This window comes from Populus euphratica, unplaced genomic scaffold (assembly GCF_000495115.2).
Source record: "Populus euphratica unplaced genomic scaffold, PopEup_1.0 scaffold123.1, whole genome shotgun sequence".
Lineage (NCBI taxonomy): Eukaryota > Viridiplantae > Streptophyta > Magnoliopsida > Malpighiales > Salicaceae > Populus > Populus euphratica.
In genome coordinates this window covers 579,992-650,590 of record NW_011499924.1, presented here as the reverse complement: position 1 = coordinate 650,590, position 70,599 = coordinate 579,992, and the positions used below count along the sequence as shown (strand labels likewise).

The following is a 70,599-nucleotide window of genomic DNA, read 5'->3' as shown; positions in this document are numbered from 1 at the left end:
AACAGCATAGAAAGATGATGTTCGTTCTACTTTTGATGAGAGAAATCATCTGCAACAGTCCTGCAATCGATCCCATTCTTGTTACTAACTTTAGCATTCCCATCATTTTCCGATTGATCAGGCAGTGAAAGAACCTCAAATGAATTAACCAGTTGAATTTCCCTACCCTTAAATTTGGCTTCTCAAGCATCACTTCCGAATTTTTACTAGGAACCCACTCCTGCTTATGCTCCTTATGAGGGCCTACTCTCATACTGTGTTGATCATTATTACCAGGAACAGAGATTAGAAATGTTTATAGAATCCCAAAAATTAAAAATTAAAATAAAAATAAAAATAAAGGTGTGGGTTTCTGCCTTCCAAACAGACCAATCAAGAAGTGAAAATATAAGCTTCCAAAGTGACTTGTTGGAGGTTTTGGATTCATGCAGACCAGGGTTTGACTTGTTCTTCTTTTATAATTTGATGCACACAAAAAGTAGCTAATTTGAACAACCTAGCATTTTTTAAAATTTCTATAATGTTCGCCCTTGCAACGTGATTGAGCAAGAAACAATCACTCACAACCTCAATTACAAAAGGGCAAGCAGAAAGATCCATCAATTATATCAAACACATGAAGATCCAATACAATGTAAATTTTCTGTTTTAACAGGTCGACATGGCTTTGACTTTTGACTTGACCAAGAATCCATGCTCGTGTAATTTCTCTCTCTTTCTCTAGCACCTAATCTATTTACAGCCACACAGGAAACAAATCAATGAGAAAACAGCAAAACCTCATTAAGTACACAACTCACAAAATCTACTACTTAGAAACAACAGTTCATGGTTTATGTTGAGCATAAATTGATGACCGAACAGCATGATGAGAAGAGAGAACTTTTCCATTCACAAGAACTTGCTCTGTGAAATCCACACGAACTGATTTGAAATTGTAATGCTGTTTAAATAGACACAGAAGCGAAAATCAGGAATCAGATCATCATTCATCATCATGAGTATTTTCATTAGAAAGAAAGAGCAAGATATTCCAAGGGATGGAAACGTGTCTTGTCAAAGTAGAGCAACGTGGTTTCAAAATGAAGTTTTGCTACCAAAGGGCGATGTCTGGTGTTGCACCCACCCAACGTGTTCATGGTTTCACTATTCCAACCTAATGCCTATTTTTGTTCTACTTGATCCTTCGTCTCTTCCCTGACAAGCTTCCCTTGCCTTGTTGTCAAACACCCATCTAAATGCTAACAGCCTAACACTGCTACCATGGTGTACCACATATTGGTCAATGCATGAATATCATCTAAATTCTTTAGGCTCGCATCAATTTTTTTAGCTAACTCAAAAGACTAGCTAATGCAAGCCACAACCTGTTACTTGCAAAGGATATTGTGAGGAGATGCCTTTTTACCTAGAGCACAGTTTGGAAACTACATCAGAGCGAATAACTAGAGAGGCTGGGTCAAATACAAAACAGTTTGGCAGTAATGGCAGGGTTTGCCTAGTGGACGTGGGATTTTGAGCAGCCAAAACAAGACTGAATCAGAACATCAGAGCAGTAAACAGAGAGGCTGAGTCTGATATCTAATAGGTCAGCAGACATGAATCAAGAGTAGCTATCAAACCTCAACCTCAAAGCTTGTGGTGACAGGGCTTATACTGCGTCCTTGTTATTTCCGCGTGGATCATCTCAACTCTCCACAGGACTAAAGCCCCAAAATATACCCATTTTCGAGTCTAAATCTCTAAATCAGAGTGTCAAGGCAGTAAACAGTGAGGCTCGGTCAAGATCAGCAGAAATCAATCAAGAGTAGCTATCAAACCTCAATCTCAAAGCTTGTCCTCAATCTCAAAGCTTGTGGCGACAGGGTTCATCCTGTGTCCTTGTTAATTCCACTTGGATCATCTCAACTCTCCTCAGAACTAAAGCCCCCAAATATACCCATTTTCAACTCTTTCACCATCACCACCACCTCAAGCAAAAACCTTAACCTTAAACCTTTGAAAGAACATAACAATCATATGCTTAACCATTTACACCTAGATTTGGTAAATTGTATTGCTGCAGTGTTTGTCTATTGGAGAACGAGACTGGAAGAGATTCATGCAATTGGTCATTGATGCCTGCATCATTTATATGCTAAACCTGGTAATTAACATGCAAATACACCACGAAGTTCAAAAATGGGTTGAGAGAAATTTTAAGAAACTGGGTACAAGACAGAATACTAGAAAGAGGAGAGTCTGGGCCCTGATAATGATGGGATGACCAGCTAGGGGACTAAGGGAAAATAAACGTAAGGAGGAAAGAAATTATGCACATTACTCTAAATTGTAAAATTATGATCATGAAAGTCATGGGTGCCACATCTGCATCAAGTTAATAAAGTAAGGAAGATAGAGAAGTGTTATTTTTTATGCTATTGCCATCTAACTTTTCTCTTTCCATATTCAGATGGTTATTAAAAAACAGGCAGTGGAACAATATGCTTTCAAGGCATGTGAGATTCTGGATTGATGTCTGTACCAAAATGAAGAAAAATGCTCTAAGTATGAGGGAGAATATACCTTTCCCTTCCAAGAAAAATCAACATAATGGTAATAAGGCTCCAAAAGTGTTAGCTGATCTCCTTCTTTTATCTGTGAGCAGAAAGAATTATCATCAGCAGTAATATATTTTTGAAAAGGTTATAAAGACAACAGCAAGAGTTTTTGTTTGCTGAATTTAGTGCAAGATTGAGCTCAATAGGCTTATTAAGTCTCATGATTTTGAGATTTACAGGAGCATGAATTGTTACTGATGCAAGGGGGACCTATAGAATACATTGAAGAATGCTTGCCAGCCCAAACACCCCTTTCCTTTTCTTTACTCATTCAACACACACACAGATGATCTGATGACAATAGCTACCTACTTTTTCAGTTATGGCTTCCCACAACTTGCTAGAGCAGGTTGTCACAAAGAAATGATGTTCTTCTAAGAAGAAAACGAGGAGATGAATTTGATCAAATTTTTGAAGTTTTTCCAGAACAAGCAATAGCTTGAAAGTATTGATTAGATGTCAAATAATTAACTGAAAAAACAATTTCTTGGGAATGAACCATTGGGGTGTGGATGGCCTGCCTAATACTAAACCAGGGATAGACTTTGTCTCAGTGGGGGAAAGCAGGTCAGAGGATACTCTCAGCTGTTATAAATGGGGGGAAATGATCATCTAGAGAAGGGTATCATAATGGAATCATCCCTTAAAAAACATGTTACCCAGAAAAAAAAATCAGCTGCATTTCTTCTATAATTGGCATTTTCCCATGTAATAAAGAACAGATGATTTAAAGAGTGTTGCTGTCTGTCTCATCCTTCATGCTTTGCCCGAAGTTTTGAAGGCAAGTTTGGTAGTTTCTGTTTTTCCATGACTGTCCAAACAAAGAGCATTTCCTCATACTATACTGTATTCCACTATTCATATGGAACCTAAACTCTCTTGAGTATTATAAAAACAGTAGAGAAGAAGATTAGAAAGAGAAGAAGGAAAAACATTGAATGAAGCAGGTAACTCTTACTGCATCATTGCGCATCCCATACACCGATAGAACAAAGCATATTTGATTAGAATCACACACCAAATAGTACCTGCAGAGAGAAAGAGAGAGCACTATGAAACACTGAAAAGCAAATCTAATAATGTTTCACTGATAAAATAACACAAGTTGAATCCAAGAGTAGCATGGATTTACATAGCTGGTTTTGGAAGAGGCTTACAGGGGAGTGGCATTCTCTTGCTTGACAAAGAAAAGCACTTTTCCCACTATTGCTACTGCTCTGTTCAGGCCCTCTGACAACTGATCCACAGAGGCTCTTTTATACGAAGAATTCACTTACAGGTGAAAAGGCATGCAACAATGATTATTACATTCCATTTGAGAAAGGAAAAAATGCATGATTACTCAGAACTGAAGTGTACCATCAAGAAAAAACACAAAAGAGTCAGGTAACTTACAATTAACAGCAGCTAGAGATGATGCCAAAGAAGCAAGTCGTTTAGTTCTAGCCTGGCCCTATAAATTCAAACCTCAAAAGAATCAGCTGAATCTCAGAAGAAAGGGAGCATTCACACACACACACTTCATGTGAGATCTGACATAAAGGAAAGGTTAAGACAACTTGTAAAGTTAAACTATGCTTTTTGAGATTAAAGATTGTTACATAAAATCTTCTTAGCTTCTTAGTTTAAGCAAAGCACTCACAAATGTAACTAACATTCATGGATTCCCGAATCCTCTTTCTGTTTCTTTTCCCTTATCATTATTTTTACTAACACAAATACTTTAAAATGACAGGTGAAATCATGCTATTAAGAAAGAGCATATTAAAATTGCAATGAAGCGGCAACTAAGAGTGCCATGTTTCCATAACAACTAACATAAAAAAAATTGCAATACCATCAACAGATTCTCCAACTTATCAAAAAGATTAACCATCTTTTGAACCTCCTCGGTAGCATTGAGACTAGGATCCTTCAAGGCAGCAGCTTCAAACCCACTAAGGGCCCTTTCATAATTCTCTAGATAGTGGTTTACCTGCAAAGAGGAATTCCTTATATGGTATTATGGTATAAGTAGCTGAGCAGTGCTTGTCACCTGAATAAAAATTTGGAAGCTCTGCCAAAGCAATGGAATTGTTAAGTCAAATTCACCATTAAGCAAGTGAATTTATTGCTCTCGTTAAGTCTTCATCAAGTGAATTTATTGTTCCCTTGAATTTTCAAGCAGAGCCTACAATACTTGTACATTACCACATATTCTAGGAGCATCCTCGTCAATCTCTCAGTTTCTTGCATACCAAATCAAGATGACCAGTGCAAAATGAAAATGCTAATGGAGAGTTTTTGGCCACCAATTCAAAATAAGTTTCATTCCTACTCCTAAATTATTAATTCATCTTTCTTATCCTTTTCACCTAACCATTAGAGGCCTAAAATTGAAAGAGCTTTCGTTGCAGTTTATCACCAATTTTGATCAGCGATGCAGAAGGAGATTGGTGTGTGCATTTCAAAGAAAGATTACACATTCATCCCATGAATTTCTAGAAACTTCAAGCCAATTTCATCATTTGAGAAAGTTGTTTCTGATCAATCTATTAAACGAGGAATTTTTAACTTACAGTGGCACAGTTGAAATATAGATCTGGATTGGACTTCATCCTCTCATCTTTCTCCTGAGATATATTATTAACTGACTTAGTAGAGGACAAAATTCACAGTAGCTGATCTGAAATAAATTAAGAATCTACTCAAAAGAGACTTGTAGAAAATACAAAATGCTTGTAAGCAATGCAGAATGAATCATGATTCACAAGTAATCACTCTGCATAATCAACTCCTATTTAGAAAGGGGTTAATTGGTCCGAACATCCCTTCAACAGGAACTTAGTCATTAACTTCTAAATTTGATTTTGGTCACAATAGTATTTATTTTTTTGGAATTAACAAACTAAAATCAACATGTGATAGCCACGTGATTTATCCTTTTAAAGGACAAGGTACAAGATCTTACGGGACCATGAGTAAGATTCTGTTTGTTAATGAATGGAAGCCTCATAGAGCATTCCAGAAAAAATAGTGCAAGGATCAAAATCAAGAATTTAAAGAGTTAGGGAACAAGTTCCTTCTGACAAAAAGTTCAGCGGAGGTTAGGATCAATCAACCTTCAATTAATCTTTAAGAGATCCATCACTGATCATAAAAAAAAAAAAAAAGGGGGATTCACAGTCTCCACACTTACAGCATTTTGGTATGCTTTTAAAGACTGTAGGAGCTTGCTGTGATCCCATGCCCCAGTCACAAAAAAACTTGTCAAGCACGCATTTCCAAGGTTGTCTGTAAAAAGATGAAACGATGTCAAATTGTCAATGGTATGGAGGCATAATCACTAAAACAAAAATTACAAGCGTGTGTGGCCAGGGGTCAGGGACAGGCAGCATAGTCATCATATATATATATGATGTTGAATATGCTGTAAGAACTCGTAGATTATAAACAAATATAACAAATATTGGAAAAAAAGCAAATGATATGAGCTGATTTGATTTGATGTAAGATCTTACACCAAGAGTTTCCATCCTTGACATCCAAAGTGATCGCATCCTTGGCATGTTGAATGCTTTCCTCAACAATTTGTGCCTGATTTTCAGAACCTACATCAGGGGAAGAAAACTATGGTGAATGTCTGTATTCAAGCACGCTAAAGTCAGATTACAAACCTTTTTCTTGCAAGTTTTTGGGCTCTGAATTTAATTCATTAATTTAGGGCTGTTGCTCAAGTCCTGAAGGCTGGCAATTAACAGAATTTCATGGTGGTCTTTGACAAGAAAATACATGTTACACAAAGTTTTTTAACTCAAAATTGTCTCAAAATACATCCACTGCAGGGACATTAATTTGTGAAAGGATTAATTTTTCACCCACATTAGCACTTCCAACCTGACAGTATGATGATAGAAAATGAAACTTCAAAATCATAGATGTTTTGATTGCCAAGCAATTTTGTCCACCGCTAAGGCTTAGATAAAGTGTTATAACTATTAGACAGCTACATGTGTCATATACACTTCATGATGTGTGGGTCAGAATTACCAGCTTAATGAATTCGGTTTTTTGGGTAGGTTAATACAGTTAGAAGACACAAGGAAAAAAGTGATATGAGGAATTAAACTGATTGCAATAGAATTTACCATTCAACTCATCTATTTGGGCCCAAAACTAAATATGCACGTATTATAAATGAGCAAACCAATAACAAATCCTATGTATCTTTTCCGAAACGCCAGAGAGGCTAAAGGTTTGAAGAGGGTAAAAAGAAGGAAATAAAAAAAACTTGAAATCCTTGCCTTGGGCCATTCTTCTTTCAAGCATTGATAACAGACAAAGTATCTTCTTGTTTGCCCCCTGCACAGCAGCCAGCAAGAATATCCATCAGTATCTAAACATCAAGAATGATAAAAGGATTAAATGTTTGTTAAAACTTATAAAACCTAGCAATTGAATCACAACTAACCTTACTTAGTGCAAGATTGAAGCAATTTTTTGCAGAAGGTAAATCTCCCTTCTTCCAGATGCAGTTTCCCAAACACAGCCAAGCATCTGCAAGTGATGGATTCAATTTAACCTGGGGAAATGAATTAAGTCAGTTCCCAACAATGGACCTCAAACTAAGCTTATTACACCCAAAACTAAATGGAACTCACAGCTTTAGAGAGGTGGTCCTCAGCTTCTTTGTTGTATTCAGGTACTACATCCAACAACTTGCCTCTCAGATATTCATATGTCGCTCGTTGCACAGGTGATTTCCTATATTCTATGAAAAAAACAGTTTTTTCACCAAACATATCAATAAAAAAAAATTAAGATACACTTCGCAGAATGAAAGCCAACAACAACTAATTAAACATGCATCAATTCCACAGGAATTGAAAATTTAAGAGTCAGAAGGTCTTAAAAGAAGTGGAAACTGCAAGCACGTTCATCAAACTAGGAGACATTATTTAAGCAAGCAAAAGAACAATCTTTATCATCGCTAACAAGTACTTGTTTCCTGTTTGTTAGTTCACTAAATTGAGAAAGAAAAAGAACATTTTCCAACAAGCACTGTTCCATGAGAGGTGGGGAAGCCACCTCAGTACCCATATCAAAAGATAGTAGATACGAAGAGATTTAATGCTCAAGAACAAAAGGGTCATTGAAATTATCACAACCCTTTTCAAATTTCCGATCAACAAGCACAAAATCCAAGTTCCCAAAATTCGATTGAACAGGTATATTTTTTTAATTATCAAGATTGGCGCCAGAGAGAAAGAGAACCCACCAAGAGGAATGGAATCGAGGAGGTTGAGAGAGAGATCGGATTGGGATTCTAATTTGGAGATTTTGTCAAGTGGGTTTGGTGGGAAATATGTGTCCCTCAGAATGTAGAGATCATCTGCTGCTTTTGTGGCTTTTGCCCATATATCTTCTCCTTCTCCTTCTCCTTCTCTCACTAGCCTTCTGCCGCTGCTCATCTTTCTCTCTCCCATGTCTACTACTACAACAGATCGGTGTAAGAAGGAAGAAACAGTGGGACACAAACCAAAGTGTCCTTGAATAATACTCTTGAATATCCACGACGTCGTATCCCTAAGCTTAAGAACTATTTTCCCTTTCACATCACAGCAAACCTGTATCAAGGATCGAACGTGAGACTCATTGATAGTATTAAAAATCCCAGCGTGCACGCCTGGGTTTAAGTCTTAGCGTGCACGATTGTCATTCTCGTAATGCCTTACATGTTTAGTAAAATATTCAATGGGCTGTGAGGATTAATCATGGTGCACGCAAGCTAGCCCGGACACCCCACGTAAATCAAAAAAAAAAAATCTTAACCCAAAACACTATAAATTGTTTTGGTTGGGCACTGTACTATTTATTTAGATTGGATTTTCATAAATTGAACATGTTATTACTTATTTTCAATCTCTTAAAAGTCCCAGTGTTATCAATGAAACGTTATTTGTAAGATTAAGAAGATTTTTGAAATTCAGACGCGTGGATGGTTTGATTAAAATCTAACTGATCTAATTGTGATTGATAAAGATTAGAAGTTAATTTAAGAGTGTACATACATCCACACATGTACACACATAATATTTATCTTCTGACATGTTTGTTTTATTTATTTTTATGTTTTAAAAATATTTTAAAAAAATTATTTTAATATATTTTTTCATAAAAAAAACACAATCATTATCATTATGTTTGTAAAGACCTAAAAACAATTTAAAAGTTTTTTATTTTTTTATTTTAAATTAATATTTTTTAATTATTTTAATAATCTGATTTTAAAAAAAAAATAAAAAAAAATAAATTTAATATAAAAAACACATTAAAAATTATCTGTTAATTATAGATATTGTCCCGTCCTCTTTCCTCTTTCTTGCGTTACATATAGTTAATTGGCAGTTTTATGTCGAAAAAAGTTTTTAATAGTTTTTATGTTTTTAGATTGTTTTAATGTATTAATGTTAAAAATAATTTTAAAATATATATTTTTTAATGTATTTTTGAGAAAAAAAAATTAAAAACAACATTCACCACAATCTCAAGCATATAAATATATATTTGATGTGAAATCAAGAATACAAAACAACTTGAAAAATAACTAAAAAAGGTTAAAATTGGTCATTAATTGTGAACTTGATCAATTTTTTTAATGTAATAAACATATTAAGACGTTGCTAATGCTTTTCTAGTAAAAAAAAAATTAATCGTGCAAGGGTTGACTTAATGTGATCAAGTTCACTTGTCGGATCAAAAAACAACTTGGATGGTCAGTAAAAACATAACTTGACACGAAAACATTAAGATGACATCTTTTCAAACTTAAAATGACAGCATATTAGATTGAGTTGGGTCAACCTATGACTCAAGTTACGAGGCAATAATAACCGTATTAAAAAAAAATTATGAAATTTAATTCTTAATCAATTTAATTTTAAAAAATCAAATTAAAAAAAAATAAAAAAACCTAAAAAATATCTCAAGTTAATATCATAGAAGATAAATCAAAATAAATTATGAAACTTAATTTTTAATTAGTTTAATGTTAAAGAATGAGATTAAAAAAATCTATCAAAAAAACATAAAAAATAACTAAATTTAATTTATCAAATTCACGATTCAAATCATGAAAACACAATAACTTTATAAAAAAATAATATAATTAAATTCAAATTAATTTATTAATCTCATAACTTTAAATATGGGATTAGCATAATTTTATAAAAATAAATAAAATTTAATTTTTAATTATTTTAATATTAAATTATAAATTTTCTTTTTAAAAAAATTACTCTACTAAACATGTTAATAAACGAGTTTTACGAAGAGAGTTGAGTGAAATTCCATCTTTCAGTGTTTTTTTTTCTTTCTTGTCAATGAACTGTAACGGTGACGCGTCATGAAGCATGGAAAGTTTGTCATGGTCTCGGTGCCTCACTACCTTAGCCCACGAAAAAAAACAGGAATAAAACAATTGAATGGCATAAGAAAATTGCATGTAACCCCACGTTTCATGACTTGGAATCGACGCGCACGCAATTTGACCACGTTCTTGTCTAGACACAAATTCTCGAAAGCAATCTTTTTAATTCACTTCCTTTTTTAGAATTATTTCAGAGTATATTTTAGCACATACTTTTAAGTGCCAGACTATCCTCTGCATGGTAGTAACATCTTGGTTATTATATGACAGGGGATTGATATCAATGCAGCGGCGGCTGTCACGTATGTTTGGTATTATAATAATTTTTATTGGTATTATAATAGTTTTTATAATTATAATTTAAAAAAACTATATTATAAAAAATATTTTTAATTAAGATTTATTTGAAAAAATATATGTTAGGTTGAAATTAAAATTAAATAAAAAATAATTTAATATGTTTGGTTAAAAATATTTTTTATATTGAGATTATAAAATAATTAAAAAAACATATATTAATATTGATGATTTTTAATTGAAATATTATTGATTTAATTATTGATATTATATTATAAAATAAATAATACTTTATATAAAATATTTTTATTATCTCATTAAACTATTTGTAATTTCATTGTGTATGAAATCCATCCGATAAATATTACAATTTTCATGACTTCATGAGCATACAATATTATTAGGTAAAATATCATCAAGAATAAAACTGAGATTACGATTAAATTCTGCAAGTGTTGCGTTATTATGAGATCTTCTTCTAATGTAATTATATATTGCTATTAAATAATATTAAACATTAATTTTTTGAATAAAACATAATATCTAAAAAAATTTGTTGAATTTTTTAATTTTATCAAGTCGAACTCAATTCAATTCATTTAGATTTTAATTGAAACCCGTTTGGCCCATAATAGTAGAGAGTCAATTAATTCACTTTCTACCTCTTCACTGTTCACATAGATAACGGAGACTCAACTACTGTTCACATAGCATAAAAATTATGCTTTTGTCAAACCTTAGGCACAACTGCAATTTATGATGGATCAAACTAAAACGAGACTCTATTTTTAACTTGAGAAGTATGATTGTTGTTACTTTTGAAAGTGTTTTTTTGCGCCAAAAGGTATCAAAATAATATTTTTTTATTATTTTTAAAAAAATATTTTTAAAATTAGCACATTAAAATTATTTAAAATATACAAAAAAATAAATTTTAACAATTTTTTTTTTTGAAAACACAATTTACATTTTGTTCTCCAGCAACTTCTAAAACATCAATATACATAGCTTGCTACCAATCTTATCTGCAGCTACTATATCAAATCGTCACTAAATATTAGGGCCATATTTGTTTTCTGAAAAGTGATTTTCGGGAAACACTTTTCAAATTTTTCTTTATTTATTTGTTACTAGAAAAGTTGGTTAATAGAAAATACTTTTCAGAAAAGTATTTTTCAATAAAATTTAGGTGGAAAACACTTTCTGAAAGTTATGAAAAATTTAGAAATGTCATATCATCTGCTAATTATATTAAATTTGGTCCTTAAACTTTTAATTGCTATATATATTTTGTTTTAAATATTTATTATTCAATTTCATCTCTTAAAACTTAATTTTTATATTAACTATAGTCTTCATTTTTATTACTGTTATCTATTTTTCCTTGTTTTTTTTATTAAAATTTTCTATCAATAAAATTTGATCTTCATTCTTTTGATTACTACTTATTTTTTTAAAATAATTTATGAAATATTAATATTATTATTTTAATTTCTTCATCTTTTATTTTTTTATATTTGATTTTTATTATTTTGATTATTATTTAATTTATTTAAGATATTTTTTTTTCAATTTTATTCCTATTCAACCTTTTAATTTGCAAGATTCACTCCTTATTATTTTAATAAACGTGAGAAAAATAAAATATTAATAAATTATTTTTCAGATTATTTTTCATGATATAACTAAATACTAAAAAATATTTTTTAATTTATTTTTATTACATTATTAATTATTAAAAAATAATTTACTTTTCTAAATATTATTTTTTATAAAAATTATTTTTCAATGAATAAACAGTAACTAGAATCTCATCGACAAAAACCAAACCTGATCCAAAAATCTTTGTTCTTCGTGGAATCAGGATCCAGTGACATTTTCAACTACTTCCTCCATCATGGCGCACCCCAACACTTGATCCTGATGCCTACGTCCAAGCCATGTCAGCACAAGCTGGGAATTTGATCGATCAAATTTACAAGCTTGGTGCTCGCCGGATCGCTCTATTTTCACTAGGCCGGCCTATTGGGTGTATTCCAGCATGGGCCATCTCGCGGGATTCACGAGCAAATAAAAAAATATTATTTCTTAAATAAAAATATTTGAAATATAAAAATTAATTTTAAACAAAATAAAAATTCAATTTTTTAACCAAACACTATCTTATTCTACGGGTGGATTGCGTGATTTTCGAACACTGTTGTTTATGATCCATCAAATTTTGATTTTTTTATTTGAAATGAAATTTTATTTATATTTTTACATTGTTTTGATGTGTTAATATTAAAATTAATTTTGAAAAATAAAAAAATTAATTTTAATATATTTATAAATAAAAAATATTTTAAACCCTATTACCATCCCAGACTTTATTCTGATGCATATCTCACTTGAAATGGTAGTTTGCTTGGATTTGTCTGTATATTATCTCTGATTTGTACTGGGATGGGTTTACGGAGGATTAAGAAACATTCATTTCTATTCTCGGATGCCACGAGGTTATCTTCTAGGGGGTGTGGGATTTTTTAAATCAAAATCAAATAAATCGTTGTAGTTTGAATACATCGAATGTACGCATGTGTTCGTGACCTGCAACCAGTTCAACTGCCGACCTGTGAAATTAAAAAAAAGAAAAAAAAATAACAGATTTGTTTTCCCCCAAAAGTATTTAAAAACTGTTTTGATAAAAATAACAGTTTCAAAGTAGTCATTCTATAATTATTTTTTAAAATATTTTTTATTTAAAAATATATTAAAATAATTTTTTTTTTATTTTTTAAAAAATTATTTTTGATATTAACATATTAAAAATATCTAATTTTTTTTTAAAAATATTAATTTAGAATAAAAAATATTTTTTTTCAAAAATATTTTTCAAATTAAAAAATGAACATGCTGTATAAAACTGACTTCCCACAATAATCACACCTGTTTCTGCTACAATTAACTCTTATCCCAAGTGATAATATCGCAAAATATCAAAGCAGCTTCGAAGGAAGACTTGGGTATTAATAATCTGTTAACTTTTTTAATTCTGGTAATTTATCTATTATATTTGGCTCTTATAGCTGGTAGCTTGGGCCTGATATTTAATAAATTAAAATATCAAGATATTGATACAGGTAAAATATATTTTTTTCCCTGAGAACTCTACTATGTTTAAGTATTTTTTAAAAAACATATATATTATTATTTTAAAAAATATCTAAAAATATATATATATTAAAAATACTAAAAATTATAAAGTTGTCAAGTTGTCGACCTAACATCTTTAAGGATTTATAAAATAGTTATAACTCATAAGCTTTGTTAAAATGAAAGGTTGTAAAGTTATTTTGTTCTACTAGTATTTAATGATAAATAAATATTTTTTATATAATATTAATAAAATGTAAATATTTACTATGCATTATTAATATTAATGAAAATATATCATGTCCTTGTAAAATTTCTATATATTAAGAGGTATTGAAAGATAAGCATGTTTTTTACCTCAATGTTTTATGATAAGAACAATAAGAGGAAACAAACGAAGTTACGTGGGCCAATGAGAGATCTGCAAAGATAGCTAGCTATGTATTCATTTGAAGTCGGCACTTAACTGAGCCAAGACATGTTGGGTTTTCAATAATGGGTTTCTTAAGCAAATGGATATTTTAAAATACGATTATACATCATTAAGTCACAACAGATCATATCTTTAATTTGAAAAAAAATTTCTAATATTATTATTAACAAAGAAACTAAAAGATTTAGGATGTGCACTTATTTGCTCTTCATTATTCAGGCATAGAGCTACAAATTACAACACGGTCCCTAGATTTGATAGTTTTATAACTTTTATTCTCATTTGGTCCCTGTAACTTTAGATATTTATATTTTAATCTTACATTTTATTTTTATAACATTTGAGTTCTTAGATGTTGAGAAATTAAAAAAAAAAACCTTGTCCGAAAAGAAAGAGGAAAGAGAAAGGTTATATTCAATTCAAAAAAAAAAATATTGATGTTAATGAGTTTATTTCAAAGAAAAAGGCTCGTCATTTTTATATTTAATTACGATGAAAAAAGTTTATCAGGGCTTTAAAAAAATTAATTGCTTTGATTTTAAGTTTTTATATTAATTAAATAGTGATTTAGGATTGAATTTTTTTTAAAAAAAAATTCTTACAATTTTTCAGATGAAAATAATTGAAATTATTGGCTGTAAATCATCTAGAAGACCCGGTTTTTCAATCATGAGAAGCAGTTGGAATTTTTCACAATGAGTGACATGTTGGCTACTCACTTGGACGACTTGTCATCTAATCTATTTTTTTATATATAATAATAGCTCAAGTGGACGGCACATCATCTGCGCGAGTTTAAAAGTCTTTTTTTTTTAAGACCCTGCACCTTTGTTTTATTTAATTGTTTGATTCTGTTTATAACCTGATTCTTTTCAAATTAAATTATTAAAACGGCATCTTAAAAATCATCTAATTATGCCATTTTTTAAATAACATCAGAGCTTTTTTATGGTAATATTAATGATTATTTCATGAATAATTATATATGAATTAATGTGCATATTTAAAAAAATAATTACTCATGAATATTAAATGAGAATAAGATATCTATTTTTATTTTTTTATTATAAATACTTTTTATATTTTTTTAACAAATTATTCTTTTGCTTTTCATACAATCACATAAAAATAGTCGAAATATCATGCACTTGATAAAAAAAACATATTCCTACAAAAAAAAAAGAATAACCAGAGGGATTTTTGACTAAAAGAACGTTGTTTCCATTGAATTTAAACTATTTAAATTTTTATAATTATTTATTTTAACTTCATTAAATTTTTACTCAAATAATCATGATGATAATTAAAGAAATATTATTTCATTAAGATCAAATAAATTCCATGAATAAAAAATTTAAATTTTGGCTAAATAAATATACATTTTTACTTTATAATTTTTACTTTTAAATTTCTAAATGTATTTACTTTAATAATTATAAAAATAAAATCTTAATATGGAATGGCCCGAGAAAAAACTAGTCGAAGACATTGTTATCAGGGATTCAGGCCATCACCTTCCTTGCGTGGCCTTCTCTAAGGAGGCCACAGTCATGGATGCCATGGGTTTTAATGATAAATTTTTTTATTTGAATTTAATATTTTTTGATATTTTTAAATTATTCTGATACACTGATATTAAAAAAAAATTATAAAATAAAAAAATTATTTTAATATATTTATAATTAAAAATATTTTAAAAAATAACCATAATTACTTTTAAAACAGTCACACAGCAAACAATAAATTGTGGGGTTTGAAAAGCTGGTTTGGTGGTGACCAATTTTCAGTAACAAGCCATAAAGAATGAAACATTAATTTGGTGGGTCTAATTTTGCTTTCCTTTTAATTAATTATTGATGATAGGTACCTTTCGTGTGTATAAAATGTATACTGTCCCTTGTCATTGGGTGTGGCCCGTGTTCTTGTATCTGTATATTACTGTACCATTTCTGGCATGTATGCCTTGCATTTCTTTCGTGCCCGTGCCAGCATGTTTATTGCACAGACGAGTTTCAAAACCTGATGCGATGAAAATTAAATTAAATCAACTTACTTCCACCTTCAATTCTCTAATCAAAATAACGATAACGACAACGTCTTTGCCCCCTCATTATCAGTTTCAAAAACTTTATTGAGAAAAAAATATTTATTATTAAGTTGTTTGTGTTTTTATATTATTTATATGTGTTGATGTGAAAAATAAATTCAAAAAAATAATGAAATATATAAATATATTTACGAATTAAAAATACTTTAATTAAAATAAGCACATTCAGGAATTAAACAGCGCAGGTTCCGGAGATTTGAATCGTAACATCCACACGTCACGGGCAGTTTATGTGCCAACTACTTTCGCACAAAATCATGGAAGTGGAAAATCAACTAAACCTATTCAAAAGTTAGGGATTGGAATCAATATAATAACAGAAATTCAGTCCATAAAAAAGTAAGTTACTCGACAAAAAGGAAAACAAAAATATTTATTATAATGTGAACGCAAAGGTATAAAAGAGGAAGGAAAGGCTCAGGACAGGGACAACCCGGTTCCAATAATAGACCGGCTTCACCATTGTTGATAAGGAAGGCAGCAAGCCACCACTGGAAAAGATTTTTTGCAGTCTTGGATGCAAGATTCTGACCTTCTAGGACGTAGCCACAACAACCTTAACAGCTTGCAATTTTGAGTGTATCTGGGACCCACGCGCAATTAACAGCCAAGCAGATAAAGCATAAGCATCTTCTATCCTTTTTCCTCACATTTTATCCCATCAGAACCTAACGCGTCTTTCTCATACAAAACAAGCACCCTTTCACACTTGATTTTTTTTCCATACAGTGATTAGCCTGCCTTTGACTCTCTCGTTCCCTGAATAAAACCCAGAATTTCACCCAACATCTTTTCTCATCAGACCCACAACTAGTTTCTTTCTTCTCCTCTCTAAAACCAGAGGATAAGTCTGTTCTGTTCTCTATCAAGTATAACCTCGACCACCTCTCTCTCAATATGGGCAACTACATTTCGTGCACTTTAGCCATGCCTTTGATGAAGAACTCCAAGGTCGCGAGGGTTGTCTTTCCAACAGGGGAGGTTAGGCAATTCAGGGAGCCCGTGAAAGCAGCAGAGCTCATGTTGGAGTGTCCAAACTTCTTCTTAGCAAACTCGCAATCTCTACACATTGGCAGGAGGTTTTCTGCCCTTAGTGCTGACGAGGAGCTGGAATCTGGCAACGTTTACCTCATGTTCCCAATGAAAAGAGTTAGTTCTATTGTTACTGCCGCTTTTCCCTGCCGCTGATATGGCTGTTTTCTTCATCGCTGCTAACTCGGCGGCTAAGAGAATTTCTGGAGGAAATAACAATAGGGTCTTGCCGGAATCCGGTGGAGATCAGAATGTTCAAGAAAGTCTAGAGGGAAGTGAGAATGGAGCAGCAAGATTGAGCATGGAGGGAGTCGAGGACTTTCCAGCTCCGGAATACAAGTACAGGCTATCTTGTTGTAGATCAAGGAAGCCGATGTTGGAAACTATAAAAGAAGAACCTGTTCGCTTAAGATGAATTGTAGGTGGGTAAATAAATTAATTGTTTCAGTTTGCTTGGCGAGATTACTCTAATTCCCGTCTCTGCGTTTGCTTTCTGAGTTTTTAGCCAACTCAAAGGGTGATAATTAGCTTAATTTGGTGATTATAAAAGAATATAATCTTTTTTTTTATTGTTATTAATGTGTATCTCTGTCATCTTCCATTTATCTTAATTAATTTCACAAACTTAAAAATTAACTATAGTATATATCTCATATATATCTTGAATAATTTTAAAATTTATAAAATTCTAAACAAAAACCTCTTGATAATCTCTAAAAAATAAATTTAGAATATAATCAATTCAACTGTATTCATTAAAATTATATATATAATTTCTTATGAAGAGAAGTGATGTAAAATCATTATTTTAATTTATAGATAATATTTTAAAAAATATTTTATATAATTATTCATGTTTATATTATTTTATATTTAATTTTTATTAAATAAAATAAAAAAATAAGATTGAAAATCATAACTACTCTACCAAAAAAACTTTAATTCAATTTCAATCCAAAACATTAAGTTTTTGGATGAAATTTTAAATTATAATTCTAGCAGGAGAGAGGAGAGTTTAATTTTCCTATTTTGGTGTGTAATATATATTATGGGAACAAAATTAATGTTAGCTAGGTTATATTTTGATCTGATTAATGCAAAATCAGGTTGAGAAATTTGTTACATACTTCTGTTTAATGAACATAATTATATATTTGGTTTATACTAGCTGTTTATTTCGCTGTCTTCGATGTTTCAACTATATATTTACTCATTAGGTAAAAGGCAAGGATAATTATAATAAATTTACGTGTTAGTCAAAATTCTAATTGCAAAGAATTGAAGTGCTTCTGGCTTGGATGGCGAGGAGTATGGGGTACGCAAGTTCAGTTTTCGATGTTACAAGCCATGGGCGTTTTTTTTTAAATAATTTCATGCGTAGTAGTGTAAATACTTTACCTTGGGGGCTCCATTGTTCCTTTATCGTTTTTTTTTTAAATATTAAATAAATGTCCCGCACTAGATGTTATGGCTAACTCAAATGTTTTTCATCATTTGTTATGGCTAACTCAAATGTTTTTCATCACTAAAAAAAAAAAATGTTAAGTCAATACAAGTATATTTAAACATACAAAAAAAAATTATATAAATTTATTAAATTCACATTATTTCAAGTAAACAAACTTGAGTCTATCTAAATTAACATATTAAATTTATGATCTTATCATGATATTAGAATGACTCTGATAAAATAAAATTAAATAAAACAATGAAACTTAATTATTGCATAACTCAATATCAAAGACTGAAATTAAAAAAAAAACATAAAAAGATATCATAATTAATTTGAGTTAACATGTTAATCTCGTGATCATGTATATGAAATTGAAATAACTTTGTCATGATTTATTTTTAGGCCACCGCATAAAAAAATCAAAAAATAAAAAAAAATTATAAACAGTGAAAAAAGGATGTCAGAACGCCTTAAAAATGGTAAAAAATTCATTGAGGAGGTTTTAAAAAATAAAAATTAAAATTTGACAGTATTTTATTGACTGATGAGAGTCTTGTTGATAAAGAAAATATAATTTAAGGAAAAAAAATCTAAAATCATATGTTTATGGACTCAATTAAATTTTATTGAAGGTTTAACTAAATTTATGTAGAGTTTGATTGCAAGAAAAATTAATTTTGGAGTCAATTTCGGCTTTGATCAGAAGAAATTAAGGTTATGGGGTCAAAATCTAATTTCTGAGAGTTAATTTGATCAAATCAAGGGTTTAATTGCATAAATATTAAAGTTTGATAGCCAATTAGGGACTTAATTGAAGAAATACGAAACCAAGGATCAAATTAAAAAAGACGCATAACTAGAGGGGCTGCAATTAAACCAAATCAGGGGTCAAATTTAAGAAATTAGAAGTTTATTGTACAATTGATGGTCAAATTGCATAAATTCAAGACCAAGTACCAAAGTGAAAAAGACAGTCAACTTCAAGGCCGTTGTTGGATTTTTTGCAGGGATACAATTGCATTGATTTTTAAATTAAAATTGTCATTTAGAACTTGATTGAACAAATTACAAATTAAGGACCAATGCGAACTCTGACACGTTTTGCTGCCTTTTTTCTTTAAATGAAATGGCATGTTTTGACCAGAACAACGCTGTTTCATACACTGTTCATTAAAAAAAAAATCTAAAACGGTGTTGTTTTGACGGTATTGTGGTTTTTTTCTTCCCCTAGACATGTGAGGCAGGGGAAGAAAAATATTTTTCTTCCTTTGTTTGCACCGACTTTCCTTTTTCAAAAAGACACTGCCTCCCTTTTAAAAGATACCGATCACTTTCCACGTGTTGGATGAGCGGTGGAGGGGCAGCAGTATAATGGCGGCCCCAGCCATGTCCCTTCCTTGTTTTTGCCTCTAAAAACAGGGGGCAAACAGATAGGAATAGAATGACAGACCGAGAGAGAGACAAAGAACAAAGGAGAGAGGGCAGAGAGAAGAAAAAAGCAAGAAGAGAAAACATAGGGGTAAGGCTGAAAAAAAAGGCAGGGAAGAGAACAAAAAAATAGAGGAAGGAAGAGGAGAAGCACTGCCGGCCATCAACACTGCCACCGCGACAACAACGCTTCTATCGCCAGCAGCATCGCCTCGATGCCACCACAGGTAACCTCTTGCTACCCCATCTTTTTCTCCTTTGCTCAGTTGCTGTCTGCATTTGCATGCAAAACATGAATTAATTCACATTATGCAGCAAATGGAGGGCTGGTTACCAGCCCATTTAGTTTTGGGTCGGGTCCGGCCCAGCCCGCTGATTTGGGTCAGGTCCGACCCATTTCAAAAAAAATATTTTTATTATTTTTATTTTATCCACTTTTTATTTATGCCTTTTTTGATTAATATTGGTTTGTATTTTATACCAAAAATACAAATCCAGTATTAAAAATACATGATTTTCATCAAAACTTCTAAAAATACAAAAAAATTGAAAAAATATATTTTTATGCATACAACCAAGTGTCTCAAAGGTAAAAAATTATATTGTGTTTTCATACTTCAAGAAACAATGTTTTAACATGTATTTTGACTTTAATAACCAGTTTATTAAAGTGAAGAGAACATTAACTAAAATTTTAAAAAGAACAAAAATTTTATTTTATTTGACTGTTAGTATCTCGGGTATTACATTATATGCAATATATATTCCAAATATTTTTTTTTTTTAACAATAGAACGGTTAGGTTTTTACCTGTTAAGATAAATTTTTTTTAACAATAGAACAGTTAGGTTTTTACCTGCTAAGATAAGGATCTCCTTGCAAAAAAGAACTTTTCTTAAATCGTACACAGACTGATAGATTTTAGACACTATAACCAAACTTTAGATTTTATCAGACAAAACAATTCAGTCTACCTTAGGTAGGGTATATTTGGGGTGCTAATACCTTTCCTTTATGCAACCAGTCTCTGTACCCGATCTAAGACAAGTTAGGGTTCCTAGTGACTAAAATATTCGGTGGTGACTTCCATTTTAATTTTTCACTGATGAGAGACAAGAATTTCTTGTCTTTTCATATTTTTTAGAAATACATATTTTTTTTTCTGAAGGGCAGAAGATCGCAACGACGCCGCACATATGCGACAAACTTCATAAAAAAATGCAAAGAACAATTCCCAATAGATCATGCTTTGAAATATAAGATTTGAAAAGGTCAAATCTTAAAAAAAAACTTAAAAATAAATTGAAATCAAATCATGTTAACATTCAAAACTTGTAACCTTGATTATAATTCATGGATTGATCTCATATAAAATAAACCCTAAAAAATAAGAAAGTAAAATTCTCAATCATAAAACACTGAGGGATTAAATTAGAAAAAAAAAGATATAGAACAAAACAAATAACTATATCAAAAAATAAAAATCACATTTGACATAAAACTCAACCAGAAAAAGAGTAACAAAGAAATAAATAGTAATTAAAATAATAAAGATGAAATTTGATATAAAAACTAAATTAACTAGGTGATGAGGGGTGAAATTAAAAAAAATAGCAATAAACAATTATGACAAAATTGGATAAAAAAACAAATGAAATAATACTTTTGTGTTTTCCAAGAAGAAGAGTGAGAAGACAAGGAGGAAAACAAACAAAATCGATTAGAGACACACCATTGGTTTGCCATCAACATGCACCTATCTACTAGCACGAACTTTGCTTCTTTATTTGAACGCTGTTATGAAAGATGATGTTTAATTATCGTCAGAGTCTGTGCATGATGCTTGGAGGGAGTAGTATCCTCTTTATAGTTGGTGAGTTCAATGCACGCTAGTAACTTTTATTTATTTATTAAAAGAATAAATCGACCCTTACCTAACTAGATAATAACAAAAACAAAAAACAAAAAAAAAAACAACAGGAAAATACCAATAAGCCTTTGGACAACTATTATAGGATTTTTGCATTTAAAGATAATTTAATCGATTTTTGTGTCAAATAATTTTATTTAATGAGAGAAATTCAATTCATAAGTTTTTTTTTTCATGAGAGTGCCTAAAAAAATATCTGAACTCTGGAAGAGTTTTGATTTCAAGTTGTGAGATGTTTTTTTGGGTTTTTTTGAAGTTATTAATAGCTTTATCAAGATTTCCAAATTTATCAAGATTTCCAGGGTATTTTCTTAAAATTTTGGATTGAAAATAAATTTTAAAATAAAAAAATATTCAGATTTGTTTATTCAACCTTTGTCTAATTTAGGTGATTCATTGACTAATTTATTTGTTTTTCAAAAAAACATTGGGACAAACCTCAGTTACATTTTAAAAAATGTACTAGATTTAGTGGTGTTTGACCTTTTGTTTTTATTTATTTTTGTTATTTTAGATTTCCTTTTGTTTTTATTTTTTTTTGTTATTTTAGATTTAAAAAAAAAAGAATCATGCTTTTTTACAAGTATATTTCTAAATAATTTTACAATTTATATTTAAATTAGTATTCATTCTCTCTTGAATTTTATTTTTGTATTTAGTATTTTTTAAATAGTGGTTTTTAAAAGTATTTTGTGTGTATTTAATTTTTAATATTTTTTAAATTCATCTATGTTTTATATAATTATTTTTTTTTTAAAATAAAAAATATTTAATTTTAAATAAAATTTCTAATAAAGATAATCTTACTAGTTGTTTTTTCTCTTTTATTTTATCTAATTAATTTTATATTTATATTTATATCCATTTTTAATATTGGACTCACGGCAAAGCTGGTATAAAATAGCTATTTCATGTCAAAGGGTGTGAGATAGTCTACCTATCTTTTTAGAAATGTCTCTAATACTTTAGGAGTACCCACGAACCGTTACTTCATTTATTAATTCAGTGTCACATTAAATTTATATGTTTTATGTAATTTAAAGAAATGGAAATAAAAATACAAATAATAATAATAATAAAAACCTACATCAATTTTATTATGTGGTTGTTAATATCATTATTACGAGTGACTGGATATAAATAACGTAGATCAAAGTAGTCTGTTACATTCCCATCATAATCTTTCATCGCTTCGTCAATAGGAGCGAGCAAATATTGATATCAAACCTATCCTTGAATTTACATGGCGCATCCTCTCGACTCGAGCAGCAACTAGCCTTATCAAATCAGTAAATCAAAAAAAAAAATCAGTAAATAACCACTTATAACTTTTGCCGGAACACCCAGGCGACCACCAGCCCTTCGATTTGAACCCAGAACTCAAAAGCAAGATAAAAAGAACCTGTCACTCCTCTGGATCACCCAAGACCCTTCATCATTTTCAGCAAGACTTTGATCTATCTTAAGCTCGTCCGGTAAACGGGTGATCAATAATTGGCTAAAAGAGTCGGTAACTTGATGCCTCGAGGGAAGGGATTTAGGGAATTAAGGGAGAGATAGAGGGGAGAGAGACGTGGAATTGGAGGGTAAAAGGAGAGCTTGGCCTAATTAATTAAGTGAAGCCAGTATTAATGTATACACTATATTTTATATCCCTGGATTTTCATTGGCAAAGACAACAGAAACTTTGAAGAGTAGAAATTGCATGAGAGGACATCTCAAAATGCTCCAAATGACTTCATAAATGATCAGTACCATGTTGCAATAATCTGGTTTAGGTCCTCTGATTATCGGTAAGAACGACTTTGGAGTGATTTGATATAGAATTTGGATTTGAAGAGAAAGAAGCGGTCTTCCATAGGCTTGGTGCTTGACTTGACTGGATCTGATTTGTAAATCGTCTGAAGAGAAAGAAGCGGTCTTCCACTGGAGGAGACATGGCTTGATTTATGGAGATTTAAAGATTTACTTTGCATGGATATGAAGTTAATTGGTTTGATTTGACTTATCTATAAAGATTTGGATATTTGAAGATTTTATTGCAGAATCGATTTGAAGTTAGTTACTTTTAGGAATTTGGAGTGCTTAGAAGATTATTGAACAACTTTAAAGCATTTGCATTTTTCTCTCTTTGCAAAATAAATTAATCATAGTACTTTTTTAAATGTAACTGTAGTTATTGTTTAAAATATTTTTTATTTAAAAATATATTAAAATAATATATATATATATATATTTTTAAAAAGAAATTAATTTTAACATTAACATATCAAATTAATCTAAAAATATTAAAAAAATTAATTTAAAACAAAAAAATCAAAAAAATTTAAAAATATAAAAACAACGAATCCCTTAAAGACCTATTTATAAGTATAATGATGTGAAGAACAATTCACATCAAACACCCCTTATGTATCCCCTCCTTTCAACTTTATGTGTCGAGTAGAATCAGATTCTGGCTTTGTAAGAGCTAAATATACTATCTGTCGAAATTCTCTGGATAAAGACAACATCTTTCTCATTTCCCGCGCTGGGATGAACACTCTTAGTGGCTTGGTGTCATTGATTGAATATTATGACTGCCTCCTAACGTGAGATGTGTGTCAGTTGATAGTTACGGCCAGTTACATTTCTACACTTCCTACCAGATAAATGTTCTTTTCCCTTGTTATGAATAGAAGAGGTGCCTCCAAGTGTTCGTCTGCTGCACTTCTGTGTAAAATTAAGCCCTAATTTTAGAAGAGCAGAACATTGTTATACATTCAAAGATGGGGCATCTCTTGCGTCACATATTATATTCTTTTTATGAACTTGCGTCGTATATCACTAATAATAAATATCTGGTGCTTTTTCTTTAATTTGTTTCCCTTTCCCACCCTTTCTTGTCCTCCTAAGGATAGAAAAAAGATACATTCGGTGGAGCGAAGTCTTGCCTTATGGAGCTGAACAGATCTAAGCAAGAGCTGCATCCACAATATATATGTAGATAAAAATATACTTACAAGATTTCTTTACTCCCTTTCATGGAGTCAAATGAACTAGGAGAGAAACAAGCCAGATGCAAAGAGAGCCGGAAAGAAAGACGAACCCAAGTGCACCGCTGGCAAACCCCATAATTTCTAAAGACTCGGATAACATAGCATCTCTCTTGTATTTGTGATCATAACCAGACTGATAATTCCAGCCATTTTTCAGTCTGCACCATGCGTCCAACTTCTCCTTCATCTTTACTTCTGCTATTCTGCCTCTCAGAATACCCAGATTTGCATCCACGATATTTGCAGATGTTCCTGCCAACCACGGTTTCAAAACTGCATGAGGATTTCATACAAAAGCTAGCACCCAATATAAATTCTTTGGTAAAGCTAAAGTACTTAGCATCACTGATAAGAAAGGAGGCAATAGTCATTCTTGTGTGTGTGTGTGTATAACACACAGATATGGGAGAGGTCTCTTAATTAGGAGGATAGTTATTCATTTTGTCTAAACTAATCCCAATTTAGAAGGACAAAAGGAGGTAAATACATACCATCTTCTCGAAAGCTTTGGCATCTAACTTGGGGATCCTTGAAAGTGATCAGTTGCTTGTGCCTGCGAAAGGGAGGACTCGAGCAAGTACTGGTAGGGGGGCGAGAGGAAGCCATGTAGTCAAGGTGAAGTACTTCCTCCTCGAAACTATTGGTATATGAAGATGTGGAGCTCTGATGAATTTACGGCTGGTAAGGGAATCATGTAGCTTCAACTTGCAGAGATGCGGACACCTGTGCTCTTTTGCCCAATTAATTTATCGGTGGAGTTTCTCGTATATAGATTTTCAACTATAATAGAGCTATCGCTTTTATTTCAGGAAAATGATTTGCAATTAAATAAGTAATGTTAGGGCTTATCTTATCGTTTTGCTCTTTTTCTTTCAATTATAAAAACAATTGGTCAAATGGATTTTGTGTTATTATTTCGTTGAATAAAACCCTATATTTGTAAAATTGAATTTTTTTTAAAAAAACTAATAGTTAATCGCTATCCAATTACTATATCATTTAAACAAACAATCTTCGCGACATAAGATGCAAATTGTATCCAGATACATGTTATTAGTTGATTAGCGTGCATGATCAACAAAGAAAATCATCACCTGGGCCTTGATTGGTTTATGTGTTAATCACATGATCAGTCTTTTTTATTGAAGTGTAAGGCACGATCATCTTAATCCTAAAGTCCAAACCTTTATTTCTTGCTTAAACCAATTAGAAATCCTTCTAAACTTTGATCAAACTAGATACTGTTCGTATTCATCTACATTTTGTGTTTATTTATTAAAAACACAAAATGTTAGTGAACAAATTATAATTAATACAGGAGGAATTTTATATAATTGAAATGGGCAGACCAAGCTATGGATCAAACTCGTGGCCATCATATGAGCAACCAAGGATTCGAATCTGAGACCACAGAGTGAGCAAACCTCTTAGTCCCAAGTCTTTACCACTTGACCACCATCTAGATGGTTGGAATTTTATATAATTGAAATGAGCAGACCAAGCTATGGATCAAACTTGAAGAAAATTAACTTAATGATTAACGAATATTTATGAAATATTTATATAATTTGTTTATTTGGAGATATGATGTTAATGTAATATAGTACCTTCCTACTTTCTTTTTTTTTCACGAGAAGAGAGATGGTGTTAAACTTATCAAGGACCATTAACTATATCTCTTACCCCGCATATATCCTTTGAATAATTCAGTTCGAAACACACTTCGTCTCCGTCAATTTGGCCTTTAAATTAATAGCTAGTTCCACAGGTTTAGGTCTCCCGTCACTAAAGAAGCCACTCAACTATCGTAGTTTCATTTTATTTTTTTAATTGCTAGCTAGTTTCAAATTTGAAGGCAAGCAGGCTTGTGAAGTGGAAATATTCTCTTGAAATAATCCATGATAAATAAAGGAGGCTTGTGAAGTGGAAATATTCTCTTTAAATAATCCATGATAAATAAAGGGACTGCCAAATTATGCTTAGCATGAACCAAGAGAATAGGGAGGGCACGCAACTCCAGCAATAATAGAGAAGCCCTTTGGTAAATGACCTTTTCTTAGTTTATCTTCTTCTTCTTTTTCTTAGATTATAATTCTTCAGGGATCAGGATCGATGAACAATACTCATACAAGTCCCGAAGTTCCACTGGTTTGTTAAAGCATAATATCTCATCTTTTCAACTAATTTCGATGCCAATGAATTCACCACTGGAGATTACGATTAAAATGATATAGAAAATACATGCTATGCCACCTGTATATCATATTGCTTTCATTAATTTTAAACTCCTTCAGTAATTACGTATGTCAACCAGGGGGTGGGAGATGCACCATTTCTTTTCAAGGGAGTGTTTTTGCTTTTTTTTTTTAAATGTATTTTTTATTTTAAAAAATATTAAATTAATTTTTTTAAAGTTTTTTTTTATGGTTTAAATATATTGATATAAAAAATTAAAAAAATATATTTTGAAAAGCTCATTGCACCACTATCTCTAACACATCATAATTATTCTATTGATTTTATTGCTAACTATAAGAAATAAGATTATCTGCATTTTTTCTGCGAGTATATTCATTAAAAAAAAGATGATAAATTTATGCTAGTATATTCAGTACTTTGAAGGAAAATAAATTTTGAAACCCACAAGTTAATTTAACCATTACGTGCTTAGCCATAACTCAGCAATTTTCAAGTAGTTGTTGCATGTATCGAAAGCAATTTATGAAATCCTTGCTTGTGTGTATGTGTGTGTCTATAATATATATATATATATATAAACTAGGAAAAAGAATGTAAAAGAGAAAGACACGGTGTAAATACACTTGAAAAGAGCGGCATTAAAGAAGGAGCACAGTGAATAAGGTTGTTATATATAATTACTAGAAATCATGATCATAAACAAAGTGGTTAGGTGCGATGATTTGAAGATCCGATCATGGTGCTAAAAATCAAACAGCTAGAAAAGAGGCCAGTGCAAGAAGACCCGGTGGGGCCTGTTTTGAACAAGTGTCACGTTTATGAATCTGCCTTAATATTTTTATGTTCGAATTCTAATTTCCCACCACGTAGCACCTTGACAAGAATCCCCGCCACGTCTGCCTGTCACGTTTTACGATAAACATTCAAGTTCTTATATTAATTATTTATAAGATTATATTCAATCATGCACTTCAAGGAATTATGACAGATTTTGCTTACTCATGGTTGTATGGATTCTCTGCACATTTGAGCTAAGCTGCTAACAGCTATCCTTCGAGTGCCTGTTAAAATTATTCAATATTACCGATCAGTCTGTACTTTCATTTTTTGTGATACAATTGTTCTGAGCACCTGATAAAATTAAAATATGTAGCATTTATTTAATTCATTAATATTTATTAAAATATTGGATTTTTAATATTTGCTCAACTGGGTTTAAAAAATAAAGTGGCATTTAGATAAATACTGTTTAAGGAGATGTTGTGATACATTCATTAGCTTTTGCTGTGTTAAACAGATCCAGCTATAGTGGCAGGCATGGATACAAAAATGAAAATAAAATAAATACGGGGAAAATACTACTTCGAAATAGAAAATGTATTTACAATCTGATGGATTTTATTTACATGAACTCAGTGCAAACTCAGATCAAAATCTAATTGCTAATGATTTCTAAAAATAGTTCACACACGTGAAAGCTTTGCATTTCAAGGCATATTAGCTGTAGGGGTGATTGCCACAACTTTTCTTTATTCGGGTGCCTGGAAACATATATCATTCGCTTGGTTGCAAATCCTAGATATGATCTCACCAACCCAACATCAAAAATATTGAAAATTAAGGTTCGCAGACCTTATACGTCTCGTGCCCTTTTCTTTTCACTTGGCTGTGATGCCAGGCTTAACGCTCTTCTCGACCTATTCATATGATTTAATCTCGAGAAAGACAAGACCCTAACAATAAGTAAATTCAGTTGTGTTTCCTATTAGTACAGAAAATACCATCAATTGCAAAACCTAATTTCTTGGTAAAAGTAGTCCCGTATAACAAAACATGGTATTCTTACCGGACGATAGAGTTGCTATAAAAATACCATGAGATGATGTACAATCATGTATTTATGCTTGGTTGGAATGCATGGGGACCAAAGCAACGGGGGTTTTTGTCAAAAGAAAGAAAAGAAAAGCGATGGCAGTACACTTGTTATTTTGATGATGGAAAAGGTTGAAGGTAAATTTTTTTTTTTATATATATATATATATGCTGTTCCTTTTCATAATCACTGCCGAACTAGTGTACATCCCTATGCACTTTTAGTTAGGCCGAAAAAAAGTAAAGTGCATTGCGAAGACAAGATTGATCGAACGATCAATCAGAGCAAGATACCTGTAAGCACTGATACTCCACTTAGTAGCCAAGACAGAAGAAGGAACGACGTTAGCTTTGTAAGAAGTGATCCTCCACTTCATAAAGAGGCCAATAGTTTTGTAAAAAGTGAAATCAAATGATGACACCATCTCCACCTTCCCGGGATGGATGGACAAAATAAATTGTGTGACTTCCATTTACGCTCAAAGCTAGTCTACTTTCATAGAACGCACATCCCTGGAAAGTGGAAGCTCAGGTTGCAAACAACGCCACGGCATATTTGACGGAGGCTTCAAAATTCCCATTGCAAACAGCTATGAAGTTGTAGATGGCTGTCACATTTTTTTTCCCTGTTTCTCACTCTTGGTGTCTGAAATGTTCATTTCTCCACGCATAATTTCATTTTCTAAAGAAAAAAATACACATCCAGGACACCCATCCAATACTCAGTAGAAGATATTTACCTAAGTCCTTGGAATATGACAAGGAATTGAATATACTCCAGCAAGGTTTTACTCACATGCCTAGCATTAGATTTCAGTGACATTTATTTTACAGGTAGCATTTTCTCAAGTACAGAGAGAAGCAACTATATGCATGCACAAGTTGGAACACAAATCCTACCCACTCAAGTGCCATGAGTCTATGGCACTGTTTTTTACACAACTACAGACGGATGCCAAGGATCTTCACATATAAACATCAAACAGACAGTCCATACCTATCTGCGCTTACATGTCCATGTCATCAAATATTTCTCCATCCTCCTCATAACTTGAGTCATCCATGAGAAATCCTTCAGCAACCAAGTTACTGCCACAAACAGAAATAGCAAAACCAATAAAAAAAAAAAGAATCCATTAACTTTGATGTCCAAAAGCTTAAAAAGACAACATAAAATAAAGCAAAACATATCAACCCACCTAAAACAGCAGAAACGGAAGCTCACAACCCTCTTTAGTTTTCTGTTGTAGAAAAAGAAATTGAAAGACCAACTGTTGGAAAAAAAAAAAGAATCCATGTGAAAACTCTTCCTTTAAGCAGAACTAATTTTTATTTGAAGGCTAGAAGGTGACAGAAACTTACATGGCTCCTTTCTCTAATGATGGGTCTGCATCAGAATCAGGATCGTAACTGTAGATTTCACACTCTGATAGTTTTACAACCTGCACCACAATATTATCACAACATTGCCTCTTGGTACAACATGCCTTTGGTTTTTTGAGTAAGCTCACCTCATCTAGAGCCTTGTATAATGTTTCCAGCAAGGAGCTGCCCTCATTTTCCTCAATCCATGCCTGCACAGATCATTGAATCAAGGAAATAAGGCTCAGAATATTTAGCACGATAAAGCTACTCATAATATCACAATTGCCATCCAAGAATCTGAAGCAGTTAGCTGGTACCCTTGATGCTTCAAACATGTAGCTATCAAAAATCTGCTTAAAAGAATCCCAGCTTTCCTCTGTGAAGAACTGGTGGGCATTCACAGCACTGAAAACCGCAATGGAGGGGAATATCGTAAATTAAGGAAACCAGAAAGAATAATACTAATGTGTCCAGGTAGAATCTGGCTATGAAACAAAACTGATATTAAACAGAAACCAGGGCAACCATACAAATGATTAGCATCAGATTTGGGAAATGGAGAGACTTGAACTCTCAGCTCCTACTAGAGCAACAGTATGTGAACTGTCTGTCAAACCTTCTGACAACACTCCCAATGTAGTTGAGAAAGGATTATATAGTGGGTTGCCATGTCGCCCGAAAAGCTGACAGTAGCATTACCCATAATCCTCCTTTGACAAATAAATACATTGTATAAACAAACCTTTCGACAACACTCCCAGTGTAGTTAAAGAAGGATTGTATAGTGGGTTGCCAAGTCACAGGAAAAGCTGACAGTAGCATCACCCATAATCCCCCTTTGACCATCTGTGAAAAATACAAACACATAAACAATGAGATACAATGAAAGGTACAGTGTTACCTGAAATCATAATCCGGATACATGCGATATAGCGTAAGAACCAGGTAAATCAACGTCTTTCGGCTGGAATGAGCATAAAGAAAAACCAGTCAAACAAACATAAGAGACTGACCAGTATTTTCAAAGCTACCTCGATAAGATATAAGATTCACCACCTGGATCTGCTCAATAAAAATTCAGCTGGTGACGATGAGTCTGTATCTGAAGACTTCCCAAGATAATCAAGCATCTAAAGTGGAAGCAGTTATGGAAACCACCACCACCCAAAAAGAAAGAACTAAAATTTAGATCTAAGGTACCAAAACTCCACCATCAAAAATAATATTTTGCAATTTTGCACCTTCTACGGGACTGCATAATAATCTTAGGGGAAATATAATTACAGCATCTAAAGTGGAAGCGGTTATGGAAACCACCACCACCCAAAAAGAGAGAACTGGAATCTAGATCGAAGGTACCAAAACTCCACCATCGCAAATAATATTTTGCAATTTTTCACCTTCTAAGGGATAGCATAACAATCTCAGGGGAAATATAATTAGACAACTCGACCAAGAGATAAGAAAAAATAAAAAACAAAGGAAGCATGCAATGCTTTATTAAATTAAATATTCCAGAATCACCTCATTCTCCAAACTGAGTGAGAGCTTTTTGTCCGTTCCAGTGTGTTTACCTTGAGAAAACACAACACGCATGTATATATATTTGAAAAAAAAAACAGATTTCAAAATCAAATTCCAGTAAGTCACAGATTTCAATTTCGGACTTACAAGAGTAAGGTTCAAGATATCCCTTAATTGTTCGTTCTCCGAGATTTAAATGACTTAAGAATTCATTCATTCTGGACCCAGGAAAAAAGGCACAAAATCAAATTCAAAATGACAGATTATGAAAAGGAAACTAAGGGGAGGAAACAAACAAAACTAGAACAGATTTTTACCGTTCCAGCGGCGTATATTCTAAGAACTTCATGCTGAATGTTTCTGGAAAAAGATTAAACAAAAACAACAAGCACAGCATGGAGACAGATCAGTTAGATTGAAGGAGATAGAAATTGGTCACAAACAACTCAATTCGGTGCTAATTGAGAAATAAACAAAGGGAGATGATTGATTAGTGCACCTGAATTGAAGTCGAGATCTGAAACAATTTACCGTGATATTTTGCTAGAATTTAAGCGGTTTTCTGTCGGAGAATCGATGAGGTACGAACCCGGAATTCTATCGAATATTCGATTGTAATTGGTTGCTGGTTCGGCCTTTATTTTTAGATAAGGTTCGTGCGTTGACTCGACATTGTTGGGCTGGATTAGACTCTGACCCAATAGCCCTCCAAGAACGATCTGAGAAAGTCCGGTTGGTTAGCTATGGCCTTGGGTTTCTTCGACGAAAACGTTTCGATCATATGAGATCATTTTTCGATTTTTTATGTGGGAGTAATTTTCAAAACAAGGAAAAAAAAAGAAGATAAATGGTATAATCATTATTGTTTTTTTTTAATGATTATTCTTTGCTGGTTTAATTAAATAGCTTTTTTTATAATAATGTTGTGTGTTCTTTTGTCAGGCACGTGACCCATTTTTCATAAAAGCTTTCACGAGGTCAGAAGAATTTCAATTGTAGAACTCAAATTTGCATCAAACTCTTCGACTTCCAATTCATCAAGTATTATCAATGAATAATTTAGTATTATTAAAATATTAATTTATTGACTCGCATCCATGTGCTCTACGTAGCTTAAATCAAGTTCAATATATTTTCTTTTTAAAAGCATAAAAAAATAGATTTAAAAAAAAATCACATGTGTCCTAAATCTTCAACTTTTTATTTTATTATGTGATAGATCTAGAATCAATTCAATACTAAATAATAAAATTTAATAAAAACTAACAGGTGAATAAGAGAGCTGAAAAAAACAAATGGCACTGGGAGAAGGATCACATACATAGGCTTTTATTTATTTCTTATTTTATAAAAGATGGACAACTTATTGTCAATTATTCAAAAAATAAATCTAATAATTTAGAGTCTGATCTTAGCGGGGTCAATGAAAAACTCGATTATTTTAAAAATAATATTAATAGATTAATTAGAGACAACTCATGTGACCCATAATATCAATCAAGGCAACCAGATCAATACCTTGATCGAGTCTTATAACCACGAAACCAGCAAGAATTTGAAAATCTAAAAAAATACATTAAATGCAAAGTGGCCATCACCAATGACGACATAGCTGGTAATTCAACCCTGTGAGATTTGCGAAATAGGAGCTACGGGCTTGACTTGTCCGTTACAACTGCCAAGTATCTCGTTTCTCGAATTTTTTTTTAATATAATAGTAATTTAACATATTTTTTTATAATTATATTAAAAATTAAAAATTAAATTTTTACAAACATTACCTGTTAAGAATCATTTTCGACAAGCTCCCTCGATTATTACTGGTTTATTTTTCATGTGTTTAGCTGTGTATTGATCCTAAATTATCTGGAATATTATAAAAAACAATGGATTATCAAAAAAAAATTTATATCAATATTAAACTAGGTATGAGAGTTTAAATTTAAAATTTTTTAACTTGATTGTTCAAATAACCTAAATTTTAAATTAATATCTGTAAAAATTATTCTAACATGATTTATTGACCGAATAGATTTAAATTGAGAAGAAATTTAAAGAAAGAAAAAAATATTATATTGAACTTATTTTTTATTTAATAAAAAATATAAAAATCAATTTATAATTAGTTAGATCTTAAATAGTAAAATTTAATAAAAACTTAACTAAATTAAAAACTAAAAATAAACAAATGACCACCAAACAAAGCCATGTGCCTGTACAGAAAGGTCCAGGGCCAGAGGCGGCCGACGAGTTTGAGCCTCTCTTTTTATTTTCATTTCATAAAGGAGCTGTCCCCTCTCTTATTATTATTTTTTTATTTTTAAAAATAAGCTATCCATATAAATAGTTAAACGGATCCCAGTTCATGTTTTAGCTGTATTGATAATTACCTTCTTGATCCATAAAAAGGACTAACTTTTGTCTAGTTATCTGTGGCAAATATCCATCCTATCCCTTGTTCTCCAAATTTAAATGTCTGGCGGGGAAAAAAACATGAAATTCTGGTCATTGGCAACTGGACTCGGATAAATCATTAAAAAATGATTAATTTGCAACTTTTTATAATTCAAGAACTTAAAATCAGACCCTTTGCAAACCAACCCCCTCTCCCCTCCATGCATCAATATTGTTTACTATTAATCCAGTTATTGCTATTTACTATGGCTATTAAATCCATTATTTTCACAGTGACATCTCCCGATGTTAATGTTTTTATGACTTTTTAGAAAAATAATATTTCATTAGTTATATCTGACCTTTTTAATTTAATTCTGATAGTATAAACTATGGCAATCATTGATAAAGGCAAACCAGCCAGGTGTTTTATCAATTTTGAGGTCAACTCACCAGATACAAAACAGGCGTCAGCAAGAACTAGTTTAAAGGATCCGCTATGTCGTTGGAGGGATTAATTATTATTTTTTTTACATTAATAAAAAATATTTAGAATATCATTATTATCATAGTAGGTAAATCTTAAAAAAAGTTTATTTATTTTTTATTTAATTTAAAATTGAAATTAAACTATATAATTAATTATTTTATTGATTAAGTTATTCTAGCTGGTTTAAAAACAACTCAACTAGTCATTAAAAAGCACTTGAGGATAAAATTAATAGAAAAAAAATATTTCAATCTAACTTTTTATTTTTAAAATTAAAATTAAATTCTGTAATAATTTTTTTTTTTTGATATGACTCAATTAACCATGTTAGTGCATTGACTCAGTTAGTTTAAAAACAGCCTCACTATTAATCTGTAAAACAAACACGGACAAAATAAAAATAAGAATAAAATGAAAAAAATCAACCTAGATTGTTTAAATTAAATTATTCAGGGTTACTAAAATGACTTCATATATCTAAAGGTAACCTAGATAGTTGTTGAAAATATGGAGAAAAAAATGATGAAAAAAATTAATTTATATTGGTCTTTCTAGTGTAAAGTAGTTTTCTTGTCAACGTGATTTACATGAAAAATTAATTATTTTTTTAATATCTAATGGTGTTGTGAAAAATAAATTAAAAAATATTTTTTATTATTAGGTTATAACATGAAAAATAAATTAAAAAATAATTTAATAATAATTTAATTTTTCTTTTCAAGTATATCGAATAACATGGATCAAATCTGATATATAAAAAAATTAAAATAAGATGAATTTAAAAAAAATAATAATTCAAATTTTATTACTAAAATAAATAAACAATAACAAAAAAAATAAAAAACAATTTTGACAGATAAAAAAAAAATTAATCTTATAAATTATTTTAAATAGCATAAAATGAAAGAACACTAAAGCTGGTAAATAAAAAAGATAACTAAGAAAAGAATGATAGAAAAGCAAATGATAAAAAATAGGGACAAAAACTTTATATAAAAGTTAAATAAAAGAATGATAGAAAAGCAAATGATAAAAAATAGGGACAAAAACTTTATATAAAAGTTAAATTAAATTAAATTGTACCAAGTAAAATTGAAAAATCATAAAAAATTTTAAACAAAATAATTATCAACCAAAAAAATAATAAGTAAATATAATATAACAAATAAATAATATAATTTTTTATTCTTTAAAGGAGAGAATAATAGCCCTGAAATATTATTTTCTTTAATAATATTAGTAAACATATAATACAGTTGAAGGTTTATATGAAAGAAACGCGGAAGTGAAACAAAAAAAAAAGGAGCTGAATTGAAAAAAAAAAAAAAAAAAAAACCTTCGCTGTTCATCCATTTCCCAACTCTTGTAGGTCCATCAAATTTTACACATGTAATTTACATATCCAGCAAGCGGTTTGGCTTTTGGGTTTTCGCCGGTAATTGACCCGCCTTTCTCGAAATACGCTCACCACCCTGTTGCTGCCCACTTTCTAAATTCTTACATACATAACGCATACAAAATAAAAACGAAAAACAGATCTCCACCTTCCTCGTCCTTCTCTAAACCTCAGGAGGGAAAAATCACTGAAAGGGTTTCCATATATATCGAAACAACCAGAGCTTCTTCTTCCTGCTTTACAATAATAATTTTATCATGTCCATGTCAGAAGCATGCGTGATTCTTTTTGCTATCATGCTTTTGCTAATCAGCTCTAAAGAAGCGGCGTCGTTTCAGTCGGGATCCCGTTCGATCCTCCGAGCTGTAAGCGGCGAAAACAAAGCGGTGGTTGATTACGCTGTCGATTTGAATAGCACGAATTTCGATTCTGTTCTTCGTGACACTCCCGCCACTCACGCCATCGTTGAGTTTTTTGCCAACTGGTCAGTTAATCTCCATCCCAAACCACCTAACTGTTTCATTTATTTATTTATTAAATGAAGTGGCTTAATTTTCAAAATTTTTAGCTTTGAAATAGGAAATTATTTTATGTATTAATCAATAAAGCAGTGATTTTCAGCACAGAACTATAGATGAATTTCCTAGAGGGATAATCAAGAACTGAATTGTGATAAGCTTCTAGAGAGTAGTGCAAGGATTAAAATTTCTTTCAATACAAACTGTACCTTTTCTGCTCAACAATTTTTTAGGAGCAATGTGTTCGTTAGTTTGATTATACCACAAAATTCCATCATTTACTGTGTTATATTCCATCGAGGAAATAGAAAGACAGTTATAGCAGAAAAGACTGTTACTTTGAGGTGTTGGTTATGTCTTCTTCTTTTTTTATACTGGCTTCTACAATTCAGTTTACAGAATTCAATGTACTGAATTCAGTGAAGATTTTGCCAAAAAAAAAAGAAAAGAAAAAGAAAGACACTGAATACTGCAAAAATAAAAAACTTGCAATGCCTTCCCTTTTATGGAAGCACTGTAGAATTTCCCCTATCTGACCAATATAGTATAGTTTGGAATTCAGCTGTTTGACAAAACATGAAATGTGAAAATTTTCAATTGGATCTGTTTTAATCACATAGTAATCAGTTTCTTGTTCCAATTCGTATTGTGTCTGTTAGACTTTCCATAAAACATCTTGGTCATATTTAATCACATAGTAATCAGTTTCTTGTTCCAATTCGTATTGTGTCTGTTAGACTTTCCATAAAACATCTTGGTCATATTTAATCACATAGTAATCAGTTTCTTGTTCCAATTCGTATTGTGTCTGTTAGACTTTCCATATAACATCTTGGCTATATTAGATGGATTGACTGTTGAATATCATATATAGAGTAGCTTAAAGAAAGGTATCAAAACTGAGAAAATGATAGAAAGAATACAGCAGTGGTGCAATGAATATAATTAACGTTTTATGTCTGTTATAACTATTAATTTTGATACTTGCTGCTGCATTGGGGTCAACTTACTATTCATCACTTTGTGTATTTAGCAACTGTTCCAAGAGAATCGAGTTCTCATAACCTCGTATAAAATTTGATATCTTCTCTTGTGTCACTGTTTCAAAGCCCCCCCTAAATATTTTCTTCGCATGATCCACAGTTTATTGTAAGGTATAATAGAGTAATGTTGCTTATGCTGGTTGCTAATGTAGCCTGTACTATTTCATCAATTTGTGTTGATTTTCCAGAACTGAAAAAAACATTTGCAGTCTGAAATGATAGAAGAACTTTACAATAATAAAGCTTTATTTGTTTTGGCTATCATTCCTAAGACTAGAACCACTTCTAGATGGTTTTTTTGAGCTAGTCAGCTCATACGGGCCACCGTGGGCCCATCTGCTACAAGCTTAAAGGGGATATAAAATTCCTTCTTCAGTTCATGGTTTAAAGTGGAGACAACCAGTTGGTGCACTGATGTTTTAAGCTGAGAGGACAAAAGTATATTCCTTTCAGTTTACTGTTACTTCCCTGATGATCACTACCCAGTGGTCCATGTGAGTCAATGTGGCCTTGTGTTGGTTTTTCCATGATTTCTCCTTCATCTCAATTTGGCTTTGTTGAAATTTTGATATTTCATGGGACGATTAAACAATTAAAGATTCTAATCGCTTAAACTATACTAATAACAAATTGTTAAGCTGATTAAGTAATCTTTGGCATAGATATGAGATTTTCTGCATTTATCCAATTCATTTTACACACACACACATGTAGAATCATGTATCTGCTGGCCAAATTTTCGTTTGTTCTCTTCTATGTTGTCTACTGCTGGATGTGTTGGATTCTCAAAACCAGGTTAATCTGTTTGCATGTGTAACAATAAATTGAATACCTATTTTACTCAACCAACAAAAAATTATTAAATTGTCAAATCATCAAATAATACAGCAACATATTCTCATGCAGATTATTTGTTGAATCATATCTTGTTAATCGCAAAACCCCTTCTCCCTACATGAAAAGAAAGCATCTCTACATGTGTGGTGAAATGCCAGTTATTACATCTTCTATATGATTGATGTATTGTTCATGTCTTCTTTTATACAATATCATTAAGTTATATGACTCTGTTTCCTCTATGTGCAATCACTGTCTTTTTCAGGTGCCCTGCTTGCAGAAATTATAAGGTATTGTATCTTACTTTTTTGAATTAGCTGTTTTTGTTTTTTTTCCTTATTCTGTGAGCTTCAAATGTGCAGCCCCATTATGAGAAGGTTGCAAGGCTTTTTAATGGGCCTGATGCTGTGCATCCTGGCATTGTATTGATGACAAGGGTGGATTGTGCTTTGAAGGTATATGTATACTGTCTTCTTGATTTTTTTTATACATGCTGTGGTCTTATTCTACTCCTTCCAAATTATTTTGCAGTGCACAGAAAATTACTTGTTTCCATAAATACTTAAATTGGGCTTTCTTAGGAAAACTTTATGTCTGCACAAATTTAAAAGAGAAAAAGGACGAAGGCTATATGTGTATTTTATTGCATGGAATAATTATAAGAGTGTCATTTGTTACAGCACATCTAGATAATGTATTTGAAGGCAATACTTTATTGGTTTTCCAATTCTTGTTTTCATGTCCTTGGTATGTCGTGTATCCCTTCTCACAGTGTCCTTTGCCATAACCCTAGTTACATGTCGAAAGTTGGAATGATGTGTACTAAGCTTTTGTTTTTTATAACTTTTCTAAAGAATTGTTTTTTTTCTAATCTTGAATGGACTATCGCTATGGTCTGGGAAGACCATTTCATCAAGTGTCTCTTGAAACTCGTATGTTTTTCTAATTGACAAATATATGTTCATTTGTCTTCGAGAACTTCTATTGCTAGTCATTTGCAGTTATATGGAATTTCTAAAGGTGGCGAAAGGATGAAATTTATAACCTAGGCTTTGATAAAAAAGTGTTCCAACTATATCAAATGATTGGTGATTTGTGCAAAAGATGGTAGTTGATCATATTGGCACAAATGTCTTCTGACCCCATCACACTATTGGTTTAGCTTTCTCCCATCAATGATTCTGTTTGTAAAGTTTCTGCTCTCTTAGCTCTATTGCAGTCTCAATTGATAAACATGGGATACTTGGTGATTAGTCCTTTAACTTGTTTGGCAGCACAGATAAACAATAAACTCTGTGATAAATTTTCTGTGAGTCATTATCCTATGTTATTTTGGGGTCCACCTTCTAAATTTGCATCTCACGGTGTGAAACCTAAAGAAGAGAAGAGTGAAATACACATGATTGATGATGGACGGACAGCTGAACGTTTGGTTAGTTGGATCAATAAGCATTTGGGCAGGTATGGGATACTCAGAACTATCACTTGTTTAAGTGAAATCTTCATATTGTAATTTACATACCTTTACTTCAAATGTGTGTGATGTTAAAATTTATCAATATCGTTCCTATTAAACAGTCATGTATCAAATTTCTCCATAAGTAGAAAAAAATTGGATAAAAATTGTATTTTCCATGTATTCCCTTAAGTCAGTTGAATTTATTTTTTCTGTGGTATTGTGATTTATTTTTTCTGTGGTATTGCTAGTAGGAAAATGTTTCTATGTCATATTTTTATTGCATTATGTTTGCGACATATGCACATGATAAATTCTTTTGTTAATTTTGTGATATAAATGCTTAACTACAGTTTAGGTTTATCTTGAATATGTAAATCAGAAGATGCTGTATGTGCTAGAGTCACCCACAGCTTGTGCCTTGTGCTTGTTATTTTTTTAGTCAGAGAAATGGGCTGTTGTAGTGCATTGACATATGTTTTCTTATTAACTTTATTTTTTAATTGAAATCTGTTGTTAAAAGTTTCTGATTTTGGCAATGTATGCTTTATTGTTTCTGTAATACTGGATGTTGGCTTCACTCCTGTGCCCTGTTACAACCTTCTTGATTGTTTGCAGCTCATACAGCTTGGACGATGAGAAATTTGAAAATGAGCATCTTCATTCAAACACATCAGACCCTGGACAGGTTTCTGTTTGCATAGTTCAGATTTGCTTTGTTATTTTTAATAACAATAATTTCATTAATTTAATATATTAACTTCTATGCTGCACAACTTGTGTGAAAGATTGCACGTGCTGTGTATGATGTTGAGGAGGCTACAGCCTTTGCTGTTGAAATCATACTCGAACACAAGGTAGACATTTCCCCTCTGGTTATGTTTCACGGGGGCGCATACTCATTTGCACTGTCTCCTTTCTCCACTCATGATTTAAATGCTTGTTCTGCAGATGATCAAACAACACACTCGGGTTTCACTCATTAAATTTCTTCAACTTTTAGCGGTTCATCATCCTTCAAAGAGGTAAAGACCATCTTCTTTGAATGAAACTTTCCGTACTCAATCCAGTAATTGCTCCGTTCATCTACTCTAGATTATTTGTATTAGGTGCCGGAAGGGAAGTGCAGAAGTGCTTGTGAACTTTGATGATTTATGCCCACCAGATATGTGGTCACCTGACAAACAGGAAGAAGTCAGTAATGGCAAGGGCATGCTAGGGAATTTCCAGATTTGTGGGAAAGAAGTTCCTCGAGGATATTGGGTAGGTACTTTTCTCTTTTGATAATATTAAGCATTAGCCTACCATAGCCAATTTAGGACTGAAGTGTAGAGTAATCAAATTGAACTATTTAGGCATGTTTTGACGTGAACTGACAGTGGTAGCGTGTATATAGTTTTGGCTGATGTATTTTGATATTTTGGATTGTGTTTAAATGTATATAGTTTTTGCGGATGCATTATGATGTCAAATCTACAATTACGTTTCATGGGGGTGCATACTCATCTGCATTAATGAGTTTGGAAATGGTATCATGTCAGTTAATTTCAGTGAGATAGCTGACAATTTTTGAACTAGGACTTGCTCTGTTAAATCACCGTATTTTTTTAAATTATTGTCTATGTTAGTGCTTTGTTTGGGCTGTTTTTTTCTTCCTCTAGCCATCGCTTCAAGTAAGTGAAACGTGGGGGAACATAGTATCATTTTATTCATTGTTTTCAATATTGAGGACTGCGTCATTACATTTCTGTAGCTTTTCAGTAATTTTAGTGTTTGCAAGGCACTCATTCATCTATACGATAAGAGCTAGATAAGAGCTAACCAAGTTTGTAAATTTTCAAAAAATCCATTCTAATGCAGTTTCCATCATTTAGTTTTTGTGTAGTCCTTGTAGTTTTAGAATTTTTTTTTTTTTTTTGAGAAACTGAAGATTTGTTTGTGAGATCAAACAATGATGTATGCCTAAATTTTGTTGACGATATTTGTTACTGCCCTTTCTTCCTATGGTTAGCTTATACCATTTTGTGCCATATGTTTAACCATGTCTTATTTCTTGTTACTTTGCAAATTGCTAGATTGATTTTTAAATGGCCTTGTGTGTTCTTTCTCAGATGTTTTGCCGTGGCAGCAAGAATGATACCAGGGGCTTCAGGTAACAAGCTATTCTCCTTCATTCAATTATTTACAGGACTAATACTTTGTTTAGAATGTTTTAAGTTTTGATATAGCAATTTATCCGGTTATCCATACACTTGAGACAGCGAGTTCATGTGTAATAGTGCTACTTTACTTGATATGGCAAGCCGCATCCAACCTAAGCCTAACCTACTATTTTGTTAGTCTTGTATCTGTTCCTGTTCGATTATTCCTCATAGTGAGTTCTTCAGCTTGCTTGGAAAGGCTATGTATATTAATAAATGTGAATCATATATTGTCATGTTCTGAGGCCAATCATCTCCATTGTACCATCACTTGTTAGTTGTTATGGCCGAAATGGAGGAGCGATCCGCTGCTTCAGTTTTCTGAACATTTTCCAAGATCATAGGCAAAAAATTGCAGATTTGCCATCAGATGCAAGAATCATTCCCTTCTACTGATAGCATTAGCTCGCTCTCACCTCTGAAATAGCAAATTTAAAGTGCATGGCAGTTTAATTCTTTGGATCGGAAAAGAGCATAAATTGCTTTTACTTTTTGGGTGCCATTAAACTTGTATCTGTTCCTGTTCGATTATTTTGTTAGTCTTGTATCTCTTTTACTTTTTGGGTGCCATTAAACTTGTATCTGTTCCTGTTCGATTATTTTGTTAGTCTTGTATCTGTTCCTGTTCGATTATTCCTCATAGTGAGTTCTTCAGCTTGCTTGGAAAGGCTATGTATATTAATAAATGTGAATCATATATTGTCATGTTCTGAGGCCAATCATCTCCATTGTACCATCACTTGTTAGTTGTTATGGCCGAAATGGAGGAGCGATCCGCTGCTTCAGTTTTCTGAACATTTTCCAAGATCATAGGCAAAAAATTGCAGATTTGCCATCAGATGCAAGAATCATTCCCTTCTACTGATAGCATTAGCTCGCTCTCACCTCTGAAATAGCAAATTTAAAGTGCATGGCAGTTTAATTCTTTGGATCGGAAAAGAGCATAAATTGCTTTTACTTTTTGGGTGCCATTAAACTTGCGTATGAGTGTGGATGGCTTCTATTAACATGTTTATGAGATGGTTTTTAGTATTTGTTGCTGCTTGAGGCTTATCTTCTCTTACAAAAGAAGGCATATCTGTTGTCAGTAATATAAAACTCAGCATCTTAAGTAGTGTTTTCTCATACCATGGAAACCAAACCCCTGTTCTTGTGGAACAAACTATAACTGTTATAAAATTCCGCTACAGTTGAATTGTTTAACGAATTACCTTCCTTGATTCATTATTTTGTTTCTTCATTTGCAGCTGTGGTTTATGGGTTCTACTGCATTCACTCTCTGTGAGGATTGAGGATGGAGAGAGCCAGTTTGCATTCAGAGCTGTATGTGATTTTATCCACAACTTCTTTATTTGCGAGGATTGTCGTCAACATTTTTATCAAATGTGTTCAAGGTAAAAACAACTCAGAATAAGTTAGCTTTAGGTTCTCAAGCTCCTTCCAACTTATATAGGCTGTTCCAATTTGCAGCGTCACCGTCCCTTTCAACACATCCCGTGACTTTGCCCTTTGGTTGTGGAGTACCCATAATAAAGTCAACAAGAGATTAATGAAAAAGGAAGCTTCTCTAGGAACCGGTGACCCCAAGTTCCCAAAGGTTATTTGGCCTCCAAAACAGCTCTGCTCTTTATGTTACCTCTCTCATAACCGGAGAGAAAATGCAACCAGCCAAATAGATTGGGACATGAATGAAGTATACAAGTTCTTGACTGGTTATTATGGCAAAACACTTACATCTTTGTACAAGGAGAAGGTTCGTCTTGGGGATGAAGTGACTGATGGGGCTATTGTAGATCTGGTGGCCTCAACAAATGCAGTTGTGGTTCCTGTGGGGGCTGCGTTGGCAATCGCTCTTGCTAGCTGTGCATTTGGAGCACTTGCTTGCTGCTGGCGTTCACGGCAAAAGACCCGGAAGTATTACCACCAACTACACTCTTTAAAGAACATTTGATATTAGCGGGGACGATAAGTTTTTTCAAATTTGATAAAAAGTATTAAACCGAAGTTTAAAATGTTCAGGTGAATTTTCTTATTTGTTTTCCTTCCCCAATATTTCAGGCCAAGGAGAAGCTGGAGCTAAGATAGTTAAAAGGACAAAACTATACACGGTCATTAAGGTGCCCAGTTGGGTTCAATCAGGCTCTGAATAGGTATCCAGATTACAATCTCACTGACCTGCTTTGAGGTCCTACTCTGTACCATATTTTGAAAATTTCCTTCTGAGCACGCTTTTGGATTGTACAGATTAATATTATAATTTCAGTCTTACAAGCGATCATTATCTCCCTCTTTTTTTGTTTTTTTTGTTTTTTCTTTTTATCTCACTTTAGAAAACTGCAATGATCCACGGTTTAGGATATTTTTTTCTCCTGAGGAAAAGGATGGATCTTACTAAGAAATTGAATCTGCTGTTTTAAAAGGGTATGACCGATCCCTTTCATCCACTGGATTTTACATCTGGCATGGGAGATTAGTTCAGTGTCAAGTTTTTGAACACAAGCACGATGTGTTAGCTCAGAGTCTGCGTTTGCTGGTGTGAAAATCTTTTCTATCGAACTTAATTTTTTTCCCTGCAAATTATATGGTTGAATTATATTTCTTTACAGTGGATTAGGCCTCTTCTATCCTCGGGACTCTGATTGTTACTAGTTTAGCTGATGTAAAACTTTGTCTCAAGTCATGCGCTATTATCGCAAAGAGATTGGATATCAAATTCTAGTCGCTACGTATAGAAAGAGAGGCTTGCCCTCCTTAGGTAAGCCAAAAATAATGGAAAAGAAAAAACGGATTTTAGAGTTACAAGAGGAAGAGGAAAGCAAAAATAACAGATTAAGAGAACGAACTAGTTTTTATTTCTAGCGGCAATTTAAGACGTCTAAGGATCTTTCCCATTCAATTTAAATCCTTGCATTGTGCTTCGCGTGCCTGGAATAATCATATACTATTGGCATAATTATAGACATTCTTCACTGAAACTTGGGCTCCATCATCACATGTAAGGTCCCTTGTTATCATGATTATTTCAGGCACGCGAAGCATAATGCAAGGATTTAAGTTCTTTGCTTGCTCCTTTTATAAAAGGTTGGAAGAAACCACCCAAGATTAGTGACATGGGGGGTCTTTGTCCAGTTATGTGGGCTTCTCAATCCTCATCTTATAAAATCATCATGATTTTTAGTGAAGAGCATAACCAACTGCAGAAGTTCTTTCCTAAGACAGAATTGCAGGAAAAAATGGGTGTCCACAATTCGGACTGCTCCAGTTTGGGAAGCTTTCAAGTCCCCCAAGAACAAGTAATTCGGTTTTCCCTGTTACAGATATGAATCCAGAGATTCCGCAATCAAACTGAACGCAAATAACAGAACCAATTGATATTTCAAGTAGAAGTGCTATGTCAGCTTCTTCTTCTTCTTCTTCTCGTTTAGACGTAAATGCTAAACTACTAGAAAACCAAACGGCAAGCCTTCAAACATGAGCAAGTATATTTTAGTTGTTGATAATTTGACTACTAATTTCTTCATATATATGTTTGTATATACAGTGGAACTTATTTGACTGTACAGAGTATTTAAATGATGGAGCAGCAACGAAAATGCATATCTAAGAATCTAAATCACAGTTGTTTTCCAGGGAACCATTGTTTATCTCCCTGACAACAATAAGACTTTCTTTCAGAATCCAGAACCCATTGAACTTTTCCCAGTGAGAAAGCACCTTGGAAATTTGATCTTTCTTTTTTTTACAGTTGACAATCAAACTATCTCCATCTATCTTGAAACAAAATAGTAACTTGACGCTTGATGGAGTCTAATGAACATTTATTATATGTGGCCGAGGCTGCAGGGTTGAATGCTCAGCATCTTCATCATATGAATGAATTGATGAATTTGGAGGCGCCTAATGATCAACAACGCAGTCAAAAAATAGGAAAACCAAACTTGATGAGCATTGAGTCTATAGTCAGCTCAACATCTTGTCTTAAATGTAGAAAAGAAGCAAAGGGTTGTATCCAGTAGCCAGAACTCACCTGATGGAGGCGGCGACGCTGGAGAGCAGTTAGTGCTTTTAACATGACATAGATTGGAAGAATGATCCCAGCAATTCTTAGAAATATCAACTGTCAAACAGAGCAAGAAAGTGTAAGCCTGTGCTTTGCACACATGATTTTCATCAATGTTTTTTCCAAATAAAATAGTAATCCAACTTGTTTTACCATAAACACTGGGAATGAGATATTGTTGGTTCCATTAAGAATGAGAGGAAGAGTGTGCCTTAGAATTAAAAGAACCATGAACTGCAAAAGAACAAGAAGAGTAATCAGATTGTAGAACACCATGACGCAACAAGATTTCTATTAAAAAAAAATTTAAGAACATTGTCTGATAAAATAGAAACATGTACTTCTGAGAAATGAATGCCCATAACATGTTGTATCTCTTTCATATGTCAAAGTTCGCCGGGAAAATATCCTCTATAATTTGATCAAAGAAAGTAGAGAGACTTACAATCACAGCAATCAAGCGACAGAAGATCGTGTTTCTTGCAGTTGAAGCTGAATACTCATAATAGTCAGTATTCAGGAAGTTATGTTCAGATGAGACCACTGCTATGAAGCGAGGACCATTTAACTCCCTTCTAGACGTCTCCCAATTTCCCCTGATAAAAATGTTGGAGCACATTGTTGAGGTTCTAGTGAAATGGAAAAACAATTAGATTAATGTCATACGAAAACCAACAAGCACTCCAGATTACCTAAAGTTCATTGGAAACCCAATTTGGAACAGGGGTGGTGGTGCTGTATAACCAGGCTTGAACTCCTGAAACCAATCCAATTTATTATCATTAAAATTATGGTTCAATTTGTTGATGGCAAAGACTAGACCCTCTTGTAAACTACGAAGATTCCCTACAGCCAAAGAATAGTAACTAGATTGAAGCTATATGAAAGAACGCAACACACCTGGAGGCATATCTCACAGATAGTGTTACCCTTCTCATTACACCACCTCTGTATACACCTACGATGAGCATACTGCAATATGAAGAACCAGTCAGACATGGCACGCTACAAGTGATCACTACTGAAGGCCAAGTCAAATGACTTTAAAAGAGACATGTTAAACTGGAACAGTTGGCAAAAATCATATATAGACCGATGCATCCTCTATCTATATGACATTATGATATTGCAAGCTGGTTTAATGACAAGACAAACATCAACTCAACTTTTTATATTTAGTATACTGATCTTTGTTTACTGGAAACAGGAAAACACCTTCAAGTTTTCTTGACGGCTAAACAGTAAGGGGGGGAAAGAAGCAAGGTGACAACATATGGGAGGAATACGATCAAATTACTATATCAACCCCACCTAGAATACGCCAACAATCAAATCCCTGGGGGTAGATTATTTAGGTATACTTTTCAACTATAAACAAGAAAACTGACGTCACCTGGCCCAAGTTAGGCACGTCTCAGTATGTTTTTCAACACCAAACATGCAAATTCAGATCAACCAACCCAACTTAAGAACTTTCATCAACATTGATGCTTGACTGCCTCGGCTATAAGCTATCTACCAAACTTTCCATTTTCCTCCAGGAAAATAAGGAGGGTGTCAATGTTGATGGGATGGCATGTCTATAATGATCATGATATTGACTGTTTTTGTGGCTTGATGTTGCATCAAATAAGATGTGACCTGCTGTAAATGCCAGTTAAGCACGAGCAATGATAAGGGTTTTTCAGACACATCTCACCATTACCAGAAGCCTATATGAATCAAATTATCAGTAAACCAAATAACCAAACAGTCCACTTACACGAGGAAGGAAAATATTTGGTTTGGTTTTTTGGGATGAGAGAAGGTAAACCTTCTGGTGGATAATTATCTCCCTAAAAGGCGAAACAATTATCCAGAAAGGCCTAAGCGCCAAGTTTCAAACTTAATGACTTCCACTCCGAACTAGTTGTAAACTCACCTTGAATTCCAAAGTCGATAAAAAAAAGTAACAAAAATATATTTAGCAGTTAACTAGCACTCGTTCTCATGTGCATCCAAAGAACATATAATTCTCCAAAATAACTAATATGAATGATTTTTTTTTGGATTGATAAAAAAATAAAAGCTTAACCAACCTTCAAACTACCACAACAAGAACATGGTGTCTCCATATTAGAATCTTCATCCTCATCCTGGCATATCCTGCACTCCACCAATTTCCTCGGAGTTGATATATCCCCAAAATCCAGTTTCTGGAAAGATTTATCAATTTTTGAGTCAGACGCTGTGGCTTGCATCGACAGGTTTCTGCTCTCAATTGCAGCTTCTAAGGTGGATTCAGTTATCAAACGATTCACCAGCAATACAAAGTGATCCCCCATCCTCCAATTCTCAAAAAAAGCCAACAATTGATGAAATCTCAATCAGTGTTCAGGAACTCCAAACCCAAAACCAAGCTGTTGTTCTCCACTATAGTCCCCTTGAAATAAAAAATCACTGTAGTTGGAATAAAACAAGGAAAAATTTAAGATAAGTACTATAACAAAAACAACCAAAAAAAGGTTACAGAAAAAGAGGATGCAAACATAAAGAAGGAAGGAAAGGGGGCCGAGAGCGAGAGACAACTTCGTGGAGTAAGGCTTTAACAAAACTGGCAAACAAATAGGATCACGCAAAGAGACCAATAATAACAAGAAATGGCAAAGACCCAGTTGAGGAAAATGCAACTATAAGCATTAAAAACGCACAAAAACAAAACACAAAAAAAAGAAAGAAGAAGAGAAAAGAAGAGAAACCCACAAAGGAAAAGCGGAAAGACAAAAGAGCAAAAGAAAGAACCCTCTCAGATGCAACAAAAAGGACAGAAATTTACCAATTCAAGGACTAAAAGGAATAAGCATCAGCAGAAGAAAAGGTGATGGAACGGAAAAGACGACAGAAAAGTTAAGTGTTTAGGAAAGGAGAAACTTGCGTACAAGAAGGGGATCGTGATTTCTTGAAGCTAAGAATAGGTCTTACAATGAAGCAAGAGATTGAGTGAAGGGAGTAGAAAATTTAAAGAGAGAATCCATTCAATCTTACTGTACATTAAAAAAGCTCCTTCCTTTCAGCAGACAAGGAAGACCACCTGCCTCTTTTCTTGCAGTCCCGGGCGGGTGACTTTTTTTGTTTATATTTTAACATGTTCATGACTCTGGTATTTATAGAGGGCACCATCTAAGGTCCATTAAGTTCAGTGAATTACAATATATGCAGATGTAACTAGTTTAAGTACTTTCTGACTAGTAAAAAGAGATTCCTCTTTTTTTATTTTTCTGTTTTTTCCTTCAGCAATCGATAAAGCTATCCAGCCTTCGATTATTTTTAAAGAGTACGCCTACATTTTAGATTTTGAAATGTACAGAACTATTTTGTGGTTGTTTTCGTAAGTAATATCACATTAAAATATGAGTATTTGGGATGGGATGTAAATTTTCAATATTCATTTTCTGAAATTGTCATGAACTTTCTTGTTTTACATCTAGCTATCTTTATTTATAATATCTTAATGATCTAAAATTAACTTAATTTGATGGAAAGAGTCCCTGTTTTATGCTGGGAAGTGAAGGGTTTGAGTCAAAAGGACAAATAACTCATCTCTAAATCCCATTCCATCTCTAGATTTTATCTTTTTATATATAACGTAAGTGTAAAATAGGTTATATTATTATCTGATAAATGATTAGGATTTACGTTTACTAATTTTTTTTACCAATAAGAAAATCTTGATATTTCTCAAAATTATAAAATTTAGCTTCAATCCAGAGCATAGATAATGGTTGGATAGATTAATCAGTTAATTCAAAATGATATTAATTTAATTTAAAAAAATAACATTGTTTTTAATGAAAATTTTAAAAACCAAATTAGATTTTAACTAGTAATATATTGACTAGATAAGTTAATCATATTATATTAATCAAATCTAATTTAATTTAATTTAAAATCTAACCTAAATCTAAAGTTTAATGGATAGATCATAAATTTAAATTGTAATGTCATGTTAAATTACATTAATATTTTTGAAGGTTTTTGTTTTTATACAGAATAAAAGTATGGAAATTAAAAGGTTGTTTGAAAACATGTTTGGAATGATGTTTTTAAAAAAATTAAAAATATTTTTACATAATTTTTAAAAATTATTTTAATCAAAATATTTTTTAAAAAATAATAACTATAATATTCCGTCATAGTCGAATAAGAAGAAAAAGAAAAGTAAGAGAGAAAGATTACAGCGTTGAAGCCCAGGACCGCCTTGATGATTCTCTCTACAGGAATCTACCTTTGACTTTTTAAACCGTTTTTGCCGTTAACATAACGACACGGCCCCACGAGATATTCAAATTCTCCTCCTCTGACATCTTCCTCACTTATGGGGTTATTTTGCTTTGCTTGTTTATTTATTTGTTTATTTTCTCGAGCTCCTTTTTTTTTTTTTTTTTTCATTTGTAGCTTTAGATGGTGCGAGTGAGTTTAGCCGTTGATCGTGAAAATTTAATGTAATATAAAAAATAAAGTGTAAATGTGCATTGAAATTATAATGGTAGCAACCAGCTGTTGAGTCCATACCAAAAAAAGTATTGAAAGGCAGCGTCCGATGGTTTTTCTCTTTAAATTTGAGTTTGTTTGCTAGCTAAAGTTTTAGATAAATTTAAAGTAATGGTATTTAATTATAAAAAAAAATAAAAATAGAATGCCATGCAATCCTCCTGTGTTATTTTTGGCAGCGCCATTGAAAGGCATATTAATAAATTCAAGGTATGCTGCTCCATGTCCAAAACGATGAAATTAATGCCGTATGAAACGAAACAAGACGTATAATACCTCATTCTTTGAATTCCTTTCAACCCAATATTCATTAATCACAAGCTATTCAACTTGGGTTTCTGAGGCCTAGTTGTCCATGTTAGACCATTGACTTGCCGCTGCTTTTGACCCTCTAGCAGCTTCCCCTGTTGCGCGTTTGAATTGTATTCGATAATTTCTCGTGATATATCGTGGATATATCATATTAATTTTTTATTGGAAGTAAAAAAAAAATGGATATATCATATTAATTTTTTATTGGAAATAAATAAAAAAATAGTTATTATTATTTTTTTATATTAAAATTGATATGATATAATATGATTAATTTTACAAGTTTAAATACCATTTAAATTACTAGTAAAAATATAATTTAATAAAAATAAATTAAGATTTTTTTAAAAAAAATATTAAGATAATAACATGTTGGATATATTTAAATTTATTTTAAAAGTTTTTCGGATCAACTCATGCTAACCTAACAAATCTTTAATTCAGGTCATGCTTTGCATAAAATAAATAATAAAAAATTATTAAATTCAACTCTTAATTAATTCAATACTAAATAATAAAATTAAAAATAAAAATTAATTAAAAAAATAAGTCGAGTTAACCTTGATTGGCCTGCTAAATCGGTGTCATGAGATCGACATAATAGCACGGTGTCATGAGATCGACATAGTAGCATAAAAATAAAATTAAAATAAACTATAAAGTTTAACTCTCAATCAATTCAATGTTAAAGGATAAAATTGAAATAAAAATAAAAATAAAAAAGAACAAGAAAAAACTACCTAAGTTAACTGATCAAACTCGTGACCCGAGTTGTAAGGTTGGGATAACCTCGTAAAAAGTAAATCAAAATAAATTATAACATTTAATCCTTATTCAACCCAATATTAAATAATAAAATTAAACAAATCAATAAATTAAAAAATACAAAAAACTCGGGGAAACCAAGCTAACCCACGACTTATATCATGAGATCATGATAACCATGTAGAAAGCAAATTAATCTTTTTAAGCACAATTCTTAATCAAACAAATATTGAATGATTAAATTAAAAAGAAAATCAAATAAAAAAATATTACAAGTTAACTCTAGTTAAACTGTCAAACTTGGATTATGAGATTAGAATAACTTTATAGAAAGAAAATAAAAATCAAATTATAAAATCAAATTCCAAAACAATCTAATATTAAAAAATAAAATTAAAAAAAATAATCAATTAAAAAAGAACAAAAAACTAGAGCTAAGCTAGTTTACTAGCCAAACTCATTATCCGAATTATAAGATCACGATAAATCTATAAAAATCATTAAAAAAATATAAAAATAAATTATTAATCAATCTAATATTGAACAATAAAGTTTAAACAAAAACCAATTAAAAAAATAAAAAAAAATAACTCAAATCAACTCTAATTGACTTGTCAAAACCAAATTTTGAAATCAAGATAAATTTATAAAAAATAAATTATAAAAATTATAAAATTTAATAATTTTAAATTTTAAAGAACAGAATTTGAAAAAGAAAAAGAAAAAAAGTAAAAGAAAGAAAGAAGTTGATGATCAAATTCTAAAAATTCAAATAAAATTCCAAGATATGTTAATATGAGACACGGAGCCCGCAATTAAGGACCATGTATCTCTATTGGTTGAGTTGACAAATGACATTCCAACTTCGTTGGCAACCGTTCCATTGCAAAAAAAAAAAAAAAAAGAAAGAAAGAAAAAAAGAGAGGGCAAAGGATCATCCAATACTCAAGCATGAGGTCACGTCATGACCCCACCCCCATTTTTCTTTATTCTGATTCTTAATTCACTGCCCCTATCTCACAAGACTCTGTGACATCGTCTAATGTCTTTCGACCTTTAATTTCCAGGCTTGATTAGCATCCAAGTTGAGCGGTATTGGTGCTCGTGTGCATAGTTTCTTCACGATAACTCTTTTTTTATAGCCTGGAGCAATAAACAAAGGCAATGCATGCATCGGTTGACGGTATAATCACTCATTTTTCGTCGGAAAACTTTAAATCATTTATTCCCAAAGTAGATAAGACTTGGTTGAACAACCCTGTTAAACCTCTAATGGCTATGACGAGAGCTTCAAGTATTTCTATCGTGATTATGGACTTCAGTTGACTTGTCCCGTTATGATTTTATTAGTTTCGTTAAGGATCGACATCAACAAGTTTTTAGATTAATGGGATATGATTCACATGCTTGACTGGTGATACGGCAAGCTGACTCCATAAAGGCAGAGTGGGTGAGCTGATCATCCACCGTTTGCCTAAACTGGAGAAGTAGTTTGGCGTAATAATATATATGTCAGTATATCTAGTCGTTTGATGTCTTAATTACTGCAGATAGTGGGGCTCCAAAATCCGTTTCAATCGTCATCTGTTTTTTCTCTTAAGCTAACGGTGCCGACATTCATAAGTTCAAACCCAGAAATCAACCGCTTGTTTTGCAGGAGATAGAATTGCTGAGATGAACTCCCAGAGGTCACTCCAAGCTGGATGATAATTACTGAAGAAATTAGTATAAAAGAAAAGGAGTCCATTAACAACTGGGAAATCCAAGTGGAGACTTGTGTTTTAATTGACTTGTGAAATGATCAATTTCAAGCCCATTGTTTTTACATCACCACTTGAAGTTTGGATTTCAATTTTTCACAGCCCTTTTGCCACTATCAAGCATGATTTTTCAAAATTGTGATGTAAAGGGTGTTATAATTGTAAGTGTAAACCCAGTTCACATGATATCACCGATTCATAAATCACGCTAATCATCATAGGCAATTCGTCGACTATATGAAGATTTAAAGTTTAAACATTATTGCTCATTATATTGCTCCTGCTCCTCGTAAAATATTATTGTGCACACATTGAGGTTTCATGTAAGCACTTAAGAATAAATAATTAGTATCAATTAAAAAACAAAAAATGGTTATTATTACGATCGTGTGAGGAATTCCCTTAACAAGCGCCTAACCATAAAAACCATAAGGGGCATCCCGCCACTCTTCCTAACCTGTCATCCCGTGTTCTTATTATAACTTCACCCCTCAGCAAATCCCATTTCTCCCTGTGTCAACTCCTTCCCGCCAACTCCTTCCTTCCCAATCCATACACACTTCTCTGCCCCTCTCCCAGCACCATAACAAATTAAGACCATGAAAACACAATTCTCCAAAACCTCTATCAATGGCAGTGACCAAATTCTCCTCCTCCTCTCCCCACCGAAACTCTCCGTGAAGCCGCTGTAATCCTCTCAACTCCGCCAACCTATCAATGTCACTAATCCTCCCATTAGTCTCCGATTCTTTAATTCTACACTCCTTGTCTTCCTATGATGCTGCGTTCCCACTATCAGGCCGCTAAACCCTCTCTCTCTCCTCCAACTACATCTTTCTTAAACACGTTGCTTCTGTAAAGATTAAGTGGGGTAAGTTTCCCAGACATGTATCACAATGACTAGCTTGCCATTCATGGCCCCAAAGGATTCTATTGGAACCAGAGAATGTATAGTTTCTTGGATGATGATGTTGAATTTTAAATGAGAGCCATCCTTGGGGATCATGCTTCCACGATTGCCTATATGATAGTTATGAGTTAATTTGTATAAAGAAAAATAGATGGTAGCTAACTATAAGCTATCACCTCGCAGAAACAACTTTGCACTTGAGAGCTCGCAGAAACAACCTTGCACTTGAGAGCCCGAAGCATATTGGGACTCTGATAGCTAAAAAAATTTAAGCAGTGCCCAAAGGATGGGAAGTGTCATACGGATCATGAGGAATGGCCATAATGGAGGTTGATTTGGACTGTAACTTGCAGAACAAACCACCAAGTACAGAGATTAAACAAAAATATCTTTAGCACTATACAAGAGTAACAAGTACATTTCAATGGCTATGACCTCCAACTCAAAATGGAACTTCGTCCCATCTTGGTTTCTTCCCCTAATAGGGGATACAGCAAACTGGAAAAAAGAACCTAATCTTACACTGATTTCTACTACACTACACTAGTAATCGACAACGATGCATCATTCTTGCCACCACCTGTAGAACCTATCCTAACACCTGGACAACCACTGCTGCATTTTATTGGCGAGGATATCTTCGCAAACACTACCTCCCTTGAGGGGCAGTTTGCATATAGTATCCAGAGAACGAGACACAGCAAAACTCCTACTGAGATCAAGCCCAGCCCCGCATTTACAATCTTGAGATAATGCTCCAATGGAGGGCAATGACTCGAGGTGATTTCTAGGAATGTGTCCCTGACAAACTTGCAATCCTGGAGGCTGAGTAAAACCGGGGTGTAGTACTCAAGAGCATAGCTTTCGTTAACTGCTGCCACCAATTGTCTATAGATGTCAGGGATCACCCTACCAACAGTTGTGCACAGCCCAGATGATGAAACCATGCAGGTGTAGTTCTGCCAAACCTGAAAATTTAAACAAATAAATGGATTTCAAATTTGTTCCATGAATACACAGTAGGTGATCGAGTAGTTTGCAATGAACTTGGTGTCTAGACTCATCCTTGAAATAATCAAGGCCAGAAAAGCAGAAGAAACTCTACATGGCAAAGGCATCAAAAGGCAACAATCATTGTCCCACTTCTTTTCTCTCACAAAATCCCAGAGCATCCAGTCTGACAATTATGTAAAGTTCATACTTTTCTAACTCTGAGTGAACTAAAGGACTGACCAAGCATCAAATCAGTTAGAAGCTCATACTTCAGATAAACCAAGCAAAAGTTTTGAAGATATTGATGCAATATTTTGTCAATTCATATGAGATTTCACCTGTTCATGTGATATTATAACAAAGAGGCTTGAAAAGTGATCCAAAACTCTAGGACATGCAAAAAAACATAAGTTCAATCAAAATGTAAGCTCTGAGACAACCCCACACCCTCTTCCACTTTTGTTCTCTCCTGATTTAATGGTTAGATTCACGTGTCCAGTTCTACATTGCAAATAGCAAATTCTAACGAGGTACTGCACAAAGTTAAAACTAAATATCAGCTACCTCATTTTTTATGTGAAAACCCCCCCTACCCAATACCGATAAAATGAAGTGACTGAATTTAATTTTACTTATCAACCACGACCACATCTGGAACAAAAAATATGAAGTGAAAATCTCATTAGTTATGATGACAAAGTTCCAAATGATCCCATTCTGTATGTTGAACTTATCATGCACGCACAACTTATTGGTTAATAAGGATAAAGAAGACACTACAGTTTTATGCAAGTCCAAATTAAGATGTAGACAGAGATGATAGACATACCACAGATGCATCTGCCATAGAGACCTCTCGGGGCTCGCATTGACGATCTTGATAAAGAGAGTCAAATGGGTAGCACAGAGGAGGCATGGAAGGTCCAGATTGGTTATAATAATTAAACTCAGTCTGGGATGGATTTGCATTTGCAAATGTGTATATATAGGTATTGACAACATTTACAATATCAGTGATGACTTCTTTACTCTGGACAAGTGTTTTGTTTGTTGTTCTTTGGTCAACACAAGGAAGAATGCTGCTAAGAGCAGATGCTGCATGGGGATTTTCCACCCATTCTTCCATGGCCAAACAGGTGTCAGAAATCGCACTGTTGCAAAGGCACAAAGTAATTGAAATAAGATTTCATTGTTCGTTACACAATTCCTTTTTCACTGAATAAAAATTCCATATGCAAGTATTCAAAAGCAGCAGCAACAAAGCCTCAAGTAATCATAGCTCATTTCACAAAAATCAACATCATATTTATGTGGCTCAATATTGAAGTGTGCCTCAGGCATGATTCAACTAAAATAACTTCAGAAGACAAGCAAGAAGGAAAAGCAATCATCAAATCATACTACACAAGAAAGCATTCGATCATCATTGTAAATATAGCAGACTACACAAGTAACAAATAATTTCATAAACCATACAGCAGGTATTTGTTTATGATTACATGTGAAAGGGGTTTATAATAAACATGATGCACAGCATAGTAAATTTCAAATTATGCACACAAGCAAACACAGCATAACGTTATTGATGGACATCTCTCCATTTAAGATCCAGAATATCAGTTTCTTACTTGTTGAGAAGAATAAAAACTCCACAAAGAACAAAGGTAACCGCCACTAACAACCACCCACTCACTACAAATCTGCAACAATATGTTTGTGATCAGATACAGAAAAGAAAAGCATCCAGCGAGTAGATGTTAATATTATTGCTAGAATACATTATGCATCCAACAAAGACAAAGGTAACTTACATATGAATTGCATGTTGATGTCCAAGGATAGACAGCACTGAAATAAAAACATGTCCATCAGTTACAAGCAGGAAAGAACTGAACAGATGAGAAGTAATATGAGTTGTCAGTCAACAAGGCTCCGTTGGAAATACTTACAAAAACCAAGCAGAGCCAGGATAAGCATCACTGCAGCCACAGTAATCAATGCTGACCGCCTGCAACAATAAATTCAGAACCAGCCCATTAACATCATGAATATTAATAAAATACCTGGTTGGTAATTTACCAAGGATTCAAATACATACACAGCATTGAATACTTTCACTATTTTTCCAGCGTTTTCACTAGTCTTCTCTGTCAGTGTATCAGCGGCAGCATTGAGATCCACATTCAACTTGTCAATATCATCCATGACGTTAGAAGGAAGAACAAGCTGGGCTATATTGATGGTCTTTGCAAGGGATAGGTACTCTGTAACATTTTTCAGTGTTTGCACAGTGTAGTCTGACTGGTTTACAACATATTTCAGAGTATTCATAGCTTCACCATGAAAGTCATCCTGCCCAACACAGAGAAGGATGCATCCAATCCTGGAAAACATCAAAATAAGGCATCAGGAAGAGCGACAAAGAAAAGGTCAATGCAGTGGTTCAGGAATAGGAGAGACTTGATTTACTTTAAGACATAGAAAATCAGTCACGAATGACATGATAGATATCTTAGAAATAGAGTATTACAGACACACACACACACATCTGCTTGAAATGTGGTTGAACTCTAATCATTTATGCAATTGCCAAAAACAATTACAAACTCTAGAAACTACAGTTTTGACAGACAATTAACCACCCAAGTTTCAGAAACACTTAAGTCTGCACATTAAACTTGACAAATAAAATGGATTCATTTGAATGATGGATTAGAAACTTCAAATAATGATGGTAAAGTGTTAGATAGTGGAAATTTGACATTTCTCTCTCCCATAACAAGCCAATTAATTCACATCAAATGTGATTCTAAATCAACATAGTATCATAATTTTTCAAATATAATATTGACAAATGATGACAAAAATAAGCATACAATATACTTCTCCATACTTTTATATATGCAACAAAGCAAACATAAAACCATCAAGTGGTAATAGAACAAACAAAAGGCCAGAAAAAATTGAAGAAAGGCTATAACGGTAGAGGTAAGTTGGCAGTTGAGATTATTACGCTGCAGCACAAGTGAACAGTATAAGCATTATAAGAGAAATCCTTTGAGATCGGCTTGATCCTTTGTCTTTAATGTTAATTCTCCATTTGAAGCAATGATGTGCTACAAGAGCAAAGCCAAACAAAAAAAACCACAGGAAAGCCAGAATAAAACCAGCAGCACCTGTGAAGCCAACAGACTGCAGATAGTAGGGTCAGAACCGAGAACATGAAGAATATAGATGAACTTTTCCAAATTGAAGTACAGCACATAAATATGGACATTAAGAGATGAAAATAGTCAGGAAAAGGTGCGATAATAGCACTAGCAACCAAATACATTAGGACTTAAGGGAAAGCACGCTGATAATTTTCATTCAACAATTCTAATTGTCACGGTTACTTGTATCTTATCTTTAATATATGAGCAAATAACACAGCTTGCCTCCCACAAGAGCTGTACTGAAAACAAAGACAAGTACTCACAGGCTAATAGCCTTGTTCCACGGCTAAATTTTAAGTTTTTAACCATCCCCGCTTAGAAAGTTGTAGAACCGACACTGTTGATAAACAATAGGTGAAAAAAAGTTTGAAGATTTTCTTCCCATGGATCTAAATAATATACTGATGCCTTCCGATCCAGAACACAACGGCAATTCTAACATGCCAATTAACAGATCAAGGAAAAAACCTTTTCGTTAATTCTCATGGTACTCATTTTCTTTTAACCACGATCTCAAAGGGTGACGTGATCGATCTTATCGTAGTTGTATGTCAACTGCAACACTGATATAACGTAAAATAGAACAGAAACAAGACTTACAGCCCAGTAATGGGGATCGGTGATGTTCCAACCTCCTCGATAATGCTTAAATCCGTGAAGAATGTCCGGTCGATCTGTCCTCTTCGCCGCCAACACAAGTGTGTTATTAGACCCATAATCAGAAGGCCCAGGTGCTTGTGCAGCAGTCTCCGAGATTCCATTTCTAAATGGCCCTAAATTATCCTGCCCTGCAAGCACGACAGCATAGCCGGGGGGGAAAAAACTATTACATGATAATTCATGCCACAATGCTTAATCTAGTCTATTGCACATGCTCACGGTCATTTTCCCAATAAGTAAAATCTCGTCCCTTTCCTTATAAGTAAATAGCAAAGAGGGCTATTAAATTAGTAAAACAAAATCACTAATACCCCATCTGGCTGGCAAGAAAATTCGGCATCTTTAGAAAAGAGTGCACGCCTTGCACAGAAAGCTCAGTACTTACTGGCAAGCTCAAATTTCAGCCGAAAATGTGCATATCTGATATGCAAATAACAACTTTGTTTTAGAGTAACAGGATCGTACACATTATTGAAAATCAACAAAACCCAGATAACAAATGTGGAGAAAAAACAGCAATATCGTTAATTTCCCAGATGAACCAAGACACCAGTTTGCACATTACTAAAAACATACCTAAGATATACTTGAGAGGATCTTTAGCAGGCCCATTTCCAGGCAGAGCTAAAACAGAGCAGCTCAAAGAAACAACAAGAAACAAGAAACCAAATCTTGGAACCAGGAACATCTTCATGCTTTGCAGCGAAACCAAACTCTCTCTAACACCAAAAGAAATCAAGAAAACCCATTCCCAAATATCTTGGCCTCTCTCTCACTCTCCAAGTCTAGAGAACTCAAGAAAAGAATCCAACAAAATAGAGAAAACAAAAATGAGAGTGGCGTGTTTATTCTAGTATGCGACTTATCATTCATGAGAGGGAAAAAAAATAGAGGGATGGGGCGAGAGAGTAAAAAGATGTTCCTGGTTTGCAGCTAAAAAAGGCTGATCCTCACATGGGTAGAGGGAACTGAACAGGCGGGTGTGATTGATAACTTAACGGAGTCGTCCTTCTCAACCCCTCCACTATAAAGCTTACCTCAGCTTGCTTAGTGCATTAACTAAAGCACACTGTCGCTTCTTTTTTTATTATGCACATTAAGTTATTTATTAAACTACTTTCCATGATTTAGTATGAGTTGCTTATTTTTGCTCTTTCTGGTTTTGTTTCCCCTTTCTTATAGTATCTACTTTTTGGAGTTTTTCCATCCTGACTCACCTCCTTGGATAATTCTTAATGACAGATACATCCTTGCTACAGCATCCAAATTTTTTTAAGAAAAAAACAGAGTTTACCAAACCACTTATAAGGGCTGCCATGTCTTAACAAGTTTATTATTATTTATTAAAGGATGTGTGCTTTTCTTTAATGGAATATATATATATATATATATAATGCATTTTAATTAGTTTTGCATACAAATAAATGAAGAGTGCATGTAGAGAGTGTCGATTTTAGGCAAGTAAATCCACTGTTTAAGATGGTCCTTTTCTTTCGGTAGTTAATAATTAATAACAACGTTGAGTTGTCCTGGAGATTTTATTGAGTGGGTTAGGTGTAGCGTAGCATCATGTTGCTCTCCATTTTGTTAAGACTAAAAACCAACTACTTCGTTGAGAGATGGGGCCCGTACAGAACCTTTGTTTTGATGGGATCTACTAGCAGATCAGATCAAATCACATGGCCTCTGTTTTGTCACGTGTAATTATATGTGATGTATGTATCTGGAAAAGCATCTTATGATATCTTTGCCCCCCCCCCCCCCTCTCTCTCTCTCTCTCTCTGTTTTTCCATTTTTCCTTCTTTGTCTGAGAAGTGAAATCTTAGTTTGGGGACTTGAAGCGACGCGTGGCAAGAGACACGCTGGGCCCATCTAAACCCCAGAGTCTAATATATACGCGAGGATTTGTGGGGCCAGCAATTCCTCTACAATCAATCACGTTGCATGAAAAGGAGCGCCACTTTTGAGCATCACCGCCACCTGATTACGCGGTTCCTCCGCGGCTATTCAATCCGTAAGGTGCAGATTGCGCCACGTTTTCTCCTTTTTTCTCACCCCGTGGAAGAGATATTCTTGGAAATTACGGGGCAAGGAGAACATTGTCAAGTACAAGACTCGAGGACTAATTTATAATTTCATTTAAAAATAAGGGACTAGATTACCTTATTAAAGAATGCCTTTCCAAGTTATTCCTATCTTCAGATGGAAATACTACACGGTCCAAGTATCCTGTTCCATGACCATGTAGATTTTCATAGCTTATAATATCAAGAACATTATTGGGTAGAATATTATTAAAGGGCAAATCCAGATCCCGACGTACGCTGTCGGGACTGGCTTTCGCTTTGCACGGCCGTTTTAAATGGAGTGGTTCCAGGTCCACATCGGAAGGGATGGTTGGCACTTGCTAGTCCTGGCCTTGAATGGAGGTAAGAAATAAGCCGAAATAACGCTAGACCGATATACGACTTCTAGCGTGGCACGGCGACGATATTGCATTATCATATGAGGTAAAGAAAGCAAAACTATCACGGAACGTCATTTTGATGTGATTTTTAGAATTAGTTGTTTTTTAAAATGTATTTTATTTTAAAATATATTAAAAGAAGATAGCTAAAAAAGAAATGTATTCCTGAAAGATGTTTGTTTTTGTGATAAAAAATATGTTTAGATGTGTTTTAAAAATGTATTTTTATATAAAAAATCAAATTAATGTTTTTATTTATTGCTTATTAGTTGTTTTAATATATTGGTGTCAAAAAATAAAATAAAAATATAAAAAATTTATATATTTTCAAATGAAATATATTTTTAAAATGCAACTTAAATCATAATATTAAATAAACTTAAGGTTAAATCATCATCGGTTTCTTCTCATTTTAAATCATGTTGTACTTATCCAAGCATCTTCACTCAGTTATGTATTAACAAAAATTTAAAGGTTTATTTTATAAAGTATTTTTTTGTTTGTATTAAATAATATTTTAAATTTTTTTTAATACCAACATATCAAACAATAAAAAATATAAAAAAATATTTTTTAAAAAATACTATTTCAAACTCGGTATTATGAGTTTATTATTCAATTTTTTTTATTTTGTTCCTAAAATTTTTTTTTTGGCCATTGCATCTTTTTTGGAGTCAAATTAAAATATAATCGATTGAAATTTGTTGACAAAAAACAAGATTGAAAGAAGGTGGATCAACATGGAAAAGATGCTAAAAAATGGATGGCGGGTTCAAATTTCTTGTGAAATGTTCAATTTGTTGACAAAGACTCTTTGATTTATTGTTTTATCTGCGAGTTTAAACTAGCATTGTCATACTTGGCCTCCTATTCTTCGCTCAGAGTGGACAGATAATAAGAGAGAAGGCTTCTAAAACTAGTTTTCCCTCTACGTTGAAAAGAGTTATTTTTTTATCTTCATTATCGCTCTTGATCAGATTATTCTGAAACCGCCTAAATATCCATGATATAGTTAATATAATAGTACGAAATAAAGTAATTTGCGTATTTTTGTTTGATCCTAGATACAGTGAAGAAATTTAGTTTGATTTTTATTAGAGGATATAATGTAAAAAAATATATGAAATAATTAGAACTGATCAATAATCAAACAAGATCATTAAGAGATACGTACTAACCAGAAGAGATTAGAAGATCAATTTAATTTAATTTGTTACCATAATCTCTTACTATATTTATTATATAAACTTTAGTAATTCCATACCAATCAATCATTACATTCTCCCATTTTATTTTTTCTACATTCCTGACTAGGAGGCGAGATCATTTCGTGGGCACTTCGTAGCAGCGTGAATAATAGCAAATATACATGCTGGTCTAGAGGGAGGCCATCCAATTTATACGTCCACATCCCCAGCCTGAGAGGCTGAGCTGTGCCGAATCTTTTGTCATCATTTCTGCCTCGTCTGAATCTGGGTCTCTTCTGGAGCCATGGACATGTGACTTGTTTGCTGAGTGTGTTGATGACAAGTTAGCAGACAGACACATGTAGCAAAACTGCAAAACAATTAACCACCGGTTCGTGTATACAAATCTTCATCATCAAAATAAAGTAAGGAAATGAACTAGCTAGTATATAGGATTATGCCTGTTCAGTCACTGTTCTTTATTTGGAGCCTCTTGTTGCTGCCAAAGGAAATTAACGTTTACCGACATGTAGGAACATGACCTAATAGAAGCTAAAGTATAGGGAGAATACTTTGACTATATATATATATATAAACCAAACCACGCAACGTATAAAGGTGCATGTCTACGGGGCATTGCAATTTGCAAACCTAACACAGGGCCTTTGCCCTTTGGTGATGTACGTCGTCTTGCAAAGCTTGCACGACCTAGATATTACTTTCCGCCGAATATTGGTGTTTGTTTTCCATTTTAACTTTGGGTCCCCTAAGGATTGCATGGTGGAGGAAACTCCTCTTCCTCCTTTTTTTCTTACCATTTGCAACACCCTTTCCTTACTTCTTTCTTGTTTTACGAAAGTACTGAGTCACGACATCAACACAGCACCGTGTGATCATAAGATTTGAAGGTCTGGATATGGATTTTGACTGCAACTTAATTATAGATCATGCATGGAGGTTCAAGTTGCAACCTCAACTCCAAAATTAAATCCATGTTGTATTATTACCAAGAGATGAGGCTGTCATAAAGTCAATGCAAGGATAGAACGATCTATGATAAATAATGAAGGATGAAATCATCTCCTTTTGCCTGTGCAGCAAGCGGGCTGCATTCCTGAATTCACATTTAAGGTGTTTACTAACAGCTCAAGACTTCAAGGGTCCTTGATGCATTTTTTTTCTCCCTTCTTGTCCATGCTTTTCTTTACCTTCACTGATTCCCATTAATTAAACATGCATATATACATCGGACATGGACCTGATGTGATAATAAATTTTCTACATGCATCCTTAGGCACACATTTTTGCTCTTTCTCGTGCCCAAAATACTGTCTTCAATGCTGCTTTCTTCATTTCTTTCGTGCCACAAAGGCCCAATAAGAGTCTTCCTATGTGCGAAGTTCCTTTATATATTATCTTTTCTGCAAAAATTGAGAGAAGATAAAAAGAAAAGGAAAGTTAAAAAGCATTTCCCTGCCTTTATCAAATTCTACACTAAACTTTATCATTCCATCAATGTCATTATCAAGATTTGCTATTGGCTCAATCTGTGTCTTTTTCGACAGATGCACAGTAAAATTATAAGCATCTGATAATTGGAAGGTGGCCCTTTCTCTTTTCTTACGCACAAAGGAAGCGAGTTCAGTGATTGTTAGTAGAAATTTGCTTCAAGGACTTAAGGCTCACAAACGCATGAGATCCTAATAATTAGTAAGTCCCTTTTCCCCCACCTGCCTACCCCCCACCATCGGTATTTTGGTACGCAGACATGGTCATGAAACCACTATGTCTGGACCCTCAAACAGGCCTGTTTATGACTTGGAAACAGAATGGCCATTGACTTTATGAACCCAGGCCCAGTTACTCCATAAGGTCATATCCACCCACTCTCTTGTGGATGTTTTTGGGCGCATTGCTCTCTTCAATTAGTGGGCCCTTGAAAATAACTACAGTGCAATGACTAAGGCTGGAGGACCTTTCAAAGTAACAGATTTGCTGAAATGTAATTTTTTAGTTGTAAAATAATTTTTAAAAAGATAATTTTTTAAAAATAAATTATTTTTTGATGTTTGATAATATTATAAAAAATAAATTAAAAAATATTTTCTAATATTTGATTATGTCATGAAAAATGAGTTGGAAAAAAACTTATTAATATTTTTTAAATTTATTAAAATAATAAGAAACAAAAAAGAATAAAATTAAAAAATATATAATTTTATAAATTATCTAAAATAAAATAAATAATATATATCAAATATAATAGATAAAAATATTGAAAGATGATAAAATTATAATAATAATAATAATAATTTCATAAATTATTTCAAATAAAATAAATAATAATTTAAATAATGAAGATCAAATTTGATAAATAAAAAAATTCAATTAAAATGATAATAAGACCAAAACAAATAACAATTATAAAAATAAGAATGAAATTAAATTAATACAAAAATAAAATTAAATTAAATTTTAAGAAATGAAATTAAAAAAAATTAAAATAAAATATATAGCAATTAAAAGTTTGAGAACTATATTTAATATAATCAATAAATAAAATAATATTTTTAAATTTTTTATAATTCTTATTGAGTGTTTTCATTTAAAATAAAAAAATATTTTTCTGAAAAATAAGTTTTTTTTAATGAAAAATTTAAAAATTAATTTAAAAAAATTAAGTAATCAAGGAGTTACTCCCATTAATCTTTCGAACAGCTCAGCGCAACCATTAACTAGAAAAAGAAAAACACACAAAAAGCTCTGCACTCCAACAGCAGAAGTATATGCTCGTCATCCTTCAACCTATGCGGGGCTTGACAAATGCTTGCTGAATGAAAAAACAAGTATGTTCTGCCCCTTCAATCACTACAGTAACGACACAGAGTAGACACCCTGTATTGCATATTGTTGCCAAGTTGCAATCACAGAGCAACAGATATGCATATTCAACAGCACAGAGCAGAAACCCTTTGTTTTAACAAGAAGCCTAATAACTCTAATCCAGTCAATTAAAACATATCAAAGATTCAAAATACATAGAATATAAAAACTAAAACATTAAACAGGAAAGGAGGGCCAATTTTATATTGAAAAGAACATGAGATGACAGCTGACGTTCATTAAGCTTAGATTATTCAACTGCTAAAGTAATCCTAAAACCCTAAACCCTCAACCATCTCTCCTAATAAAATTCTGACAAAATTACGGAGGGATCCCTCAACCTCCCCCCAAAGCACAATTTCTATCAATACTGTTACAATAACAAAGCAGTCAAATTTTCCAACTTGATTCGTACCCCGTCAAAAATTTCAAATTTGTGAAACACCCGTCTTCTAAATCTCAATCTACTTATTCTTGATAGTGATTCCAAGCTCGCCTGCAACTATAACAGTAGTTGCCATATCAAGAAACATTCCATGCTCCACAACCCCAGCTAGCCTCAGAATAGCATCACTAGCAATCTTTAAATCCCCGACATCCTTGTTGAAAAACAAATCCACGATATAGTTCCCATTATCAGTAACGAAAATCTCACCATCTTCACCCCCATTATTAGACCTCAATTTCGCAACACACCCCGCGTAATCAAACAAACTTTGTAGCCTATCTTGAGTAAATTTCCAACAAAATGGCACAATTTCAACAGGCATGGCACCACTAGCACCAACATGAGGCACCAATTTAGACTCGTCAACAATAACAATAAACTTCTTGCAAGCACTCTCGATCATTTTCTCTCTAAGCAACGACCCACCACGCCCCTTAACCAAATTGAGATTCGAGTCCACCTCGTCAGCACCGTCGATTGCAAGATCAACGATGGGATGCGAATCGAGATCGGATAAAGGGATGCCAAGGGACACGGCTTGCTGGTGGGTTTTTTTAGATGTGGGTATGCCTATAATGTTCTTCAATTTGCCTTGGTGTAAGAGATCGGCGATGCGGTCGACGGCGTGTTTAGCAGTGGAGCCGGTGCCTAGGCCGAGGACCATACCGGATTGGACAAACTCGACGGCTTTGTAGGCGGCGATTTTTTTGAGCTCGTCTTGGGTTAGGATTAATGGGGAAGGAGGAGGAGACATGGCTCCTGACTCAATGGGTAGCATTTCTGATCCAAAAATAGATAGACGAGGGATAGCCATTTGGAAAGAAAATAAAAATTGTTTATGCCGGAAGGAAAACAGAGATGATAAAGAGAGGGGATTATTAGATCATTGTTGAAGAAGGTGAGGAGAGGAGAAGTTGAGTTCCATGTGGATGAGGGAGAGATAGGATGGGCTTGGAGATTGGTGTATGTATTTGTGGAAAAGAAGGGTTGGCTTGTGGTGATTTTTATAGAGGGAGGAAAGAATGCTGGTGGTGGTGGTGGTGGTCCTATCCCTATCCTTTTCCTGGATGGAGGAGGAAAAGGAAGGGTTTGTTTAGAATCAGAATTACAATTAGAAATAGGGTTTTTCAGTGGAATGGGAATTGCTTTAACTGCGTAGAGAAGGAAAAGAGCAGATTCCTCTTTATTTTACTTCCTTCCTTCAAGACTTGCCGTATTTGCAGTCCAACCCCGCCCCTGCTTACTGCGTGTCCCGCCCTATCCCTGCCACCTATGCGTGTTTGAAGGTTTTTTCTTTAAAAAAAACCTGCGTCTGTGAAATTTCAATGAAATAAGAAAACATTTTTCAAATGAGGACACTTAGCGCTACTCGAGAGATTATGTATTTAATCATTTTTCATTATGCAATAATTAATTAGTTAAATATCTAAGTCATAATCAAATTATATGATCAAATATATATATAAAAAGAGTTATAATTGATTATCGATTAAAAAATAAACTAACATGCCTCAATTATTTACTATGCACTAATACATAGTTTACAATGGATTAGAGCAGTTAAAAAACTCAAATAACGTGGTATTGGGGTATAAATGTATTTTCAATAAAATTTATATGTCATTGTCATTTCAGCCGGGGTTAAATAAGTTCATTTACATTTTAAATGAACAGTGTAATAATTTATATACCCTTGTAAGTCTTTTTTTTTTTAAAAAAAAAAGAGCTGGGTATAATGGATTCTTGGTATTTTTAAGCTTCAAATACACAGCCCACAATACCCTCACAATTCTAGAAAATAAATTGATGTTTAGGGTTAATTGAGTTTTTTCCATGCAGTTTTTTTGGTATTGTCTATTCAACGAGGGACAGTTAGATTGCATCACGGGCTTGCTATTTGTACCTTAATGTTTAATTTTTTTATTTGTTGGAAATTAATTTTAAAAAAATAAATTATTTTTTTATATTTGATAATATAATAAAAAATAAATTAAAAAATATTTTTCAATACTTGATTATGTTATGAAAAATAAACTATAAAATAACTTGTTAATGTTTTATGCTTTTTCAAGTTTATTAAAATAACAAGGAATAAATCCTACAAATTAAAAAGTTGAATAAAAATATAATTAAAAAAATATAATTTTATAAATTATCTTAAATGAAAGAAATAATGATCGAAATAACAGAGATCAAATCTAAAAAATAAAAAAATTAAAGATGAAGAAATTAAAATAATAATAATTAACATTTCATAAATTATTTCAAATAAAATAAGTAACAATCAAAAGAATAAAGATCAATTTTGATAAATAAATAAAAAATAATAATTATAAAAATAAGGACCAAATTTAATATAAAAATTAAATTTTAAAAGATGAAATTGAATAATAAATATTCAATATATATATATAGCAATAAAAAATTTGAGGATCAAATTTGATATAATCAAAAAATAATATGATATCTCTGAATTTTTTACAATTTCTAGAAAGTATTTTCTGTCTAAATTTTTTTAAAAAATACTTTTTTATAAATCAAGCTAAATTTTTCGTTGACCGATAAGTATTTTTCATCTACTAATTTTTTTAATAATAAATAAATACGTGAAAATTTAAAAAATTATTTCTTAACTTTTCAATAAATAAACATGACCTCATCCATGACAACATTAAAAATGGTGTGTTGCCTATAACATGACACGTGTTAATGATAGGGATGCAATTGATTTTTTATAGATGTTTTTTATAGTTTTTTTCTCTCCTTGCATCTTGATTTTTTCTCATAATCCTTCCAGAATTAAATATATCCTTCGGTTGTTGTTTACTTCAATTTTAATCTATTTTTGTTGTTGTTATCGTTTTGTTTAAAATGTTTTTTTTTAAATTTTAATTTAATTTAATTTAATTTATTTTATTTATTTTGATCATTATTCTTTTAATTAAATTTCTTAATTCCTTTTCTATTTTGGCTTTTTATTTAATTCCACCCTTTATATTTTATTTTTATTTTTATTTTTTCTATTACTATTTTTATCTGTTTCATAATTTATTCTATCATTTAATTTAGTTCTAATTATTTTTTTCATTTGACTTTCATACTAAAATTAGTTTTGTAAATCGGGTTACTGATCTCAAAAATTATCTTGATTTAATATTAATAATTTTTTAATTTTATTATTTAATATTAAATATTAAATTTTATGTTTTGATGTGAGATTATTTTAATTTTATCTACCAAGTTATGTATTAGTTAATTTAAAGTAAAGTTATTGTTATTTAAATGTTTTTGACCCTGCATCTTCTCGAGAATACATATGTTTTTCAGCAAGCCGTAATCAATAGCCAATGTACAAGATAAGTTTAGAATAAGAATTCAATGAATGGCTGGTTGGTTCATATTGTTCACCAGTGAGGAACCACTCTTCTCGGAAATGGAACAAATGGTTTTCACACGCCGGCCAAAATCGACAAGATTTGTGTAGAATTATTTAAAAAAATAAACATGAAATTTAATGTTTTTTTAAAATAAGTAACAATCAAAAGAACAAGGATCAAATTTGATAAATAAAAGTTTTCAATAAAATAAATAAATAATAATTATAAAAATAAGGACCAAAGTTAATATAAAAAATAAATTTTAAAAGATAAAATTAAATAATAAATATTCAATATATATATATATAGCAATCAAAAGTTTGAGAATCAAATTTGTTATAGTCAACAAATAATATGATATTTTAAATTTTTTACAATTTTCAGAAAGTATTTTCTGCTTATATTTAAAAAAAAACACTTTCTCACAAACTAAGTCAAATTTTTTATTGACCGGGAAGTATTTTTTATTAATCAACTTTTTTAATAATAAATAAACACATGAAAATTTAAAAAATTATTTCTTAAAAACTATCTTTTAAAAAATAATCATGACCTCATCCATGACAAGATTGAAAATGATGTGTTGCCTATGACATGACACATGTCAATAACATAGATGTAATTGATTTTTTATAAATATTTTTTATAGTTTTGTTTTTCCTTTTCTACATCTTGATTTTTTCTCATAATCTTTCCAGAAATTAAATATATCCTTCCGTTGTTGTTTACTCTAATCTTAGTTTTTTTTTAATTGTTGTTATTATTTTGTTTGAAATGTTTTTTTTTTTATTTTTTTTTCATTTTGATCATTATTTTTTAATTCTTTTTTTAATTTGGTTTTTTATTTAATTCTACTCTTGAATATTTTTTTATTTT

The 70,599-nt window shown here is 32.4% G+C and overlaps 7 protein-coding genes and 1 pseudogene across 10 annotated transcripts; 2 read left to right on the top strand and 6 right to left on the bottom strand.

The window, feature by feature from the left end:
• Window positions 1–483: 483 nt before the first annotated feature.
• On the bottom strand, window positions 484–8,249 carry LOC105135502 (tetratricopeptide repeat protein 5-like). The gene is made up of 13 exons (XM_011040398.1): window positions 7,858–8,249; window positions 7,241–7,350; window positions 7,051–7,161; window positions 6,884–6,941; window positions 6,101–6,190; window positions 5,779–5,873; window positions 5,159–5,212; window positions 4,438–4,575; window positions 3,996–4,053; window positions 3,758–3,872; window positions 3,559–3,628; window positions 2,566–2,637; window positions 484–943 (listed from the first exon to the last, which is right to left on the bottom strand). The coding sequence occupies exons 1-13, from the start codon at window positions 8,063–8,065 to the stop codon at window positions 827–829; spliced, it is 1,296 nt and encodes a 431-aa protein (XP_011038700.1). The 5' UTR covers window positions 8,066–8,249; the 3' UTR covers window positions 484–826.
• An 8,378-nt stretch (window positions 8,250–16,627) lies between these two features.
• LOC105135503 (uncharacterized) lies at window positions 16,628–17,591 on the top strand (annotated as a pseudogene).
• A 6,642-nt stretch (window positions 17,592–24,233) lies between these two features.
• Window positions 24,234–25,670, bottom strand: LOC105135501 (uncharacterized). The gene is made up of 2 exons (XM_011040397.1): window positions 25,353–25,670; window positions 24,234–25,113 (listed from the first exon to the last, which is right to left on the bottom strand). The coding sequence occupies exons 1-2, from the start codon at window positions 25,465–25,467 to the stop codon at window positions 24,845–24,847; spliced, it is 384 nt and encodes a 127-aa protein (XP_011038699.1). The 5' UTR covers window positions 25,468–25,670; the 3' UTR covers window positions 24,234–24,844.
• Window positions 25,671–29,667: 3,997 nt separating this feature from the next.
• On the bottom strand, window positions 29,668–32,442 carry LOC105135500 (transcription regulator). Of its 2 annotated transcripts, none has more exons than XM_011040396.1 (11): window positions 32,353–32,442; window positions 32,139–32,181; window positions 31,969–32,039; window positions 31,822–31,871; window positions 31,354–31,427; window positions 31,199–31,261; window positions 30,615–30,702; window positions 30,444–30,506; window positions 30,295–30,374; window positions 30,132–30,203; window positions 29,668–30,021 (listed from the first exon to the last, which is right to left on the bottom strand). In XM_011040396.1, the coding sequence occupies exons 2-11, from the start codon at window positions 32,168–32,170 to the stop codon at window positions 29,940–29,942; spliced, it is 675 nt and encodes a 224-aa protein (XP_011038698.1). In that variant the 5' UTR covers window positions 32,171–32,181; window positions 32,353–32,442; the 3' UTR covers window positions 29,668–29,939. The 2 variants fall into 2 exon arrangements, with proteins under 2 accessions (XP_011038698.1, XP_011038697.1); XM_011040395.1 differs by having other exon boundaries at window positions 32,321–32,414.
• A 3,680-nt stretch (window positions 32,443–36,122) lies between these two features.
• LOC105135499 (sulfhydryl oxidase 2-like) lies at window positions 36,123–44,445 on the top strand. The gene is made up of 12 exons (XM_011040394.1): window positions 36,123–36,585; window positions 38,765–38,789; window positions 38,862–38,954; window positions 39,779–39,960; window positions 40,574–40,643; window positions 40,744–40,812; window positions 40,907–40,980; window positions 41,065–41,218; window positions 42,067–42,107; window positions 43,404–43,550; window positions 43,627–44,070; window positions 44,215–44,445. Exons 1-12 carry the CDS (start codon window positions 36,359–36,361, stop codon window positions 44,234–44,236), a joined length of 1,548 nt encoding a protein of 515 aa, XP_011038696.1. The 5' UTR covers window positions 36,123–36,358; the 3' UTR covers window positions 44,237–44,445.
• A 1,171-nt stretch (window positions 44,446–45,616) lies between these two features.
• LOC105135498 (uncharacterized) lies at window positions 45,617–49,352 on the bottom strand. 3 transcript variants are annotated; one of them, XM_011040391.1, is made up of 8 exons: window positions 49,241–49,352; window positions 48,295–48,655; window positions 47,117–47,188; window positions 46,909–46,973; window positions 46,662–46,812; window positions 46,370–46,450; window positions 46,184–46,273; window positions 45,617–46,053 (listed from the first exon to the last, which is right to left on the bottom strand). In XM_011040391.1, the coding sequence occupies exons 2-8, from the start codon at window positions 48,538–48,540 to the stop codon at window positions 45,964–45,966; spliced, it is 795 nt and encodes a 264-aa protein (XP_011038693.1). In that variant the 5' UTR covers window positions 48,541–48,655; window positions 49,241–49,352; the 3' UTR covers window positions 45,617–45,963. The 3 variants fall into 3 exon arrangements, with proteins under 3 accessions (XP_011038693.1, XP_011038692.1, XP_011038694.1); XM_011040390.1 differs by having other exon boundaries at window positions 49,246–49,352; XM_011040392.1 differs by lacking the exon at window positions 49,241–49,352 and adding an exon at window positions 49,032–49,121.
• Window positions 49,353–54,844: 5,492 nt separating this feature from the next.
• On the bottom strand, window positions 54,845–60,508 carry LOC105135497 (uncharacterized). The gene is made up of 9 exons (XM_011040389.1): window positions 59,938–60,508; window positions 59,302–59,489; window positions 58,500–58,678; window positions 57,585–57,869; window positions 57,436–57,494; window positions 57,298–57,334; window positions 57,115–57,186; window positions 56,316–56,637; window positions 54,845–55,461 (listed from the first exon to the last, which is right to left on the bottom strand). Exons 1-9 carry the CDS (start codon window positions 60,053–60,055, stop codon window positions 55,027–55,029), a joined length of 1,695 nt encoding a protein of 564 aa, XP_011038691.1. The 5' UTR covers window positions 60,056–60,508; the 3' UTR covers window positions 54,845–55,026.
• A 5,570-nt stretch (window positions 60,509–66,078) lies between these two features.
• LOC105135496 (probable ribose-5-phosphate isomerase 2) lies at window positions 66,079–67,503 on the bottom strand. Its single transcript, XM_011040387.1, has one exon. It carries the CDS (start codon window positions 67,158–67,160, stop codon window positions 66,363–66,365), a length of 798 nt encoding a protein of 265 aa, XP_011038689.1. The 5' UTR covers window positions 67,161–67,503; the 3' UTR covers window positions 66,079–66,362.
• Between the last annotated feature and the right edge of the window lie 3,096 nt (window positions 67,504–70,599).

What these genes read in the sequence shown, in the direction of transcription:
- LOC105135502 (XM_011040398.1), bottom strand. Translation starts at nt 8,065, where the DNA reads ATGGGAGAGAGAAAGATGAGCAGCGGCAGAAGGCTAGTGAGAGAAGGA. An exon ending in TCAATCTTGCACTAAGTAAG is followed by an intron (nt 6,942 to 7,050) that starts GTTAGTTGTGAT and finishes GCTGCTGTGCAG; the next exon opens with GGGGCAAACAAGAAGATACT. An exon ending in TATATTTCAACTGTGCCACT is followed by an intron (nt 4,576 to 5,158) that starts GTAAGTTAAAAA and finishes TCCTCTTTGCAG; the next exon opens with GTAAACCACTATCTAGAGAA.
- LOC105135501 (XM_011040397.1), bottom strand. Translation starts at nt 25,467, where the DNA reads ATGGCTTCCTCTCGCCCCCCTACCAGTACTTGCTCGAGTCCTCCCTTT. An exon ending in CCAAAGCTTTCGAGAAGATG is followed by an intron (nt 25,114 to 25,352) that starts GTATGTATTTAC and finishes CGTGGTTGGCAG; the next exon opens with GAACATCTGCAAATATCGTG.
- LOC105135500 (XM_011040396.1), bottom strand. Translation starts at nt 32,170, where the DNA reads ATGAAGTTCTTAGAATATACGCCGCTGGAACG. An exon ending in TATACAAGGCTCTAGATGAG is followed by an intron (nt 30,375 to 30,443) that starts GTGAGCTTACTC and finishes ATTGTGGTGCAG; the next exon opens with GTTGTAAAACTATCAGAGTG. An exon ending in TTCCGTTTCTGCTGTTTTAG is followed by an intron (nt 30,022 to 30,131) that starts GTGGGTTGATAT and finishes TGTTTGTGGCAG; the next exon opens with TAACTTGGTTGCTGAAGGAT.
- LOC105135499 (XM_011040394.1), top strand. Translation starts at nt 36,359, where the DNA reads ATGTCCATGTCAGAAGCATGCGTGATTCTTTTTGCTATCATGCTTTTG. An exon ending in AAATCATACTCGAACACAAG is followed by an intron (nt 40,813 to 40,906) that starts GTAGACATTTCC and finishes CTTGTTCTGCAG; the next exon opens with ATGATCAAACAACACACTCG. An exon ending in GTTCATCATCCTTCAAAGAG is followed by an intron (nt 40,981 to 41,064) that starts GTAAAGACCATC and finishes TATTTGTATTAG; the next exon opens with GTGCCGGAAGGGAAGTGCAG.
- LOC105135498 (XM_011040391.1), bottom strand. Translation starts at nt 48,540, where the DNA reads ATGGGGGATCACTTTGTATTGCTGGTGAATCGTTTGATAACTGAATCC. An exon ending in CTTGTTGTGGTAGTTTGAAG is followed by an intron (nt 47,189 to 48,294) that starts GTTGGTTAAGCT and finishes TTCATATTGCAG; the next exon opens with TATGCTCATCGTAGGTGTAT. An exon ending in TCTGTGAGATATGCCTCCAG is followed by an intron (nt 46,974 to 47,116) that starts GTGTGTTGCGTT and finishes GATTGGTTTCAG; the next exon opens with GAGTTCAAGCCTGGTTATAC.
- LOC105135497 (XM_011040389.1), bottom strand. Translation starts at nt 60,055, where the DNA reads ATGAAGATGTTCCTGGTTCCAAGATTTGGTTTCTTGTTTCTTGTTGTT. An exon ending in CTGTTCACTTGTGCTGCAGC is followed by an intron (nt 57,870 to 58,499) that starts GTAATAATCTCA and finishes GATGTTTTCCAG; the next exon opens with GATTGGATGCATCCTTCTCT. An exon ending in CCTGGCTCTGCTTGGTTTTT is followed by an intron (nt 57,335 to 57,435) that starts GTAAGTATTTCC and finishes TTTTTATTTCAG; the next exon opens with TGCTGTCTATCCTTGGACAT.
- LOC105135496 (XM_011040387.1), bottom strand. Translation starts at nt 67,160, where the DNA reads ATGGCTATCCCTCGTCTATCTATTTTTGGATCAGAAATGCTACCCATT.